Genomic DNA, 72089 nt, shown 5'->3' on the forward strand with positions numbered 1-72089 from the left:
GGACATCCTTCTTCTACCCCGTGAAGCCAAGAGCATGGTAGCATGTACCTATAATCTCATCAGTTGAGGACAGGGCCAGAAGGAACAAGGGTTCAAGGCGAGACTTGGCTACATGTCTAGTTCCAGGCTAGCCTCGCCTACACATCTGTGAGAGTGTGGTGATGCATAGCTGTGCTTCTAGCACTTGGGAGGCAAGAGGATCGTGTATTCAAGGTGCTCTGAGGGTATGTACTAAGTTATACGCCAGCCCGCACTGCTTGACTACTTGACACACTGTCTCAAAACATAATTGTCACACACACACACACACACAGAATGTATTTTCATAGTGCTATGATGCTCCACTCAGCCAACCCTTACGACAACCCTGTGAGATAAGCAACTTTTAGCTCATTTAACGGTTAGTAGGAAATAGAATCAGAGAAGGTGAGGCTAAGGCACTGGATTTGGGGGAGAGTTTTCCAGAAAACTCTGAGATAGAGGCAAAACTAAGCAGGTGTGTTGCCTCAGGAAACTTCTTGGCCAGATCAGTTTCTCTTAACATGTAGACAACTGCCATAGTGTCTGACATCATTAAGGGAAGCCAAGGAAATGAAGACAGGGAAAGAAGCCAGAAACTTAGAGAATGAATGAATGAATGAGTGAATGAATGATGGGAACAGGGTCTTCATACTTCTGTGAACTTAGTAGACTAGTTTTCTTTGTGGTCAAGTTAGTAACTTAGTTTGTTGTGAGAATCTCGCTGTATAGTCCTAGCTGTCCTGCTACTATCTATGTAGATCAGGCTGGACTTGAACTCACAAATATCTACCTGCGTTAGTCAAGAGCTGAGATTGAAGGCATGCACCACCATGCCTGGCTAACTTTCTTCGGAGTGCTGTAGTTACATGTGTGTACCCTCATGCCCTGCTAGATTGCTGTGCACATAGAAGACACAACAAAATGGCACAAAAGCAAACAACTCATTTTAGTAATTTCTTTTTCCTTTATTTTCAGACAGGGTTTTAGGTATTCCAGTCTGGCTTTAAACTCGCTATATACTCTACATAGTCAAGGAAAACCTTGAACTTCTGTTCTACAATTCCAGTCCTGAATTACTGATTTGTACTCAATATGCTGGTTTAAATAGGAATGCCCCCCCCCCATGGGCTCATATGCTTGAAAACTTGGTCCCGTTTGGTGGAACTATATGGGAAGGATGAGAAGGCACGGTCTTGTTGGAGGAGATGTGTCACTGGGAGGCAGGTCTGAAGGTTTCAAAAGGTGCTTGCCATTCCCAGGGTTCTATCCCTGCCTCTGGCTTGTGGATCAAGAGGTAAGCTCTGAGCGAGGCATGGTAGGGCACACTTTTAATCCCAGCACTTGGGAGGCAGAGACAGGAGGGTCTCTGTGAACTTAAGACCAGCCAGGTCTACATAGCAAGTGCCAGGACAGCCAAGACTACATGGAGAAACCCTGCCTCAAAACCCAAACAAACAAAAAGATGTGAACCCTCAGCCGTTCATGCCACCATGCCTTTGCTCCACCATTGTGAACCCTCTGAAACAGTAATCCCAATTAAATACTTTCTCCTAAACATTGCCTTGGTCATGACTTTTGTCATAGTAACAGAAAAGTAACTAAGACACCAGCTTAATTTGGTGTTAGGGACTGAACTCGGAGCTACATGCTACAGCCACTCACTATACCAACTAAACCACATCTCCAGCCCTCATTGTAATAAATTTCTTTGTTGTTTGGTTTATTTGTTTTTATTTTTTTTTTTAAGATTTATAAGTGAGTGTGGTAGTACATACCTTTAATCCTAGCAGTCAGGAATTCAAGGCCAGACTGGTCTACAAATCAAATTCTAGGACAGCCAGAACAGTTAAACAATATTTATCTTAAAAAAATATCAAAAAAGTATATATATATATATATATATATATATATATATATATATATGTAAACATATATGGGAATTTTGTCTGCATGTACACTTACATACCAGAAAATTGCACTGGATTCCATGGGAGTGCAGTTATAGTCTGTTGTGAGCTACCATGTGGGTGGAAATTGAAATCAAGACCTCTGGAAGAGCAGCCAGTGTTCCTAACTGGTGAGTCATCTTTCCAGCCCCTGAGTTTGTTTGTTTTGTTGGTTAGTTTTTGGTGTTTCAAGACATGGTTTCTCTGTGTAGCCTTGGCTGCCTTGAACTCAGTTTGCAGACTAGGATGGCCTGGAATTCACAGATATCCACTTGCCTCTGCCTCCAGAGCGCTGGGATTAAAGGCACGTGCCACCACATCCTCCTCAGCTTCTGTTTTTAACCAAGGTCTCACTATGTAGGCTATGGCTGTCCTAGAACTCTCTATGTAAATGAGGCTGGACTCAAACTCACAGAGATTTACCTGCCTTTGCCTTTGTGGTGCTAGAATCAAAGGTGTGCACTTCCACACCCAGCTCCATATTAATAAACTTATAACCCTATGGTCTAGTTCTTTAAAATGAAAAAATAACGTATAAGACGTAACGGAAGATTCATACACAGTTCATTTGGAAATTCATTCACTTTTTCATTCAACAAAAGTATATTGTATTGCCCATAAACCAGGCGTGGGTGCTGAGGACAGAAGGAAACAAGAAAGATGGCATTTACATTCTTTATGAGGAAGAGACCACAGGCAAAAATAACTGTAAGTACTAATAGATGTTGTTATATGTAAGAATGAACATACATCAGAATGCCGGGCTGAGCAGCTTGTGGGCTGAGGCTGGATTGGTGGTGGTGCTCGTGGGAAGAAGATGCAAATAAAATCTTTCTCCTTCCCACTTCCTGCATTTCTGCCCCGCCCTCCTGGGCCTCAGAGTCTGCCTCAGAGGATCACTGGCAGCTTCCCTATGCTGGAGAGAAGAAGCCTGGCAGCCACATTCTCCTGCCAAGGAGCTGTCAGAGAGAACTCCTGGGTTTTAGAAGGAGTATTGTGGTGCCTGGGAGCTAGTCAGAGAGCTCTCCTGTGGGACTTGAAGACTATGTCAGCCGTGGAGTTAAGGCTCCCTGTAGACAAGATGCCTTCCTTCTCCTTGGCTTAGCAATCAAGGCTCTGTCCAGAAGACTAGAATTGACAACTGAACAGTGACCACCACTGCTAATTCTCTGGAAGACTTGGAGCTGTTTTCGTTCCAATGTGCTCAACTCTCTGTCATGCTTAAGTAACCCCCATTGGAGACAACATGGTTTGACTCTTTGACAGGAAGCTATATAACAACAAGCATCTTGCTGATTGCTCTAGAGATAGCAACTGTACTGTTTGACTACAAAATCCACTCTGTGACATGCTTACACCCCGTGAAACACTGATGTCCTTGCAGGGTTGATTGCTATGCATTTAGCACTTGGCATCTTTCCTTAAAGGTTTCTTATAAGACTTTCACCTGCTTCCAGCAAGAAATCCTGGGACAGAGTCCAGTTATGCTTCACATGCCACATGCATGTGTGTAATCCCCTTTAAGATGACACTCGATGGAGTTTTTAGAACCCAGGTCATGCTGTCATTCTTCAGCTCCAAGGGTAAGACCCAGTGTAAGGTGGAAATGTTTCTGTGCATGCGTCTGTGAGTGCATACCTGCACATGGAAAAGCTGCAGGTCAACATTACTGTCTCTCTCATCTGCTCTTCACCATTTCTTGAGACAAACAGGATCCCTCACTGATCTTGGAGCTTGTTGAGCTCTGAAATCATACACACACACACAAACACATATGTAACATTTGGACTGAGCAGTGTGTGTGTGTGTGTATATATATATATATATATATATATACACATATATGTAAAAACAATGAAAGAAAAAAGGCTATGACTAGAGCAAGGGGGATACATGGGAGGGATTAGAAGGAGGAAATGGAAGGGGAAAATTACATATATGCAAATATATCTATATTTTTTCAAAAGAGGGTTTGTTGTATAGCCTTGGCTGTCCTGGAACTCACTCTGTAGACCAGGCTAGCCTCAAACTCAGAGATCCACCTGCCTCTGCCTCCCAAATTCTGGAACTAAAAGTGTGTGCCTCCACCACCCAGCTGTAATTATATTTTAATTTCAAAAATAGAAGGAAAGAAAAGAGGTAACAGCAGCAGCTGAGGACATAGCAGAATACCCAATAGGCACACGTCTCTAGCTTCACTTCTAATACTGGGCAGGCAGAAGGAAAGAAGAGAAAGAAAGCCAGGCACAGTGGTGTATGCCTGCAATCCCAGCACTCAGGGAGGCAGAGGCAGGCAGATCTTTGTGAGTTTGAGGCCATCCTGGTCTACAAAGTGAGTCCAGGACAGCCAAAGGCTATATAGAGAAGCCATATCTCAGAAAAGCAAAAAGAAAAAGAAAAGAAAGGAGAGGACATAGAGAGATTTTCTTACACGTGAAGCTCCTTAGGCCAGCTCAGGTCTCTCAAACTTCTGAGGACATACGTTCCAGGAAATGGGTGGCCTGTGACAAAAGCAATGTCCAAAACACAAAAAGAAAAGAGGAGCAGTGACATTCGGAGCCTGTTGTGTAATTTATCATTCAACGTTCTGCCTTGCAAGTAGCAGGGTGCAAAACCCGAATTCACTAAGCAATTAACCCGCGTGACAAGAGTGTCGCTTCAGCATTTAGCAGATCAGTGGAATCCGTGTCACTGGGGCTAAGGGTCAGGGTCTGTGGGAGATCACTTGTCCAGAATGTCTAGAATGAGTCCCATGCTCTGCACTGTAAGAGAGAAAGACAAGGAAGTTGCTCTGATCTGCCTGCACCAGCTGCCACAGCAGCAGCTTGCCACAGGCAACTATGCGGGGACCTGAGTCGTCATGGCTGCAGTGTCTCTGTCCCAAGCCCAGCCAAGAGAATCACAGGGCAGCTGGCCAGGCAGCAGTGGCACACGCCTGCCATCCCAGCACTCTGGGAGACAGAGGCAGGTGGAGCTCTGTGAGTTTGAGGATAGCCTGGCTTACAAAGTGAGTCCAGGACAGCCAAGGCTACACAGAGAAACTCTGTCTCGACAAAAACCGAACAAGAAAAAGAAAAAAGAAAATCTCAGGGGCTTCAGGGGTGATCACTGAGAGCCCAATATAGAAGGGGAGGAAAGGACTTTGCTGTGAGAAAACTGGAAACAGAAAACTGGCAAGTGGAAAACTGGTGTGTCTCTCAACAGGCATGAGTTGCCCCTGCTAAATTCAGCTATTGCCCCCTGAAAGGCCCCTGTGTGATTGGGCATATATAAATACCTAAGCAGTTTTCCTCCATTACTGCTGGAGTGGAACTAAAGGGTCTATAAAGTGTGAAATGAGAACTGGACACAGGTTGGCTTCATGCTAATTACTGCCCAGGTGAGTGGCTGGGCTTCCAAACTTAACAGCTCCCAGATCGGAATGTGATTAGTGACTATTTTAAGGCCACATTATGAAGTCTGCCCAATGCTTCCTAAATAAAGAAAATGTTATGGGCCACACAAAGCTTCCCACGTGCTAATCATTTCAAGGACCTTGTGTATACAAGGTGACTACTAAGCAATTAAGCCATTTAATGCTTAAAACAAAATTGTTTTGAGGTAGGTTCTTACTATGTAGCCCTGGCTGGCCCGGAACTCTCAATATAGACCAGGCTGGTTTTGAACGCACAAAGATATGTCTGTCTTTGTTTCCTGACTGCTGTGTGCCACCATGCCAGACTAGAGAGAACTTTAAACCTAATGTTTCCCTTTCCCTGCTTGTGTAAGCGCTCTTGTCTCAGGCTGAAAACCCAGTCTATTCACTATACCTATACGTCTTTAGTTTCTGCTAAAAATGGCGGTTCTTTTATGCTTTTTCCTGCTGGATGGTGACGGACCTGTGCTGGGATCAGGAGCCATGTAATGAAGCTCTCACAGCGTCTCTGTTGAGTTACAGAATTAATAATAGCATGCATAATGTTTCCATCACCTTGCCCATCAGAGGATCAGGCACTCGGCTCAGTCGGTAAAGTGCTTGCCTAACATGGACCAAACCCTGGGTTCATTCCCTGGTTCTGTAGAAAGCCTGTATGTGTCTGCCATCTCAGCACTGGAAGAGTATAGGCAGAGAGAACAGGAGTTCAACGTGTATAGGACATTCGGGGCCACCCTTAACTACATGAGACCAGGTCTTTAAAACAATACTGGGATTTAGCAGATGATGGCTAAGCAGGTTAAACATTCCTGTCATAGAATCCTAATGAACTGAGTTCAATTCCGAGAACTGATGTTAAGAAAAATAAATAAATAAATAAAGACAGCCAGATTGGATAGATTGAATGCTGTAACTTCAAAATTCCTTATGCAAGATGGGAGATAAAGGGGGCATTTAATCCCAGCACTGTGGAGGCAGAGGTAGGTGGAGCTGTGAGTTCCAGTTCAGCCTGGTCTACAGAGTGGAGTTCCAAGACAGTGAGCCTACACAGAAAATAGAGAAACCCTATATTGGATTTAAAAAAGAAAAAAAAAAAAAAAGATGGGGAGTTAGAGACAGGAGAACCATCTAGAAGCTGAGACAAGAAAGACTGCCTCAAAAGATGAAAGGTAGCCAACAGCTGAAATTGTCCTCTGGTCATAAGAAGGTCATCATGGCCTCACATACTCCCCTATCACACACACACACACACACTAAAAAAAAAAAAAAAAAAAAAAAAAAAGGCTTATTACACAAAGAAACAATAACAACAACAACAAAAAAGACAGAGGCAGGTGGATCACTGTGAGTTCAAGGCCGGGCTGAAAAGTGAGTCGAGGACAGCCAAGGCTACACAGAGAAACCCTATCTTGAGAAAAAAAAAAAAAAAGCTTTTCATTTTGGCCTGTCCATTGGCTAAAACCCAGAACCAAGAAGTTACCTTTGATTCTTCTTTCAGCTTTAGCGACATCCACCTCCATCTAATCTTATCCATCACCAACCTGGTCTGAACCCGTCTCAAAGTTAAGGCTGGTCTCTGGGCCCTTCCCTCATGCCTGATACCAATTAATGTGGTCCCATGGCTGAACCCCAGGGTGTGGAGGTGCATGCCTGTAATATCAGCACTGGGGAGATGAGCATAGGAAGGTCAGGATCAAAGTCACCCCCCACTTTGTAGTGAGTTTGAGGTCAGAACCTTTCTCAAAAGCCAAACAAAAGCAACCAGAATGAGAGGGGGTGAATGAAGGAAGAGAAGCAGGAGGAGGAGGAAGAAGAGAGGAAGAAATGAGGAAGATGAAAGGGAGGAAGATGAAAGGGAGGAAGAAGAAGAAGAGGAGAAAGAAAAGTGGCCCCAAGCCACTCCTACTCAGGGAGAGAGAAATGTGGAGAGGAAAGATGGCTCTGGGGTAAGGCACTTGCCACCAGTCTAGTGACCTGAGTTCAATCCCCAGGCATAGTACACTTCTGACCTCTACATGCTAGACCTAAGACCATGGCAATAAAGCAAAGGCTTTATTGCAAAGATCCTCCCCTGTGCCCACCTGTTCTCCCAGCCTGAACATCTAGGCAGCTAATGATGGATTCCCTTTCTACCTATCAACCAGAACTTCCTGAAAGCTAGGTGTGGTGGCACACACCTTTGGTCTCAGAGTGAGAGTCAGAGGCAGGTAGAGTTCTGTGATTTCCAGGCTAGCCTGGTTTACAAAGTGAGTCCAGAACAGCCAGGCCTGTTACACAAAGAAACAACAATAACAACAAAAACTGATTTGGAAGCAGGACACAATGGTGTGTGCCTGTGGTCTCAGGTAAAGGCAGGAGGAACAGGAGTTCAAGGTCATCCTGGACAACAGATCAACTTCAAATCTGGTCTACAATACCTTATCTCAACAAACAAACCAATGCAAAACTGATTTCCGAGCAGAGGTTGGCCCAGCCTTCCGGCAGCTAAGACGGGAAGATAGTGAGTATTAATAAAAATAAACACACAAACAAAATCTGATTTGTTGTAGACTCCTCTTCCTTTCTTGCCCCACCTTTGCAGGGGCCGAGTGTGATAGACAGATAGCATCTCTGGCTTCCAGATCCAACCAGCGATGTCTTCGGCCCACCTGTAATAAATGGTAGCTATTTGAATGGGTGGGGCATCGAAATTAGTTTCCCATCCTTCTCTCCTTTTACCTTTCAACTTTGAATTGGGAGTTAAAAACATGCAGTATGTCTTTGCAGGTGCTAGTCTGTGCTGAAGCCCTTTGTCTCTTCTGAGACTGGGCAGCATCTAAAGCCAGGCAGCTGGGTTGTTGGTTAGGAGTTTTGTTTTCTTCCTTCCTTCTTTCCTCTTCCCCTCTCTCTCTCCCTCCCTCCTTTCCTTTCTTCCTTGCTTGTTTCCTTCCTTCCGTCCTCTCTTCCTTCCTTCCCTCCTTGCTTCCTTCCTTCCTGTCTTCCTTCTTTCCCTCCTTCCTTTCTTCATTCATTCATTCCTTTCACATCTTACCCCCTTTCTGGTTGTTTATTTTTGTTTTGTCAGAGTTTCTCTATGTAGCCCTGGTTGTCCTGGAACTTACTTTGTAGACCATGCTGGCCTTGAATTAGAGATCTGCCTATCTCTGTCTCCCCAACACTGAGATTAAAAGCATGTGCCACCACTGCCCAGTTTTTGTTTGTTCTTATATTATTTTAGAGACAATCACTAATTGCATAACCAAGGTTGGTCTCCATCCTCCAGCCTCTGCCTACTGAGTGTCAGGATTACAGGCCTATGCCACATATCTAGATAGACAGCTGGGTTTGAAAAGTTTCCTGAGCTGAGTGAGGTAACACATGCCTGTAGTTCCCCTGCGCTTTGGGAGGGCTGCTGAGAGTTTCAAGTCATCCTGAGCTGTTCTGACCCTATTTTAATCTACAGAGTGCTTTTATAGTGCAAACAAAACCCTGTGTTTGATTCCCTTGCAGAAAGGGGCATGGTGGCACACATCTGGGATCCCAGCAGAAGCAGCAATGAGATGTGAAACTGAAGGTCAGTGAGAGGGAGACCAGTTTCCAGCTCTCTAAGATGAGAACAATAGCCTGGAGAGCAGGGACTTCTAAGCCCAGTTCTGAGAAGTAGAGGCAGGAAGGCCTTGTTAAACAGGTGAAGGGGTTTGACTGTCCCCTCTCTAACGCAGGGCCTGAGACACAGAAGCACAGTTGGGTTTGCTCTTCTTGTTATTTCTGTGTTGTTTAGCTTTCATAGTAGCCCAGTTAGGAAGGTTTATTCTCACCACCATGTCATCTTTCTGATTTAAAAACCCTGAAGGGCAGAGCGGTAAAGGCACCTGTCACACTCCAGTGAGAGGTGGAGCCATAGAGAGCGTTCTGAGAGAGCCAGGGTCTTTCATCAACACACTGCTGCCTTCCCTGGGTCTTCCTAGCTGACCCACTGTGTCCCAATCCTTGCTAACATATTTTTCATCAAGAGACCCTCCAGCCAATGCCCATATGAACAGAATCCTGGATTACGGTGAGTTCAAAGCTAGCCTCGGCTAGAGAGTCTTCAAAGAACCATAACCAAACCAAAACAAGTGGAGGAGAAAAGTGTGGTGTCAGTGTGTGCCACCCAGATAGAACTGTTTCCTCCTTAGAAGTCCTGAGACCACAGGTGTGGCTGACACGCCTGCGTTTCCCCTTTACCAACGGAATCTCCCCTTTCGCCCTCCCTCTTTCCTCCCTCTGTCTGTTTCTCCCTCCCTCCCTCCCTCACAAGGACTTGTTATCTTGAAGTTAATGTTGTTCCCTGGGTACAATGATCTGGAACCACGCATACCTGCACTTTTATTTTAACGCCTTATGAAGCCTGGTACTGACCATGCCAAGATTTTTCCAACATGCCACTCTTTGCCTCAACACCTCCCGTTTTTATTTACTCAGTCTGATGATGTTGTGATTGGGTTGTGTTTGGGTTTGTTTCTGAGATGGAGTCTCTTATAGCCTCAAACTCACCATATACAAAAGATGACATTGAACTTCAGATATCCCTGCTTCTAACTGCAAGAGCTGAGATTGCAAACACGCACTGATATGCCCAATCTGTGTGGTGCTGAGATTCGAATTCAGGATTCCCTGCTTGCCTCATGAGCTTCACTGCCAGCCCCTGTGTGCTTGTACAGGATCTCACTCTTTGCAGTGATCTTTCTGCCTCTGTTTCCTAAGTGGTGAAATTATTGTACCAGACCCAACACTACCTCTTTTAGATTTGCTAATAGTGACAGGTGGCCTCCTCAGTTTATTCTTTTTATTTTAGGGGTTTATTCTTTTTTTAAATTTAATTTAATTTTATTAATTACACTTTATTCACTTTGTATCCCCCCATAAGCCCCTCCCTCCTCTCCTCCCAGTCCCCCCTCCCTCCCCCTTCTTCACGAATGCCCCTCCCCAAGTCCACTGATAAGGGAGGTCCTCCTCTCCTTCCTTCTGCTCTTAGTCTATCAGATCACATCAGGAGTGGCTGCATTGTTATCTTCTGTGGCCTGGTAAGGCTGCTCTCCCCTCAGGGGGAGATGATCAAAGAGCAGGCCAATCAGATTATGTCAGAGGCAGTCCCTCTTCCCATTACTATGTAACCCACTTGGACATTTTTCTGTGTAGCCTTGGCTGTCCCAGACTCTCTTTGTAGACCAGGCTGGCCTCAAATTCAGAGATTTGCCTGCCCCTGCCTCCCTGAGTGCTGGGATTACAGGCATGTGCCACCATGCCTGGCTCTCAATTGATTCTTTTAAACTGGTATTTTACATATGAATTATAGGTGTAGTTAAATAACGCTTTATTCTCCTGTTGATATAATGATTATTTTTTTAATTTAACTTTTTGTGTTTTTGTTTTGTTTTGGTTGTTTTGTTTTGTTTTTTGTTTTTGTTTTTTGAGACAAGCTTCCTCTTTGTAGCCCTGACTGTCTTGGAACTCACCCTGTAGACAAGGCTGGCCTCAAACTCAGAGATCAGCCTGCTTCTGCCGCTTAAGTGCCTCTCAAGGTGTGGCCACCACATCTGACTGAAGCAGGGTCTTTTATTGAACCTGAGTTTAGTGATTCAGTCAGACTCGCTGACCAGCAAGGTTCTGGGGTCCTCCTCTTGGCACCGAGATTACGTGTAGTCACCGGTGCATTAAGCCTGGCTTTTTCCTCATGCTTTCAAGGCAAGCAGTTTACATTCCAGACCAACCTCCCACCCCCAGATATGGTCGCTATTAATGATTGTCAAGTTTGACGGAATCTAGACTCTCCTGAGATAAAGCTCAGGGCTTATCTGTGGAGCTTCCGGACTGCGTTAACTGAGTGAGAGGCATCATCCCATGAGCATGGGGATAGGACTGAATAAAAAGGAGAGAGCAGGCTGAGCACCAACATTCATCTCCCTCTTCCTGGCTGTGGTGCCATGTGACTGACCAGCTGCTTCAAGCTTGTGTCTCCATGACAGGCTCATGACAGCCTGCACCCACAGTAAACCTTTCCTCCCTTAAGTCACTTTTGTCAGGTAATTTGTCACAACCATGAGGAAAGAAACCAGTACAAGGAGATAGTTGAACTTTCTGAAGTCTCTTGGGGGTAGTATTTCAACTGTTCTCAGGTCAGGCAAGAGAAATGTGGAGCAGGGTGCAGAGCAACAGTAGGGATTATGTCTTGGGCGCTGAGGCATTACCACCTGGCTTAAAGCAGTGCCCTGTGATGCATGTCACAGAAGCATTGAGGGGGCCACTCCAAATTCCCCGGGATGAACACATACCGACGAGGCTGCTTCAGACAATGACCCATGCCAGGCAGCACCAGATCTCTGCCAGGAAAAGAAAATCCCCTTGAAGCGCTGACAGGTTTCCTGTTACGGCTGCACCTTGCGCCAGTGCCGGGAAGACCCCGGTGGGTCCCTGGCCACTTGTGGAAACGGTCTGTTACCTCTGCCAGGAATTCCAGATAAAACGTGTAGCTTACATGAAACAATCTGAGGAAGTTTATCAACTACTAAGGCTTAACACTGGTTACTCTGTCACTTGAAGTTACTGAATCACCGCAAGCAGAGATGCCTCTGTTACGGTTCATTTCCGTTAGCAGAATGTCCCCCAGATGCTGTGAATGTGGCTTTGCAGTAAAGCACACGCACACGGGTGCGCGCGCGCAAAACGAGGAGGAACAAGAGGGGCATGAGAAGAAGAGGATGAGGAAGAGGACATGGAAGGCTACATTGCCAGTCCATGGGGCACCAGCACTCTGGTCTTCTAGGACACACCTCTCTCACACTCAAATTTTGGATGGTAGTACCTCTCCTAGGTGATATCAGAGTTGGGAGTTTGACTTGGCCATCTATGCAACTCGTGTTCCTGGACCAACCAGGTTCAAAGGCAGGCGTGTGAAGGACTCAAGTGCAGTGATGTAATGACACTCTGCATGTCGGGGGAGCAGTCAGGAGTCAGCTCAGCCTGGCCTCAGGCTTGCTCTGTCATAGAGGGTAAGCTTGAACTTCTGATCCTCCTGCTGCTATACAGGATGCACGCATGTGCTATCAGCTCGCCCCTAATGAGGATTTCCATTTCAATGGAAGCTCTGCTGCTCTTTCCTGGTGAACATGAATTTGAGAGGATGTGAATTTGAACTCTCAGGAGTAACCAAACTTCTAACCAAGAATAAAGACAATGCAGATGACTACCAAGGCCTGCTGACTTTGCACTCCCAGATTAAATGACACCAAAGGATGAAATATGTTCCTGAGATTTTCGGTTCATTATTAGTGTGTGTTATTATTTGTTTTGCTTAGGACACGTGGAGTTAGGTTTTCTGCACATATAGCATATAGTGTTGGTTGTGACTAACACCTGGGCTATATAGTGAGACCCTGTCTCAAAATGAGCAAACAAGCCAACAAACAAAAACAAAGGGGGGAGGAGAAAAATCACATGGCAATACAATCACTTTCTTTACATATTTAAATGTTGTCCTGTGAAAAGAATGATACCTAAGCGAGGCATCATTTAATGGTTGCCTTTAATCCAAGAGCCTGGAAGGCAGAAGCAGGAGGATCTTTGAGAGTTGAAGCCAGCCTCATCTACATACTGAACACCAGAAGAGGCAGGAATAGAAACAGAGAGAGAGAGAGAGAGAGACAGAGACAGAGATAGAGACCATGTCTCAAAAGAAAGAAAGAGAGAGAGAAAGGAAGGAAGGAAAGAGGAAAGGAAGGAAGGAAAAGAAAAGAGTAATAGTCTGAGACAGCAAAATGTGACAGCTAAGTATAGGTCAGCAGAGCACACTGGGGTTTTTTGTTTTATTTATTCATTTACTTGTTTATTCATTCCTATGTGTGTGCACAAATGAGACTGCAGGCACAGACTTGCCATGGTGTACATGTGGAGGTCAGAGGTCAACTTTTGAGACTTAGTTTTTTATTTCATCTTGTTGAGACAGGGTCACATTTCTGCTGCTTCTGCTGCTGCTGCTGCTGTTGCTGCTCGGTCCAGGCCAGCTAACTTTCTGGTGATTCTCCTGTCTCTGCCTCATCTCTCACAGTAGGACTGCAGAGACACAGAATCCGGTTATTTGGATCTGGGATTTTTGTGGTTTCCAGAAACAAAACTCAGGTCATCCAGCTTGTGCAACAATCACTTTTACCCATGTAAGCCATCTCCCATTTTTACCCCTTTAATCCACCTCCTAGCCCACTTTGCTTCAACATAAGGAAGAACTTTCTATAAATCAGGCCTCTGGATTGCATCAGTGAGATAGATGGGTTTCCCATCTGAAGTGACCTTCTTGTTCAAAATGGAAACTGAGTCTTTTCACTTTCGGGGAGTTACTATTTCAAGGAATGCTCTTTTTGCTTATAGTATTGTCACGCTTATCGGTAAAGTACCACATATCATTTTGTCCATGCCCCTCGCATAAGGAGGCCACTAATAGAGCCTAACAATAAGAAGTTTACCCATGTGTGGTAGCACGCACTTATAATCTCAATGTGTAAAAAGCCAGGCAAGTGCTCCCCCAGCCACGCTGCATCCGTAGCCAAGTGCCATATCACAGTGCTATAATCCTGAACACCTTAGTTAACTTTGCTTGCTTCAAGTCCTTCAATCTACAATGGAAGCAATTGTAATGCACCCTTCTCTGGGAGTTGTATAAACAGAGTAAACGAAGAGAAAGCAGTAGGCACCCAACAGATGTTAACTAGTTGCTCACTTCCCGATGGCCATGCGTGTCAACAGTGCAGGCTGTGATTAATGATTGTCTACTATGTTCTTATAGCTAGCATGTTCGAAGACCAGTGTTCACCAGTGCACGGGGCCGACCTGAGCTAGGCAGTGTGCTTATCTCCTCCAAACCCTGGGCCAGTGTGGGTCTTATTATGCCTGTTTTAGTCACAGGGAACTGAGATTGGGAAAGGAGGTGTTGTTGAGCAAGATTTACAAGCTGGTGTCAGGAAATCGGGGATAAAAACTGCTGCCTGTATTTAGTGCTCTGCTCCGTAAGCGCTGTTCTTCCCCTTCAAAGCCTCAGTCTCATCCAGTGTGGTGGCACAAGGCCCTTAAGCCGGCGCTCAGGAGATTCAGCCAGCTGGGGCTGCATGGCAAGACACTCTTAAAAACAAAACAAAACTGGAACTAGTAGCTATTTGGGAGGCTGAGGCAGGAGTCTCATAGTTCCAGGCCTGCCTTGGCTGCAGGGTGAGTTCAAGGTCATCCTAGGAAAGTTAGTAAGCCCCAGGGGCGAGCTGGAGCAACAGCACAGTGGATAAGAGCACTCAGCGGCTCTTGTAGAAGAGCTATGTTCTCAGAATCTACACTGCAGCAAGACCATTCGTAACTCTAGTTCCAGGGCATGTGACCTCCATGGGCACCAAGCACGCATGTAGTACATATACATATATGCAAGGAAAACACTCATACACACAAAATAAAACTAAATAAATCTCTAAAGAAAAGGGAGGCGGGGGTATAGGTTAGTGGAAGCTTACCTAGTATGGAAGCCTCTGGGTTCACGTCTCAGTACTGAACAAAACAAAATTAGAGCAGAGCGTTCAGTTTCCTTTGTGACCGTGTCCGCCCCATACCTTCTCTAAGCCCAGAGGAAACAGGCAAATTGTCACAGGAGCTGCACAGGTCTGAGCCTGTACAAATGAACCTCACTGCAATAAGCTCTCATCTTCACTTAGGTTTGCATATATTAGCCCTTCCAGAACCTGCCTCTGTTAGAAGGGATCACACACCCCAGTATTTATCTTGTCATGTCTCCACACGTTTATCATTTCCAGATAAAAGGTCTATAGTCTCAAGACTAAACATCTGGCAGGCATTTGTTTCCCTTTCGATGAGATTCCCATTTATATGTAAAAGTTAAAATACACGGGGTTTTGGAGAGCTACAGGTAGGAGGAATTCTTGAGTTCAAGACCAACTTGGGCAATATCAGACTGCATCTCAACAACTTAAAATGTTAATTTTAATAAGCTGTTATTGCATGGTGGCACATGCTTATAATCCCAGCCCTCAGGGAGGCAAAGACAGGCAGATTGCTGTGAGTTCCAGACCAGCCTGGTCTACAATGCAAATCAAGGATAGACAAGGCTACACAGAGAAACACTGTCTTGAAAAACCAGCAAATAAACAAACAAATAAATAAATAAATAAATAAATAGTTGTTATCATATTTCCAGATTTGCATGGCTTGGGGGGGTTACATCTGTGTCATGACAGGCATGTAGAGGTCAGATAATGACTTGTACGGGTCATTTCTCTCCTATTATGTGGCTCCTGGCCATCAAACCAAGGTCATCAGGCTTAGCAGTGGGCATCTCACCCACTGAGCCATCTTGCCAGCCTGTGTACTATCAAGCCCCATAGACCCTGCCTGAATAATGCTTCGTCAAGATACCAGCCTCTTTTATCTCGGGGAGAGAAGAGTTGAGATGACTCTCACTCTGTTGCTGGAATTTACCATGTAGCCTAGGTCAGCCTAGAACTCACAGCAATCCTCCTGCATTAGCCTTCCCAGTGCTGGGATGACAGGCATGAGCCAGCATATAACTCAGCTTTGCCTTCTAACCCGGCTTCCACACACAATAGCCAGGATAGATGGGATCATAGACTTCTGCTCACAAGCCCATGCTTATGAAGTCCCTGTTGGGCCCAGCCCTGCTGCCTGCTTTCACACCCTCCAGATTAACTAGCAACCTTCAGGTTCCCAGGGATGCCCTTTGTTGTCTTTGTTGTTGTTCTGAGACAGGGTTTTCCTGTGTAGCCCTCGCTATCCTGGAACCCACAGTAGACCAGGCTGTTCTCAAACTCAGAGATCCACCAGCCTCTGCCTCCCAAGTACTGGGATTAAAGATGTGCCACCACCCAGCTCAGGGGATGCTATCTTTTCATCCTCTCCTCAGATTTCATAAGTGCTGTGACACTCTCTCTGTCACCTTCTTCTCCCCATTAGATACCACTTGCTCTATGTCTTCCTCAGAAGCCCCCTTTATCTTCTCCCCCTCTCTTCTGCATTTCAGTCCCTTTCCCTCAATCTGTGTCTCCAACAGAATGGAGAAACCTGAATTCCAAGGAGGTACCTTTGCCCATCTACTGTCTGGCGCAGAAGATGGGACCAAAGCAGTTCAGTGACAAATGCATGGATGAACAGGCAGCTGACACTAATTTATAGCCTGGTGTTTTAGATTGCCATCACCTGCCTTCTCTCAGCAAATTGCTATTTTTATCAGATCGCACGAGCTATGTGCCTACAGCACGGGCACTGGCTCAGTGTCAAATCAAAATCATCTCCCTCCACCTTTCTCAGAATGTGCCATCTATGACATTTCTGCCAGGTTTTATATATAACTGTTTGGCTCACGTTTCCTGGTTCCAGGTTAAAAAAAACAAAAACCTTTCCATGTTCAAATTCTGGGTTCCCAGTTTCCAGCTGCGGTGTGTGTGCGTCATCAGTGTACACTGGCACAAGGAAGAAGAGAAACCAGTTTGCTCACTCACGTGAGGCATGTTCGTGGAAAATTGATTCTCAAAGCAGGGAGAAATAGGCCATGTGGGTTCTTCTGGGTCCTGAAACTCTCTTGTAAATTTCACAAGCAGCACCTCCTACCAGCTGAGCTAACTAGTCCTGCTTTTGTTTTTGAGACAGTGTCTCATGTAGCTGAGGCTAGCCTCAAACTCATTAACTAGCCAAGGATGGCCTTGAATGTCTGATGAGTCCACTTCCACCCCTAAGTGCTGGGATTACAGGAGTGCGTCTCCATGCGCAGTTCAGCTTCTAGTTTGTGACACAGACCTGCTCTGGCTGGAATGAGGCTCCCGGCGAGCCCACCTCACAGGCACATTGAGGTTAAAAGTTAGAAGGCAAAGTATAAATATGAGCACTTCAAATGTCTAGAGAGCTCTGTGTGGCTCAATATAGAAATGACATCAACAGCCTGGAGGCCCACAGGCAGACTCAGATTCAGGTAAGCCAAAATCTTAGGCAGAGATCTAGGTGGCGAGTAGATGCATTACAGTCTGACACCATGCTAGGATGCAAATTTGGACTCAATGAGCCCCAAAGAGAACCCAAGAATCCGCATTTTCACCAATACTTTTGGGTCAGGATGCTCTCTGGAGCCTAGAGAGATAGCTCTGCTGTTAAGAGCATGTATTACTCTCCCAGGGGACCTGGGTTTGATTCTCAGCACCCACATGGTGGCTCACAAGTGTCCAGTTCCAGGGTATCCCATGCCCTCTTCTGGCCTCTGTAGGCGCAAGACACATATGTGATACACGCAGACATACACGCAGGCAAAATACCTGTACACATAAAATAAAAATAAAAAAATCCAGAACAGTAACTCTTAGCTGCATCACTCATTGAGAGACAGGAGAGGATGTGCAAGCCCACTCCAGGACGATCCAATCCAATCAGTGAATTCCAGGCAAGAGCAATTAAAGAGTGTCCCAGCAGCTGGAGGGATGGATCAGTGGTGAAGAGCAAAACATCCATACACATAAAAATTTTTAAAAGAAATCCGCCTGTGTCGGTGCTCCCCTGTGATCCCAGCAGTTGGGGAGGCAGAGGCTAGCCTAGCCTACAAAATGAGTCTAGGACAGCCAAGGCTCCACAGAGAAATCCTGTCTCAAAAAACCGAAAACCAAAGACCAAAACCAAACACAACCAAATCAAAATTTTAAAAAGGAGAGAGAGAGACAGTGAGAAAGAGAGAGACAGAGACAGAGAGAGAATGAGCCAGGAATGGTGGTGTATGCCTTACCTTTAATTCCACTGCTATGGAGGCAGAGAAGCCGCAGATCTCTGAGTTTGAGCCCAGCCTGATCTACAGAGTGAGTTCCAGGACAGCCAAAAATATCCCAGTCTCACCAAGGATCTGGGAAGTGGGGTATGTCTGGGAGCTCTCATGATCACTACTATTATAAAATATATTTATTTCTTATTTTGTTTTGGTTTTGTGTGTGCATGTATGGAGACATATGTGTGCAAGTGTGTGCAAAAGCACAAGCATGAGGGCAAGTGTATTTGGGGGTTAAAGGCTGATCTAAAGTGTCCTACTCAATGGCTCGCCACTATTTTTTTTGAATTGGAGTCTGTCATTGAATCAGCTCACTCATCCTGCTGGTCTAGCTAGCCAGTATGTTCAGGGGTCCCCAGTCCTCCCAAGCATGGGCTACTAAGCCCACCTAGCTTTTACTTTGATTTGGGGGACCCAAACTCCAGCTATCACTTTATCTACTAAGCTATCTCCCCCAGTTCCTATTTTTGTTTGTTTGTTTGTTTGTTTAGACAAGGTCTTACTGGGTATCCCAGGCTGGCCTGGAACATACTATGTAACCCAGGCTAGCCTCAAACTTGTAATTCTACTGCTCTGCTTCCCCAGTGCTGAGATTACAGACAGGAGCCTCATGCCTGGCTATCTCTTTCCTTCCTTATTTGTTTACATTTGTGTTGGGAGACAGAGTCAAGCTATGCAACCCAGCTGGCTTCAAACTCAACCTCTCTGCTTCTGCTTCCGGTGTGCCCTGGCTCTTTGACACCACACCCAGCACGGACTGCACCTTCCTACAAGCCTAACCTTGGCTCTGCCCCCAGGACTACACTGGTGGCCAGGAGCAGGGTGATTCTTCCTCTGGAACTTCTAATTAATGTGCAAGAAGAGCCCTTTGTGAGGCCCAGCTGAAAGGCCACTTGCTGCACGGTGTCATTACAGTGATTAGGGTTACCCCATCTGTAAAGTGGACGGTAATGAGGCACCGTGTTTACAGAGCTGCTGAAATGAAAAGCTCGCAGTGGTTGAGGCCCAGGGGAGCCTTAGGGAGCAGCCCAGCTAAATGGCCTCCACCCTGCTACTCAGATTAACCAGCTGCTGACCTGAGGGGCGTGTGCATGTGCCTGGAGGAGCAAAGAGGAGGAGAAAGAAGGGTGAGCTGGGCAAAACTGCAGTGGGCTCCATGTGGGGAGGAGAGAGAAAGGGGATGGCCTCAGAATGACACCAGAGGGGAAGGGAGCACAGGAGAGGAGAGAGACAGAGAAGAGCACACTTGTTACCAAAGAGAAACATAAACTCAAAATTCTCAGCCTTGATATCAGGAAGAAACTATGTGCTTCCCTCCTAAATCCCACAAACTCCTAAATCCCAAAATGGCATCGGCTGTCATTCAAGTCATACACTCTTTGGCCAACACCATGCCAGGACTCCTCCAGCTTCCAAATGCCAGAACTAGGGCAAAGGGAGGGAGGGGCCAGGCAATGGCACCCGGCCCTCGAAGGACTCTTGGGCACATTTTCTTACTAGCTGTCACTTGGAGAGAAGGAATCATGCAAAGCAGGGCTTGCAAATGCTTCCTAACCACTTTGAGGGAGTTGGGGGGGAGGGGAATGGTAGGGAGCTGTCCTTAATTAAGCACAGCATAGTCCGAACATGAACCTTAAGGAAGACATATTGGCCTCGAGGCTTTGGTGGGTTCCTTCCGACCCTGTGCTGTTTTTTGAACAGCTGCCTGCTGGGGATCCCAGAGTTCCTGTGAGAACAGGATTGGGGCTCTGCCCGGCACACTGCTTATAAAGAGTTGATGTCCCTCTGACAAATATGGTGGGTTCAGGGCCTGGTATTTCCACATGTTTCTCCATGGGACCTTCTTCATGTTCTTATTTGTTTGAGACAGGGTCTCACTGTGCAATCCCTGGCTGGCTTGCAACCTGCTATGCAGGATAGACCAGCCGAGCCTCAAATTTACAGCAACCTTCCCGCTTCTACTTTCTGAATACTGAGATTAGAGGCATATATTGTCACATCAACTTCTTCACAGAAACGATTTTTCTTCCTTCCTTCCTTCCTTCCTTCCTTCCTTCCTTCCTTCCTTCCTTCCTTCCTTCCTTCCTTTCTTCCCTCCCTCCCTCTTTCTTTCTTTCTTTCTTTCTTTCTTTCTTTCTTTCTTTCTTTCTTTCTTTCTTTCTTTCTTTCTTTCTCTTTCCTTCTTTCTTTTTCTTTCTTTCTTAGACCAGGCTGGCCTCAGACCCACAGAAATCTGCCTTCCCCTCCCTCCCCGAGTGCTGCATGCCCCACCAAGCTCAACTTCCACAGAACCTTCCAAATGACCCTTTAGACTAAGAACATCTTGACCTACTGTATAGATAAGGACACCAAGGCCCAGGAGGGCTGTGGCCAACGTCTATAGAGATCCTCATCTTCACCTCCAAAGCCAGGCAGGATGGGCTACCTTCAGGCATGGACCGTGCCCTGAAGCTAGCCTTCATCATCATCTTTTGTACACCCTCACAAGCGGGCAGCTGGAAGAGTGAGCTCACCTGTTCCCAGGCTGTGAGAGGCCAGAGGCCCAGCAGTAGCACAGAAGAACTAGGCACTGCCCAAGGTAGACCGGGGCCCTGGCAGCCAGGGTCAGTTCCAAGTGTGTTTTGATATTTCATCCTCTTGGCTCTGCCTCCTGAGTGCTGGGGGCTAAAGGCTTGTGCCGCCATGCCTGTCCTGGCTTAGTTTATTTAAACCAACCCATAAGTTCCAGATTGGGTTTCTCCCACCATAGCCTAAGGCCATATTTTCCTCATTCTTCTGGGTTCCCAACACAGTACCTATTTCTTGACCCTCAAAGCATTTCATTCCAATTTCCAGAGCCAGGTCCCAGAGGTGTGACTCTACCCATGCGATATACTGATGACTCAGGGGCAAAGACCCAGCCCCAGGTCCTGCAACAGGGTGAGAAGGGATGAGCTTGTTCCCGATGATTTGCTCCTTGTGTTGCCTTGCCTAGGCCCAGGGCTAGGCCCCTGTGCTGGCTCCAGAGCCCAAAAGATTGGGACCTCTCCTCAGTGGAGTATGAGGCCAGCTCACTTTATGAAACAGTCTGGTGCACTGGATATAATGGCACATACTTTTAATGCCAGCCCTTAAAAGACAGGCAGGCTGATTTCTGTGTGTTCAAAGCCAGTCTGATCGAGGTAGCTGATCTCAGGCCAGCCTGGACTACATAGTGAGAACTTATCTAACATACAAAGAGTAACAACCCCCACAGCTGTTGGGCATGTGTGGGAGCTCTCATGAATCAGTTCCATCTTCCTGTCCTGGGTTTGGATTTGGCCTCCAGTCTTCTCCTGGCCAAGCCTTTCTTCTCCCTTCGCCAGTCCCTCCCCTCCAAACTTCCTTCCTTTCTTTCACTTGATTCTTCTATTCTCTAGAAACTTGCCTACTTGACACCAGCAAAGAAGGTGGTGACCAGTAACTGCTGGGCCCTTACTTAGGTGGGCTGATCTCTCATCTCCCATGTTCATGAAGCAACTGTGTCTGTACCCACAGTGGGCACTGGGGAGAGGTAGACATACTTAGGAGTCTCCAGACAAAATTGGCAAATGTTCCTAAGACTAGGCTGTAGGTATCAGAAGAGCTAGATGCAATGGTATTCCAGAGAGAAATTTGTTGGGGGGACCTTCAGTAAAAGGAAAGATGCAAGGGTGACCCTAATCAAGTGCCTCAAAGCACAGGACAGGGAGACACAACGAGGTGGAATGCAAGCTCTGTGGCTCAGGTAATGTCCCCTCAGAGGTTGGTGGCAAATATCGCATGGGATGATGTGTTGGCATGCTTAGCGTGGTTTAGTGTCCCACAATACGCAATTCCCCATCTTTCTGATCCCCAGAGAACGGACAGCACAAGGGGTGGACAGCGCAAGCACTTCTAGATGTAGTCATTCATCAAAAGTTGATTGTAGGGGCTGGAGAGCTGGCTCCGCAGTGAAGAGCACTGACTGCTCTTCTAGGGGATCTAATACCCACTCTGGACTCCACGGGAACCAGGCATACAAGGGGTGTACACACATATGTGCAGACAAAATGTCCATAATATGTGTTTTTCAGAAAAGGGTTTCTCTGCGTAACATCCCTGGCTATCCGGGAACTCTATTTGTAGACCAGGCTGGCCCAAACTCACAGAGATCCGTCTGCCTCTGCCTCCCATGTACAAAATAGATGTTTTTGTAAAAGTTGATTGTAAGCTGGGTACCATAGCACACACCCAGAGTCCAACTATTGCTGAGAATTGCTTAAGGCCAAGGCAATACAGTAAGAATTTGTCTCAAAAAAAAAAAAAAAAAAAAGGCCTGGACTGGAGCGATGGGTTCTGAGTTAAGAGTTTGCAGTGCTTTTGCAGGGGACCTGAATTTAGTCCAAGTCAGATGGGTCACAGATACCTATAAATCCAGGTAGGTGTAAAACCTATGACCTCCTAGAGCGCACACACACATACACATAATAAAAATAATAATTTTTTTATTATTTTATTATTTTAATCTTAGAAATTTCTCAAGATTAAAATAAAGCTAATCTTTAAAACTAACAAAAAGAGCGTCTCAAAGCTGGGGGTGTAGTTCAGTGTTAGAAAGCTTGTCTGAGACATACAAGGTCCAGAGTTTGACAGCAACACAAAAAGAAGGGGGAAAGGGAGGGGTTGGATGGGCAGCAATCAAGGAGTCTGTTCCCCAGGTGTGAAGAAAATATGTGAGCATGAATACTGGTGACACATAAAACACATTCCCTAGATACTTCCGATAAGCAGCAAGGTGTTGCTTTTGCTTTTTTTTAAGACAGGGTCTAACTGTGTAGACCTAGCTGGCTTGGACTCACTCGTAGAGATCTGCCTGCCTCTGCCTCCCAGGCAGCCCCCTCAGGGGATCCCTCTGTAGGAAAGTATCTTTCTTTGTCCCCAATTTCCCAGACAACCTGACAGTTTCAGCAATACCCATGACACCCAGGACCTGTGCTGTGCACTGACTGATGGTGCACTCAATCTTCATGACCCTCATGACTCCCTGCCCTCTCCTCTGATGCTCAGAGAGCTCCCTTCCCAGCACACAACACAGTCTGAACCCAAACCCAAGTGTGATGGAGGGCCAGTCTCCAAGTTCCCAGTCACACAGCAGGCAATAGCAGTGACAGGGCCCATTGTGTCCATGGAAAGAGAATAAGAGAGAGAGCCAGGAGGGCTATGGCTAGACAATATAGAGCTACTTAGGAATGATAGTTTGGTCTCAGAAATTAAAAATGGAACAACTTGGATTAGAATGACCAGAGACCGTGGCCAAGCAGGCTTGGAGCCAGGGTCCAAGGTGCCCATTAAACTCTCTGGTGTCCTGCTTTTCTTCATGAACTTGGGATTTCTGTAGCTTTCCAAAGAAGTCAAACACACTGCAAGGAGATTAAAAGCTAAACCAAACTGCCACGCCTGGAGACAGAGGTGCTGCTAAAGCCAAAGGATTAAACTCAGCCTCCTGGAGCAAAGTTGGACTATGATAGCCTGTTTGCACGGGGCTGGCATGCAGGCAGCCTGGAGTCAAAGGGCTGGAAGGCCCTCTGCCTCTGTGGGCTGGTCATGAGCTAATCATGCTGCCTCCTGATCGCAACAGAGGAGACACACACCTGGCCAGCAAGGGCATCAGCACTGACCGGCATGTGAAGTCTGACTCAGAGGATCCAGAGGAGAAAGTCTTGCTGTGATTTTCTGCAGAGGCCACAGGAACCCAGATTGACCTGGCACTAAACGTAGACTCCCCTGGTCACGATGGCCCAAATGAGGGCAGTCCCTTCCTCTGCCACTGCCCTGGTAAGGAAAGAGGGGCATCGGATTCTGCAAGCCAAAGGAAGGCAAGAAGACTGTAAGCCCTTCCGTTTAGAACTGTGGTCAAGTCAGGTCTGGTGTCACACGCCTTAGTCTCAGCACTCAGGAAGCAGAAGCAGGCAGATCTCTGGGTTCGAGGCCAGTCTGCTTAATAGAGTTCCAGGACAGCCATGACTACAAACAGAAACCCTGTCTCAAAAACTAAAAAGGAAGCCAGGGGCAGTGGTGTTCATGCCTTGTAATCCCAGAACTCTGGAAGGCAGAGGCAGAACTCTGTGAGTTCGAGGCCAGCCTGGTCTACAAAGAAAGTCCAGGACAGCCAAGGCTACACAGAGAAACCCTGTCTTGAAAACACCAAAAACAAAAACAAAACAAGACTAAACTAAAAATGGGAAACAACCAGACAATTTGAAAGTATTCTCTGAAGCGAAATGGTCCAAATTTACAGTTTTCTACCTTCCTTCTCTGATAGGGTCTACTGAAGCCCAGGGTGTCCTTAAACTCGGTAAGTACCCCAGGATGACCTTGAACTGCTGATCCTCCTGCCTCCTAGGCCTGAGTTCTGGGATTATAGGTGTGTACCACCATGCCTGTTTTATGTGGTGCCGGGAACTGAACCCAGGGCTTCGTGCATGTTGCACAAGTACCCTACTAACTAAGCTATATATCCCTAACATGAGTTTGGCCCGTGTGTGTGTGTGTGTGTGTGTGTGTGTGTGTGTGTGTGTGTGTGTGTATACGCGAGTGCTCTGATAAAGGCACCTCCATGGCTTTTATCAGAGCCTCTTACCTATACTGCAGAGGGAACAAAGGCCACAGACACCTACCTGTTTACCAAGGACTATAAATCTCAAGCCAGCGCAGAGACGGTACGAGGTACCGGGGAGAGAATGGTTAATGTTGACCTAGATAAGTGAGGACTGGGTTATGAGACACATCAAAGACTCCCCCACTGAATCCACTGGAAGACAACATAGCGCATTCCCACAGACACCTCAGAGCCCACACGGTGGAATGAAGGAGCACAGGAGCAGGAAGGGTTTTAGGTGGGGTTCAGCCTTGGGGGATTTGCTAAGCATATAAACACTCTAGGTTCAAGCTCCTCTCTACCTTTTTTTTAAATTAGGCTTGGGGTTTGGGGTCAGTACAGGGGTGTGTGGGTATGTGGGCAGTTGTGTCAGAAGGCAAGCTGCAGGAGTCAGTTTTCTTCTTCCACCTCGTGGGTCTGGCCATTAGTTCTCGTGGCCAGCTCCCTTACCCACTGAACCATCTCACCACTCCTTCCCTCCAAACTTTTACAGCAGGAAAGCATAGATCCATTAGGAGTTATCCACAAGGAGCGAGGAGGCCTGGGCAGCTGGAACCTCATGAGAAGGTGGCTGAAGGAGGCAGTGACCAGGGAGGTGATGCAGTAGGAGGCACAAACGATCTAAACTTTACCTGGAGTGAGCTAGAGAAAGCCACGAAGAGATACGGTTGATTTATATTATGAAAGGATTGTCTTATATACTGCAAGAGGGGAGGGAGCAAGGGCTTTTCTGGAGATGCTTGTTTGAGGTCAGGAGATGCTTATTCAGATAGTCGGGAGCAGAAATGTTTTTGATGTGAAGGGATCAGAGGATGGTGTCAAGAAACTTTCTGAGATTACCTGTGGGCAGAGGAGCAAATCTGCTAGGATAAATAGTCCCTGTTAGGATGATCCTGCTATAACTGGCCTGCCAGGGACTAAAGACATTCGTTCATCCGTTCCATTCACGCATTCATTATGAGACAGCGTCACTATGTACCACCAGACTGGCTTCGAACTCAGCCAGGAAGATTCTGCTTCTCCTGAGTATTGGATTAAAGGTGTGAGTTACTCAACAAGGTATTCTAAAGAGAGTTACATCTCTCAGTCTATCTGACAGTGAAACAAAGGACCCCAAGAAACAGCAGTTTCCCAGGAACCTCATGCCAGGTTAAGGGAAAGGCACTCGCTAAAAGGGGACATGTCCCCCAAAAAGAAATTTTACACAGTTCTTCCAACTTGTCAGGCCACCTTCCAGAATGAGACTAAAACTCAATTCTGGGTCAGTGGGGGGCAGGACGGATCTTTGGCAGGGACTTCTTAGGTGTGCAAATCCATAGCCTTCTGTGTAAATTTTAATCTCATTTCAGGACCCTGAGGATGGCCTTGTGGTGTGGTCATCAGATCTCTTTCTGCCTCTTTCCCATGTGGCCATTCTGAACACATTCTTTCTTCTTCTCCTTCTCCTCCTTCTCCTTTTTTTCCTCCTCCTCCTCCTCCTCCTCCTCCTCCTCCTCCTCCTCCTCCTCCTCCTCCTCCTCCTTCTTTGTCTTCTCCTTCTCCTCCTGCTTTTTACTATTGGCATGCAGACTGTGACCCAAGTTTGGTAACACAACTGACTATTTTTTAAATTCACAATGATACAAAACCTAACTTTCAGTAGTCAAGAATCTGTTCCTTTGTTTGATTGTTCATTCGCTCATTTGTTTTCTAGAGACAGGGTCTCTCTGTGTCACCCTAACCATTCTGAAACTCGCCCTGTAGACCAGGCTGGCCTCCTGCCTCTGCCTTCTGAGTGTTGCGATTAAAAGCATGCACCACCAGCACCTATCTCTTTGTTTATAATAAACACTAAATTATAAGAATTTCTTTCCCTTCCTCCCCACCTTCTCTATTTTTCTGCGAAGATCTCACATAGTTCAAGGATGGCCTTGAACTCCTAAATATCTTGCTAGGCACGGTAGCTCACACTTACAAACCAGTACAGAGAAGGTAGAGGCAAGGGGCTTTCTGTAAGTTTGAAGCCAGCCAGCGTACATGGTGAGACCCTGTCTCACAAACAAACAAACAAACAAACAAACAAATGCCACATAGCACAAACTAGGCTTTATTTTTGATAACTTTGTGCCCAAATTTAGGCAAAGGTAAGTGTTTGAGGCACGCTAGGCTAGCCAGCATGCTCAGGACACAGAACACAATGTGCATTTCCTCTTTGTGATACTTTCTAATTATATCCTTTTTTTTTTTTTTTTCTTCCTGAGACAGGGTTTATCTGTGTAACTGTGGCTGTCCTGGAACTCACTCTGCAGAACAGACTGGCTTCGAACTCACAGATATCCACCTGCCTCTGCTGCCCAGGTGCTGGGATTAAAGGTGGTTTACACCGCCAGGTATAATCTACTTTCTAATCCAGGCCTCATATGCATTTGGTTTGAGCAAGTAGAAGGAAGCTGCCACTAAGTGGCAGGAGGAGAGCTGCTGAGAGAGCCTGTCTGCAGACCAAGCCCATTGGAGTTCAAGCCCATTGGAAGCGAAGAGTGCAGACCTTGCTTTTTAGCCAGAAGCTTTGAACCTGAACCCGTAGATACGAAAGTGTATGTAAGCAAGGTTTGGTTGTGCCTGAATATAACCCCAGTGTCTGGGATAGGGAAGCAGAAGCTCAAGGCCATCCTTAGCTATGTGAGATCCTTTCTGAAAGAGAGATAAATTGGAGAGGCAGTCTGGGTTGCACTTAGCCAAAGATTAGGTACAAAAGAAGTTCAAGGGCAGAAGATTAGCAATCAGGAAAATGAGGACAATCAAGAGAGACTAGGAGTGGCCAGTGTGGCAGGAGGTAAAGCCATCCCCAGACGGTCCATGCCATTCTTCTGCACGTTTTCATCAAGGACCACATAGTAAATGTTTTCACCTTCATGGGCCCTTGTTGCCAGCCATTACAGCACAAAGCAGCTACAGACACGTGGAAGCACACAGATGCAGCTGTGGTCCAAAAAGTCCACAAGAACCTGAGCAGGCTGATTGGCCTGCCGCTGAACTACGACAAACCCTGGTAGAAACAAGTGTGGCCCCAGCACTTGTGCAATGCCAACAGAGACAGGTGGGGGGTGGGGGCACTGATGTTCTGGAAGCCAAGTTGGCAGAGTGTTGCAAGGAAAAGTGATAAGTGGAATCAAGTACTGCTGACAGATAGAGTGGATGAAAGAACCAGCCAGTGACAATGGGAACACAGAGGACACTGGCGGCCTCCACTAGTGCATCTTGCTGAAATGAGCAGGCAGGCTGATCAAGATGAGTGCCAAAAAGTGGGAATTCTTTTGAAGAATTCTGGTTCCTGTGAGGGGAGGAGGTGGGTGGAACAGGGGAAGGAGTTCAGAGAACAGCTATTCTTTTTGGCCAATGAACCAGGGACACGATTGTTTTTCACCCAGAATCCGACTGCTATCGAAACAGGGGAGTGGCTGGGGTTCTTTTAGGCAGCCAAGCATTGCCATGTTGTTTCAAAGAGCCCACAGTATTTACATTCACAAGAACAGAAACTTGGGCTCCGGTGTTGAATTAGAAGCCACTGAGAGATGGGTTCAGTAGGATGGTACTGTCCTCAGGCTTCATTCAATGGCACGAAGCTGAGTGTGGTACATGCCTGTAATCTCAACACTCAGGAGAATGAGACAGAAGGATGCCAGTCTCAGCAGCTGCTTAGTTTGGGGCCAGCCTAGACCATGTGAAACCCTGCTTCAAAGGGGCCAAAAAAAAAAAAAAAAAAAGAAGCCAGGCATAGAGGTTCATGTCTGCCTGTATTCCCAGCACCTAGAAGGCAGAGACAGGAGGATTACAAAGTGGTATAAACTATTAATTTCCAGGCCACCCAGGACTACATTAAGAGATTTTGTCACAGAGAGAAAAAAAAATATGTAAAAGAAGGAAAGAAGTAGGTGCAAGGGAAGACGGAGGGAGGGAGGAAATGACTTGAGACAGGTGCATCATGGTTACACCAAGTTCACAGAAATGCTGATCAGAATTAGTCTACCCTGAGCTGCAACAGAAGCCCAATGCACACCCTCCATCCACCAAGCCAAGTGAATTTCTCATTAACTGCCCTGAGTTATTAACATGGGGGTCCATCCAGTGACGGGCCTAAATTTATGTCATACTTTTCTTCCCAGGGAGTCCAAACTATTTCATATCAATTACCTCATCGATCTCCCAAGCCTCATGTGAGATTTAGAATTATTATTTCTCTTTCATTTCAACAGCCCGCCTGCAGAAGGGCGATAAATATTATATCCCAAGGTTTATGATACGGGACTCAGGACCATTTGGTTGGTGGCTTTTGGCCCTGAGAGGAACTCTAGAGGGAAACAAGGAGATGGAGAGGTTTGGGCTAACAGAGTGGTCCCTCTGCGTGCCCCTGACTGATGCCAAGTGACTAGACTGGGAAGGATCTCGCCCTCACAGCTCCCTGTCAGGCATCTGCCCAGACCTCCTATGCCCCTTCCTCTGTCAGACCCTGATGCCAAAAGAGCTGGGTCCTTCCCCCATGTTCACCCCACACACACATAACACACACACACACACAATTTTTGTGTGGTTCTGAGGGTCAAACCCAGGGCCCGTTTTTTTGTTGTTGTGATTTTTTTTCCCCAAGACAGGGTTTCTCTGTGTAGCCCTGGCTGTCCTCTTTGTAGACCAGGCTGGCCTGGAGCTCACAGAAGTCTGCCTGCCTCTGCCTCCTCAAGTGCTAGGATTGAAGGCATTTGCCACCACGCCTGGCTAAACCCCGGGCCTGGAATATAGTAATCTACCACTGAGGCAGGATTCTACCACTGATCCACATCCTCGGCTCCACCGCAAATCTGTCTTGGCAAAGTGTCCCTATCTGGCGCAGCACGGTTGATGGCCTGGGTGGAGTGTGCAGCCCTGAAGATCCAGGAATGTCTACAAACGAAAAAGAGGCTCCCGTGCTGTCTTGATATTGATCTTTCATGTATTCAAAATAGAGTTTCTCCATGTGTCCCAGGCTGGCCTCGAACACGCGAGCTTCCTATTTTAGCCTCCTGGTGATGGGAGCACATGCGCAGGCTACTAAACCAGCCTCATAAGGAGGTTCTTCCCCATCACTGCGGCAGAACTCTCAGACAGCCTCTTTCTTTGCAGAGAGGGAATGGAAGTTCCCTGTGGCCCAGCACGTTCAACTCACTTAGCCAGGGTCGGGAGCCCGAAAGGAGCAAAGGACAGCACCGTGTGTACACTGCCCATGCGGCTCTGCTAAAAACACTGGGAGGGCGAGGTGTGGTGGGGCATGACCTGAATTCCAGCACATGGGGGGCAGGGGCCAGCCTGGTCTACATAGTGAGCTCTGAGACATCCAGGACCATAACTCCACTCTGCAGTACAAAACGACTGCAGCTGGGCACAATGGTGCACTCCCGTAATCCCAGCATTCAGGCAGGCAGAGGCAGGTGCATCTTTGTGAGTTCAAGGCCAGCCCAGTCTACAAAGTGACATCCAGGACTACACAGAGAAACCCGGCCTCAAAAACAACAACAAAAACAAAACATTAAAAAAATGGCAATGGTTGGGGACCAGAGTTAGAGGGCGTCCCTAACAAAGACTCTTGGGTATTTTTTTTCCCCACCTACATAATATAAAGCCAAAGTAGAATCTGGAGCTATTTCACACACAGGGATCTCCAACCCTCATTTCCATGTGCTGAGACACAGGTTTCACAGAAGGACTTACCTAGAAGGTAAGAACCCCTTTCAAGCATAAGCCCTTGGCTCTCCATGCACTGCCTACTTCAGGAATAATTCCTTGTCTGAAAATCCTGAAGGCCATCCACTCTTTGATCTCAGACCGGAACAGATACTAAGCCGCCACACACAGTCACAAAACCATAAAACAATCAGCAAAATCTACTACCTGACAGTGATTGTAAGGGAGTGCAGAAATTTGCCCAAACCCCCAGTTTACATATCAAGAAGGCTCCAGATCCTGCAGTTCCTGAAAGCTCTTACGACATGGTTTTCCGAAAGGACATCAGGAGTGGCCTCAAAGGGGCTGAGATCCAGTCTCCTTAACGGACACTGTGGCTGCCCAGTTCTCACCAGGGCCAAACACTTTCTGGGAAGTTAGAGGAGAGAGGAATACCAATTGGGTAGATAAAAATGTTTAAAGCTAGGAGACCAGGGAGCTGTGAAGATCTCCAGCCAAGGTCCGTGGCAATAGAGAAGCCAACCCTTCTGCATTCTTGGAACCAGCTTTGGGGGTTTACCAGCTGAACAGCCAGGCTGTAAGTTCTTGCTTCATCTCTCTGCTCAGTATAGCATTTCATGTCAGCAGCAGCAATATCAGAAGGGCCCTCTCCCATGTTGGTTCTAGGTCCTTCAGGGTACCTCTACCACTGCTTACGTTAAGTCAATACCCCAGAGAGGATGCTTCACTTCTCATTCCCCAAGAGTAACTATTTGATTTGAGCCTGAGGAGAAAAAAGAAATGTTGGGAAGTTGAGCAAGGATTTACGGGTCATGGTTTGTTTGACTTCTTACAAGGTCAGCTCTTCAGTTCGGGAAGCAAATAAGATCTCTTTGTAATATTGTTCTCACATAAGCTCTCCAGGTGGCTCATCCTTAAGAACAGGAGCCACTGATGGATTAAGTGGCTTCTGTTTACTGTAACTCAATAATATAAAGTTCAACTTGGAAGTCAAGATGGTGAGTGTAAACTGGGACATTTCCACTCTCCTAGAGGGTTGGGTATAGGCTTGGAGTAGCCAGCTTCAGAGATGTATTGTGAGTTGTAAAGGGTTTCCATAATTCCCATCCCTGGTACAAAGCCAGCAGACTCAACAATGCTGACAAAATGAACTGGATTCAAGATCTGACACTAAAAACATTTTCTGATTTCTTTTGGGATAGGCTGGCCTCCAACTAATGATCCTCTGCCTTAGCCTTCCAAGTGAGGCCTTCCACTGTTGTGTGACACTGTTTCTGGAGAGACATTGAAGAAATATCTACTTATCCCAGATAAGGAACTGATGACAGATCAAAGTAACAATACCACCAAAATACAACTTGTGAAACTATTGAATTGATTGGTTTCCTTACAGGAGTATGTGTGACATGCATAGCACAAATACAGCTGCATTCCTAAAAGTCCACCCCAGCACAAAAGCTGGAAACCTAGAGCTTTCTCCACGACTTGCAGACAGCTCATCAGGTTAACAGGTCAGGGAGTCTTCTTTTCTTAGCAGTCCTTACTAATGTAACAGGAAGGAAGGAGGGGCCTTTCGAATCTGGTAAATGGCAGGGACTTCCTGAGACTTCTGAGTTGTTTAGTTCCTGAATCTGTTTGTTTGTCTTAGGTTTGGTTTTGGTTTTGAGACAGGATTTCTCTGTGTAGCCCTGGCTGTCCTGGAACTTGCTCTGTAGACCATGCTAGCCTCAAATCAGAGATCCACCTGTCTCTGTCTCCCAAGCGGCAGGATTAAAGGCATGCACTACCACCTCTTGGCTTTAATTCCTGAGTCTCTAGAAGACTCCTTTATAATTCCCTAAGGCTTAAGAAGCTTCTTCACAGGATGGAATGTTTCATCTCTGAGGAATCTGCTACGAACAGCCTCCACTGTTTATTCACTAAGAGATTTATTATTATTATTATTATTATTATTATTATTATTATTATATCAGTGTGGGGACATACACAACTGCTAATGTATACTATGAGGTCAGAGGACAAACTTCAAGAGTTGTTAATGCCTTCTCTGCTTTGTAAAGACACCGTCTCTCATTTCTACCGCTGTGCAGTGTACTCCAGGATAGCTGGACAGTTCTGTCTGTACTTCCCATGTCCAACCATAGGCTAGATCACATATATGGCTACTTCTTATGGCCAGCTCAGACTGGCCTTGAACTCATGGCAATCCTCCTGCCTTAATCTAGGAGCACATAGTTTACAGGCATGAGACAATCTACTTGGCTCTCAAGAGATGCCTTCTAACTAAAAGTGAGAAATGTACCGTCATTGCTGTCATTAGCAGCATCACCATGGGCTCCACTGTTTCACACAGCAGGCTGTCATGAAGTGATAAATGCTATGCTCACACAGGCATTTCGCTAAATGCTTCGTTTATCTTTAAACTTAAACCGGTACTAGCATTGATTTGCCTGAAACTGGACCTGCTATTAGGGCGTCCTGCTCTATGAATAATCATTAAAACTCAGGCCTGGCCAAGTTAGAGAAGAGGCTGGGAAAGGAGGTGCGGGAAGAGTCGGGAGTGGACGCTAGAAGGAGCTAAATGATCAAAAGCAAAGTCGCTTCCCTTGGAAGAGTCAGAAGGACCTTCTACAAAATGAGCTACATAGAAGGACTTTCGCAGGAAAAAGCAGTGTGCTCCTGTCCCCCTGATGCTTGCGGGGGAGGGCCCGAGGTGGGGTGTCTCGGGCTTCTCTGACATTGATTAGAAGAGGAGGAACTTCACAGTACCAAAGGCCACATGTGTGCTTTTTTCTAGCTTATTTTTAACATTTTAAATATTGTATATTGTAAATTTAATTTTTGTATATTGGGGAGAAGGGCATCGACATACCACTGTGCATGTCTGTAGGTCACAGGTAACTTTTGGGTGTCAAGTCTACCATTTGGGTTCTTGGGATAAAACTAAGGTTTGATGGCAAGCACCTTTGCCACTGAGAAATATTACCAGTCTTATTTATTTGTGTGCCATGTGCCTATGTGTATATGCCTGTGTGTGTGTGTGTGTGTGTGTGTGTGTGTGTGTGTGTGTGTGTAGGTTAGAGGACAACTTTCTGAAGTTTGGCTCTCTCCCTGCACTGTAGGCTTCTGGGATGAAGCTGAGGTCATCAGGCTTGTGCAGCCCTTTGACCTACTAAGCCATCTCACCAACCCAAAGGTCTGCACATTTTTGACGAGAACATTATTCTCAGCTTTTTCCTGATTTCAAGTGAGATTTCTTCGTGTCTTTTTAAGCTCAAAAGTCGACCTCTCTCACTGCCAGGAGGCTTTCTGATTAGCCAAGGGAGGTGCTGACCTCTTACCCATTTCCCAACGCCATGGAAGTCTTTGCCTTCCCATCAGGGATTTTGAACAGCCGTAGACCAAGATAAGGAAGGGCTCTGTGTCGGGGCAAATCTTTTGGAATTTTCTGATAAGCCTAAGGTATGCAAATGAGGAGAGGGATTCAAAGGGATCTGGTGACTGCTTGGAGTCTCAGAGCCTGGAAGATAACGTTCTTCTAGCCTGGTCTGGAAACACAGGGTTTTTTCCCCTTTATGACAGGCGTACTTTGCGCTTCTCATGTGCTCTGCGTAGCTTACACACCCACACACACCTCATTCTTCTTTTGACAGGGACTCACGTGGCCTCAGACTTGCTATATAGCCAAGGATTACCTTGAACTTGCTGAACCTGTTGGAAGACCAAAGCTCACTTGTGTGTTCTGCAAAAGCCCCTCTAACTCAAGTCTGTTCTTCAAGCACCCTTCAAATGCTGGGACTGCAGGTGAACTCCACAATGCCTTCTAATGTGCTGCGCAAGGACTCAAACCCGTGTTCCGTGTCTTCTAGGCAAGCACTCTGTCAACTGAGTTAGCATTTCCAGCTTCTCCACGTGTCTCTTCTTTCCTTCCTACCATAGGGCCTTATTATAGACCTAATTGGCCTGCCACTTGAGGCAAACCTCCTGCCTCAGTTTCCCCAGTGCTGAGATTACAAATGTGAACCACCGTTGACTGTGTCACCACTTCTTGTGACACAATACAATACTAACAACTGAGCTCATGTGACTGGCATGAGTAGTTTCTGTCTCATTTTTTATTTCTTTTACTTTTTGAGATTATAATATAAAATCATTTCCTCTTCCTATCCTCTCTCCAAACCTTCCTATGTACCTCTTCTTGATTTCATTCAAATTCACAATCTCTGTTTTTACTAACTGTTATTACATACATATTTATTCATGTATTTGCATATATTCCTAAATACATAAGTACTCAGTCTACATATTGTTATCTGGATGTATGTTTTCAGAGTTGACCGTTTGGTATAAGATAATCAACTGGTATGTTCTTCCCCAGAAAACCAAGGAATGTCAGAAGCTACACCCATAAAATCTTACCAACATGACTGTCTAAACATGAGCTGAACACGAAAGGACAACTTCATTAGACATGATAACGTGGATGGTCCATGATGAGCGGAGGAGGACTCAATCCTAGACGAAGAACTATAGGCAACTAAGGAATGCTGAGTGCAGAAGAAATAGTCTTTCCCAGGTTTTGTTGTTGTTTTCATTTTTATTTATGTGTGTGTGAGTGTGTGTGTGTGTGAGAGAGAGAGAGAAATAGAGAGAGAGAGTATGTGTGCTACATGTGTGCAGGTGACTGTAAGGGTGAGAAGAGGGTGCTGAAAATTGGAACTGGGGTTACGTATAGTTGCAGGCCACCTGGGAGCCAAAGTCAAGTGGTCTGCAAGAAAAGCAAGTGCTCTTCACCTAGGAGCCATCTCAAGTTCTTCTCGAGATAAACTCAAAGTAAAACAGGAAGCTGGGCCTGTCCTTATTTAACCCTGTGTTCTGGATGTATAGGGATTCGAGTGACCTTTCTTACAGCTAGTCAACAGCAGCCAGAGTGCACCCAGTCTTCCGTACTCCTGCCCAGTTAGCCACCAAACTGCCATCCTTCCTTTCTTGATGGCGAGGAGTCACTTTACAGCCAGGCATGTCGGCTCACACCTGCAGTCCCAGCACCTGGAAAGCTGAGGCAAGAGGATTGGCATGAGTCCAAGGCCAAACCAGGGGAATGTAGTAACTTATAGACCCACCTGCACCACAGGATGAGACCCTGTCTCGACTCTTGCTGTGCTCCACCAAACAGAGTTATTTTAGCTTCTCTCAGCCCCCGCTGCTGTGGCTCTCCTCGCACCCACAGCAGTGAATTAGCAGATGCTACACCGACTGGTAACGGTGCTAGTCCAGCGGAGAAGGAAAGTGCCTCCTATGTTGGTGATTAACTGGAATGTTAGTGGACCTTCAGAAATCAGACATGTGTGTGCCAAGCCTGTCAAACCGTGCTGGGGTACACAATAGTCCTTGCACTCTTGAAGTGAAGCCAGGGGGACCCTACATTCCAGACCAGCTCGAACTAAATAGTAAGAGCCTATCTCCAAACAACTAAATCCAAAACCAAAGCAAGGGAAATACTCCTTAAGAAAAACAGAGGCTTGGCGTGGTGACACATGCCTTTAATCCTAGCACTCAGAGGCAGAGGCAGGTGAATCTTTGTGAGTTCGAGGTCAACCTTGTCTACAAAGCCAGGAAAGCCAAGGCTACACAGAAAGCTTGTCTTGAAAAAAAAATCAAAAAAAAGAAAAGAAAGCAAAAAACAAAGAAAGAAGCAGAGAGAAAGAGAGAGACAGAGAAAGAAAGAAAGAAAGAAAGAAAGAAAGGAAGGAAGGAAGGAAGGAAGGAAGGAAGGAAGGAAGGAAGGAAGGAAGGAAGGAAGGGAAAGCAGAGATACCCAAATGAGGTGCTTGTAGCCATGCTGGCCTCTTGCCTCAAGCTTCCTGAAGACATGGATTATGGTTGTGAGCCACCACACCCTAGCTTTTACTGTCTCTTTAAGAATTTTTTCAGGCCAAGCTATAGTGACAGCACACCTTTAATCCCAACACTGGGGAGTCAGAGACAGGTGGATCTCTGTGAGTTTCAGGCCTCCCTGGTCTGCAGAGTGAGTTCCAAAACAGCTAAGGATACACAGAGAAACCTTGTCTCAAACCCCCTCCCCCTAAAAAAATAAAATAAAAAGTTCTGAGGCAAATAAAGGCTAGGTAGTTCATTGGCTGTTCTGCCCCAGGCCACACAGCAGAAAACCGAGTTGTGAGGTCCAAGCCCAGTCCCTTGTCCTGCATTCTCTTCCCTCATCAGAACTAAGGTTCACCCTTCTGGGCTTACTGGCCCCGTGCTCTAAGCCTGGAGCTGGATGGACTCTCTGGACCCCATGGCACCTCTGATGCCATGAAAAGTTTCCTCAAAGGTGCCAAGGCAGATTTCCCAGAAGAGATAAGTGGTGAGGACAATCAGAATACAATCCAGAAAGACAGTGTGAAGTCTGCTCTTGGAGTCAGACAGGTAAAGACCAAGTTCTAGAATGGAGAGAGAGCTGGAAAGAAATGTGTTCGTGCTGGGTATGGTGGCAAACGCTTTTAATTCCAGCACTCAGGTAGAGGCGGTGGCAGAGGCAGGTGGAGATCTCTTTTGGGACTAGTCTGGTCTACATTGGAGTTCCAAGACAGCCAGTGCTACATAATAAAACTTGTCTCAGAAAACAGAGAACTTCTATAAATGTGTACCCACATGTATATACACACATATAGTTCACTTATTAGAAAAAGTGTGAGTTCGGTGTGTATCTTATGCCTGTAACCCTAATCATGGAAGCGAATGTCTTCAATCCCGAGCATTCACTCAGGAGACAAAGGAAAGCAGATCTCTGTGAGTCCAAGGCCAGCTTGGTCGAGGAATGTTAATTTAGAACATGGCCATTCTGGCAAGAGATCACATCCAAAGACCTTGTAGGTCTTTGTGATCCAGCTGGAATACAGATATACCTTTAACCTCAGGAGACAGAGGCAAGCATATAGATCTCTGAGCTCAAGGCCAGCTTGGCATAGAACATTTCAGGTAAAGATCCAGGTGTGCTGGTACTCGCCTTTAATCCCAATAATGAGAGTGAAGTTAGTTTGCAGAAGTAAGCACCCGTTTGAAAATGCTGTCTAATTAAGTGGCAGAAACAGTGACAAATCAGAGAAAGACTTGACAAAATAGTATGCACCCAACTCTCGTGAGAAGAAAGAGGAAATTAAAGCTACTTAAGGGGCAGTGAGAGAGAAGTGGGGGAGGTGATTTTACCAAGAGAGTAATAGAGAAATTGATTGCAGAGAAGACTGATTTCAGTGAAGACTGAATGAGCCGGAGAGTGAGAAGGAGCCAGGAGATTGGAGCAGAGTGTTGAAGATAGTTTGTGGCCCGAGCAGAGCATTTCAGAGGCTGAGAGAGAAGCCAGATTAAACAGTCAGCTGGGAGAGGCGTTTGAGCCAGAACAGCTGAGTTGAACAAGCCAGCCCAGAGCTCAGTAAGAACAAGAAAGGGTGAGCTTTTAAGCAGTAAGTCTCAGAGGCCGAAATGTTCTAGGCCTAGATTAGATGACCGTATGGAGGCTAGAAGCTTCCAGGGCTAGGCCTAGGTTAGCAGATGGAGGCAGTAAGTGAAGTAGGCGGATAAAGTTCCCTTTACAAGCATGTACGTATCGGGGAGATGCATGCTGTGCCAACAGCGGCAAACCACACAGCACAAAGGAAACATCCCCTGTTGGGCTCTTCCTCAGAAAGAGGACACGAACAAGTTAGGATGGTCAGGGATTGGCTAATGTTTTCAGAACAGAGACAAACTGGAAAGACATTAAGGAAAGAAACTCAACACTACGGGCTTTACAAGAGTTCACACCCAGGGGAAAGAACTCGTGCAGTTGACACACATTTCATAAATCTAATCCTAATTTCCAACATATTAAATAACAGCTTAATATATAAACTCTTTTGAGGCCCTGGGTTTAATTCCCCATACTGCCTTTATACTAGTAATAAATAAATAGCATTTAACTAAAGCCTGACCACAATTCTCTGTCTACCCTGACATTGCTATGGTAGCAATCAAGGTGCTATGCAAAGCTAAATGCCTCTTCTTGCATGAAGATCTCGGAGTTTTACTTTTTTTCCCATAGAACCTTCCAGAAATGTCCTGACGTCACCTCCTGAAGCCACATGCTGAGGAGGACACCGCCTATCTTCTGTGGTCCATTTGCTGGAAGTGTTCGTTCTGAGTCTGTTCAGGTACACACAGACTTAAGGGACCTCATGACAGTCTATTGGCCTAGGCATTCAGGATCCCCACCCTTCCCCTAAGAAGGGCTTCTCTGTGTTGCCCTGGGTATCTGCAAGTTGCTCCGTAGACCAGTTGACCTTGAACTCAGAGATTTTCCTGCCTCTGCCTTCCCAGTGCTAAGATAAAGTCATGTGCCACCACCTCCCAGCAACACTAAGGATCTTAATGTCATCAAAGACATAAACAATTCAGGAACGTAAAGATAAAGGGGGCTAAAAAGACAAGAAAAGAAAGGTCAGTGTCCAATGCCTTACTGGATTCCAAACAGCCATAAAAAACATCACAGGGACCATTGGAGGAAACACAACTATGGACTCTAGATAACAGCTATATAACTCTAGATAACAGTTAGACAACAGCTATCTCTATGAGTTCGAGACCAGCCTTGCCCACTTCGTGAGTTCCTGGCCAGCTAAAAACTACATAATGAGACCCTGTTTCAAACAAACAAGCAAAAGATAACCACTCTCCATCAATATAAAATTTACCACATCTGGCAGTGGATGGTTCTACCAGGAGGGGCACAGTGGGAGCACATCTCTGTAGTCACAAGGTGCTTGCTGGAAGCTGGGGTGGGGGGAAGACAGGGACCCTAAGTTCATTAGAAAGAAGCTGAAATAAGGAAATAAGTGTGTGTGTGGATGGATGTGAACACAAAGAACAGGTAAACAAACAAACAAACAAACAAACAAACAATACCAGACAAGGGGTTGAAGAACATTGTCCTATTGTGATTTATTTGATTTTTGATTTTTTTTGAAACAGGATATTCCTGTACAGATCGAGCTGGCCTCAAATTCTCAAGGCTTCTGCTTCAGCCTCGTGTGCACTACCATACCCAGCTTTTGACCAGTTTTTACAGCTGAGAGATGGGAGTTCTTGAACAGCCTATACTCCCTAGCAGTGGTGTTGCTCTCTGTAGGCTCTACTGTGGCCCGAGAGTCTTTCCGGGATAAGGTACGTGGTGTGAAAATGGCTTTACACTAAGCTTCTTCCCAGATATTTTCAGTAAAGAGAGCAGAAGTGTGATTACAACAGACAAAAATGCAAAAAATCACGGCTGCCTTTTCACTTAAAAGGGAAAACACCTACTTTAAAAATGACTTTAGCTGCCACACCATGGATTCCATCCACAGCTTCACAACAGAGCAATGGTAAGAGCCAGGCATGGTGGTACACCCGAACTCTTTAGCACTTGGAAGGTAGAGGTGGGGTGATCGAAAGTTTGAGGCCAGCCTAAGCTATACAAGTTCAGAGGCCAGCCTGGACTACGGGAGATCCCATCTCTAACAAACAAGCAAATGGCTGAGTCAGGAAAGTGCTTGCCCCCCAAGCACAAGGAGATGGGTTCAAGCCCAGCACCCACACAAAAGCTGGGTGTGAAAAATAGCACTTTGGCTCCTTTCTCATTTTTACAATAATTTTTAAGTGTTAGTGTTTTGACTGCACATATGTATCTTTACCACATGCATGCAGTTACCATGCAGTACTCTGGAGGCCAGAAAAGGGATTTTTATCCCTGGGACTGGAGTTACAGAGGTTGTGGGTTGCCACCTGGGTGCTAGGAATCAAATCTGGGTCCCCTAGAAGAGCATCCAATGTTCTTAATTGCTGAGCCACCTTTCCAGCATTATTTCCTTTCTTGTACACACTCAGTGAATATTTACTAAGCCTGAATAGAAAGGGAGAAAAGAGAAAGTGAGCAGAGGACCAGCATGCATCTCTCTCTGCTTCCTAACTGTAGATACAACGTGGCCAGCCCCTGCTGCCATGCCTGCTCTGCCATGATGAACCGTACCCTCAAAACCATGGGGCAAAATACATTCTTCCTTCCTTAAACTACTCGTGGAGGTTTGACTCAGACACCCCACATAGTCTTGAGCATTCGAATAATCTGTTCCCGATTTGTAGTGCCATTTGGGTTTAGGAGGTGTGGCTTTGCTGGAAGAAGTATGTCACTGAGCTTTAAGATTGCAAAAGCCACTCATCATTTTCTGTTCACTCTCTCTCTGTGTTTCCTCTCGTGGTTTAAGATACGTGCTGCTGGATGTCCACATCCAGCTGCCTTTTCTACCACCTGTTGCCATGCTACATCACAGACCTCCTACATCACAGACCCCCTAACCCTCCGAAACTGTAAGCCCAAAATAAACTCTTTTTTTTTTTTCCTGCAAATTGCCTTGGTCATGCTGTTTTATCACAGCAGTAGAAAAGTGACCAATTTCCTGCTTCTCTCTGGTATTTCCTTACAGCTACAAGAACAGTAGCTAACCTTATCCACGCTCATGGCCTGGAGCCACTGGGCAGCATCGGTGCACATGGCATAGGAGTTAATGCACACAGCCTGGTCATAGCATGAAGACTGCCCAGAATCATGGGCTCTTAGGGCTACAGAATTTAGGAGTTCCCTGTGACAGCTTCTGCTAAGTGGGGAGCATGAGGTCTAGGAAATTGCTGGCTCTTGCATAGGGCCACATGATAAGCAGCTGTTTGATCACTTTTGATCTCGGGAATGGTATACTTCTTCTGAGTTCACAAAGGGCTCTTGACGCCCTCTTGGGAAAGGCAAGAACTGGAGTGTAGACCTGGAAGCCCTTGGCTCCAGGCTCAGCTCTCCAACTTGGAAGATAATGTTATGTAATGTTTTTAGTGCACCTGTGTTCTATGACCGTCACATGAGGACGGATGTGGAAATTTTCATTTTTATTTATCATGTTGGCAGTCAGAAAGCTTTAGATTTTGAGCATGGTCCATTTTGATTTTCACATTTTGGGGTGCTCTATTTGAATGTAAATGAAGGCCCTGGAGTGGTAAGAAAGATCACTTACAAACCCAAATCTTCATTTGCAACCTCGTTCTGACCAGTAGGCATTGTATACTTTTAGAGCAGGTTGGATTCAGGAGGCGCCAGGCATGTAGAGTATTCTGGTAAATAGCTCAGTATCAAACCTGGAGCCGCAGGTGCCTCACTGCAGGAATGGTAAGATGCAGCGGATCCTTCTGCTTTGAGGCCGTGTCCTGCATGAACAAAGATGTAGTATCCTGCTCCGTGTCCCTCACCAGGCTCTGCAGAGCAGCTTAGCAGGGGATTGCCGGCATCAGTGTAGAACTCTGTTTCCTCAGCCAGTAGTCCTCTATGAACATCCACCTCTCTGATGACTAGGAAAGCCAATGCCGTCCTTGTGAATCTAGGTAACAAAGGGCCAGTGTCTGGTTTGGTGAGTTGGGATCCGGTTACTAGGTAGTGTTTCCAGAAGCTTGAGAGGTGAGCATCAGACAGAACCAAGCCCCAGGCTCAGAGTCTTGAGTCTTCAAGTAAATCAGCATCTTCATGGCTACATCTACTTTTTGACCTGTATATGGGCTGGGAATGCAGGTTAGCCTTGACGAATAGGACATTAATCAGCACAAGAGAAAAACAACACAATCGATAGAGTCAATAGAGATGAAGCAAATGAGTGTGTGAGGTTCCCACCAGTGTGAGTGGCATACTGCATCACAGCCAGCTGTTTATGAAAACAGCAATGTGTTATAAAATGATAATTTTATAGTACAGATATGCTTCTGCACTCCTGTAATCACAGCACTTGAAAGCCTCTAAGAAGAGGGTCATGAGTTCAAGGACAGTTTAGGTAACACAAAAAGACCCTGTCTCAAAATAAAAATAAAGCAGTACTGGCAGGCAGCATGCTTAACGTGTGTGAGGGACCTGTAGTTTAAACCCCTAGCTTCCCCTCAACAGGAAGATAGAGTATAACAGCAAATGGCATACAGCAATATGAATACCAAATATGATATGCTTTCCATGCTTTATTTTTTTATTCTTTGAAACAGTCTCACTATGTAGCCTTGGCTAGTCTGGAACTCACCAGGCAAACCGAGCTGGCTTAGAATTCATAGAGATTTGCCTGTCTCTTCCTCCCAAATGCTGCAATTAAAGGCATGAGCCACTACACCCAGCCCTATCGTTAATTTAAAAAAAAAATAAAATAAAAGGCTAAACTATTACATTGTTATTAAGTAACTAATTTTAGCAAGCAAACAAACAAACAAATATGCAAAGGCCAGAACTCAGCAATATTGCTGCAGACCCAAAGTTGGGCCTGTGCTGAGTGGCTCTCCTCTGTTCTCCCCACTCATTCACACATGCCATCTCTTCAGGTCCAGAAGGCAAGAAAGGAGTTGGCCAGGGCACAACCCATCCCCTCCCTGAAACCAGTCTGGCCTTTTCAACCCTAGCTGTTTCTGGGGTCAATGCTCAAACCCCAGAAGAGGACAGGGTGTCTTTCCAACACCCTAAACTAGAAAAGAGAAGGGGGAACCCCTCCAAGACCTTACTGGTCATACAGGCAGGTGATAAATGCTGATAAGAAACCAAGGAGCAGACATCTTTAACGACAGGGGCTCTGGGAGCCCGAAACCCTGATTACTTCTCTGGCCCTTAACAATCCTTCTCCACTTCACCATCAACCACCTCCTCCAGGAAACTGATGAGGACCTTTGAGCTCCTGGACATAGAGAAAAGGAGTTGGCTGGTCTGGGCACACCAGCCTTGACACATTTGCAAATGGCTCACCCCTGAGCGCTTTGGGAAGACCTCAGTTACAAGGATTCCATCTCGGCCCAAGGGTTTTATTTGCCTCAAGAGAAAGAACACATGGACATCTCACTCCAACTTGGACCTGGGCCAACTAGGAAAATGGGGATTGGGAAGGGAAAGTGCCCTTCAAGGGCTACAGAGCCCTGTGTCTGCCCTAGAGCTGCCCGTGAGCCTTGAATCCTTTCTCACAGCTGGCCAGAACTGGCCTGGAATGCAGTCTCTGGAAGACCTCTTGCCCAGTACCTACAGCATGGCACTCTGTCTTGAGGGAAAACCAGAAGGAACTTTTCTTCATTAAAGGGCTCCAACCCTCATGCCAGCCAGTGGCAGCCCGAACCAGAATTCCCGGTCTCTCGGGTTTAGGTTCCTCACATTCTGTTATTGCTTCCCTTCTACCCACGATACCAACCACAGCTCCGGGAGAGCTGCCTCCGTTGCCCTAGGGGGATGCCTGGAGGCTCATACTCCTGTTTTGGGTGCTAAAGCAAAGCTCTTTTTAGTGTTTTTTGGTTTGTTTTGTTTTGTTTTTGAGACAGGGTCTCACTACAGGGAAGTGCTTTTCAAGCATTCTCTCTTGAACACCTCACATGTTTGAGCTTTGGGGTGTGGACTGTTTATTTATTTTCCTCTGTTTTACAAATGAGGAAACAGGATCTCACCCAGCTTAAGCAATTTGCCATAAATCATGAAGTATTTAAAAGAAGAGATTGTATCTCAACCCAAGACTGTGCTAGAGCAGATGCAATCTTTGGGGGCAGACTGGAGGGTCAGGGATAACAAGGAAGGGCCAGTTTAGCTCCCCAGACATCAGCCAGACCCTGAGCCACCACCTTCTCCTGGATGCCTAAATATAGGGGTGGCATGGACCAGGAACTGAGGTCCCCAAGTAAATTTGCATTCCAGAGACACAAGGAATAGTTTGTTCTGTTTCATTTTAGGTTTTTTTTTTGGGGGGGGAGGAGGGTATCAAAACAGGGTTTCTCTGTGTAACCCTAACTGTGCTGGAATTTACTTTGAAGCCCAGGCTGGCCTCTGCTTCCCCAGCATGGGCATTAAAGGCATGTGCCAACAGCAATCGGCTTCAAGGAATATTCAGAAAAATATATATATATATTTAAAGTATATATATATGTATGTATATGGTGTATGTGCATATGTCACACTATATATGTATATGTACATATGCATTTGTATATTGTGTGTGTGTGTAAAATTGATAGGTTAGTAAAAATGATTTGCTAATTAGGACTATAGAGATGACTGCTGAGAGTACTACTTGCTGAACTTGAAGAGAACTAAGGTTCAGTTCACAGTGCTCACAGGATGGTTTACAGTATTTGTAGCTCCAGGTCCAGGGGATCTAATGTCTTCTTCTGGCCTCCATGGGTACTGCATGTGGAGGTACACATGTGCTTGTGGTACACACATGTGCCAAAAAAACATTCATTCACATAACAATAATTCTCTTTTTTTTTTTTTCCAGGAACGACAACATACTAATTATATACTCTCACCTCTGATCTCTCAAAGAAGAAACCAGTACGCATGAGCCCTGGGACTGCCAGTCTGTCTAGGTAATTGCTCCACCACTAAGCTGCTGATTTCCAACCACACTGAAAGACAAGAAGACTTAAATTTGTGTTTCCCTCACCCTCTCTACAACACTTTGAGGTGGGCGTTATTTTATCTTCCTGTATCCAGGAAGACAAAAGCCTTTGTCTGCACAGAGTGGCAGGTCTAACCTGCAAACAGGTACTCACACAGCCAGATCCTGTCCTACAGAGAAAACAAACAAAAACCCAACAAAATTCCTCCAAAGGCATAGGAGCAGGGGCTACGGAAAGGCCCACTGGCTGCTGTGTGGTTTAATGCCGCCTGCGTTTGCAGATCCTCTTTGCATCGTTCTACAGCCTGCCTACTAATTCTTCACATTTGGTAACACAGTTCTTTTTTTGACGTCATGTGCACAGCTATAATTTACACACTTCTGCCCCATGTGGAATCCCTTTGCACAAATAATACACAGTGCACTTATCCCCTGCCCTAGTCTGAGGCATTCCTTGGCTGTGGCAGGGTTGATCCATGCTGGGTGCATTCAGCCTCAAGCACAGGTGCTTCTGCTCTGCCAGATAATGCCAAAATGCCACTCAGTGCTTCCACCACTTAGTCCTCCCTGTGGGGGTCTGAATCCTGTGGACACTCAGTTTTATCCGAATCGTTACTTTCTGCCATGTTGGGAAAAGAAATATCATGTCTCCTCTCAGCTTTGTTTCTAATTTAAAGTGAAGTTGGGAACTCTTCCTTAAGATGCAATTCTGAGGTTCCTTTCTGTTATCATTCTCTTTGCTACTCAGCCTTCTGGATTTTTAAAATTTTTCTTTTGTCTCTGTTTAAGATGTATATGTTGTATTTATGTCCTATTCCAACACATGTACATACAGCATGAAATGATCAAATCCAACTTTTCCCTACTCCTTCCCAACTTTCTTTCTTTTCCAGAGACAGGGTTCCTCTGTGTAGCCTTGGCTGTCCTGCACTGGATTTGTAGACCAGGCTGACCTCAAACTCACAGAAACCCAGCTGCCTCTGCCTCCCCAGGTGCTGGGATTCCCGGCGTGTGCCACCGCTGCCCGGCTGCCCGTGATTTTCTTAGCTGGGCTTGGCACCCTTCCCGAGTTTTAATGACCCATTTTACGTGGGTTGACATGAGAACATGGGGCTCATCTCTTCCTGCGTCTAGGTTATTTCACGTAGCCTACATAACCTTCAGTTCCAGACAGTTTGTCTTAAATGACAGTATTTCCTTATTTACGTGTCATATGTGCTTTATCCACTCATTTCTTGTGTATGTGTGTTTGTGTTGCGTGTGCACACATGTGTGGGGGCCAGAGGTCAATGCAGGATGTCTTCCTCTCTCCCTCCACCTTAGTTTTTGAGACAGGGTGTCTCACTGAACTGGAGATCGATGATTGGCTAAACTTGCTGGCCATTGCTCCCCCCAGGATTCTCCCATTTCTGCCTCCCCCACACTGGGATTACACCCCTGTGCCATCACACCTGTTTTTTTATGGGGTGTTGGAGGGCTGAACTTGGGTCCTTATGCTTGTGCGGGAAGAACTTTACCCACTGAGCCATCTCCAAAAGCCCTCTTTCTGTCTGCAGTTTGGAGACAGAATCACTCTATAGCCCTGGCTGGCCCGGAACTCAATACACAGACCAGGCTGGCCTCTTATTCACAAAGATCCTCCTGCCTCTGCCCTCTGCCCTCTGCCCTCTGGCCTCTGCCTCTGCCTCCGTCTCTGCCGGGCCTGTTCATCTCTTTATGAGCATCTTTGTCAATTCCATATCCTAACTCCCGTGAATAATACTGAAATAAACATAAGCATATAGGCATCTAATTACATGTTGATTTCAATTCCTGTTAGACAGATCCAGAAGCTGGATGTCTGGGTCACATGCTATGGCTCTTTCAATATTTTGAGGAACATCTGTATGTCTTCCATCTATTCCCACCAAAGTGAATACCATTTTCTTTTTCTCCATTCTCATCAGAGTTCCCCCCCCCCGTAGCTACTCTGTCTAGAGTGACACACCTCATCGTCCTTCTGCTTTGTAATTCCCTGATATCAGCCACCTGTGTCTTCCTTATTCATACCCACTGTTGAAGAAACAGGCATACTGGCAATTTTTTTGAAGATTTTTTTTTAAGATTTACTTATTTATTTTTTACACAATATTCTGCTTGCATGTGTGCTTCCACACCAGAAGAGGGCACCAGATCTCACTATAGATGATTGTGAGCCACCATGTGGTTGCTGGAAATTGAACTCAGGACCTTACATGCTTATGCTTATACATGCTAAATAAGCACTCTCCCTCTAATTGTCCTACTCAGATATTAATTGGTTAATTAGTTATAGAGTCTCAATATGTAGCCCAGGCTGCCCTCACACTTTCAATCCTCCTGCCTCAGCCTCCTGAGTGCTGGGGTGACGGGCAAATGTCCCCTTGCATGACCTCAAAAAAAAAAAAAAAAAAAAAAAAAGATTTATTTAAGCTCTGGAATGAATGGCATTTTGTCTTCACACTTCCCTTTCTAAATTAGTCTGCCTGGTCAGTCATTACCCTGCTTAGCAAGGTAACCAGCGATTGTGAGCACACCCATTGCACCTGTTGGCTGCTTCCTGTGCCGGTCACTGTATTACATCTCCACAGGAATGAATGGAAACTTACTGCTGAAACAACCTCTGGTCAGGACTTTCCCTGGAGAGCCCGGGTCCGGTTAGCACCTGGAGTGGTTAGGCAGCACCAGTGCCAAGCAGGAGAGGTTGGCTTGCTCTGCCAGGTGGTGAGGCCAAGGCTGGAGACCCTCCCCTCTCCGGATTCCCAGGAGGGGCGGGGCAGGGCCAGGGCGTAGGAAGGAGGCTGGCTCCCAGGTTGCTGAGAGGATCTAGCCATCTCTGTTGCACATCCGGTCATGTCCTAAGAGGGCAGCTCAGGTGCCTAGGATTTTGTTTGCACTGTTTTCCTTGCACAGGTGATGCGGAGTATAGAGTCAGATTTGGTTTGCTGTGCTGCGGATGGAGCCCAGAACCTCAGGCAGCCGGACAAATGTTTTATAACTGACCCACGTGTCCGATAAAAGCAAGTGTTGTGAGAGTGTTCGGTTTTTGTTTTCGAGAAAACGTCTCTTATCCTGGACCAGCCTTGAATTTGCCGAATAGCAAAGGATGACCTTGAACTTCTGACCTTCCTTCCACCTCCCTAGCGTCACCCAGCTTGATTTCTGTCGTGTGTGTTTGGGATTCAACTCTGAGCTTCCTGCATGTTAAGCTACTTCCCCAGACCCAAAGAGGGTTGAATGAGGGAAGGCCCGCTCCAAACACGGGCAATCATGAGACGGGGTCCGAGACTGAATGAATAGAAAGGAGAGAATGAAGGGCCAGCGAGATGTCTCAGCAGGTAAAGGGGCTTGATAAGCAAGCCTGACGAATTGAGTTGAATCACTGATGTCTACATAAAAAAGCTGTATATGGTGGAGTCCATTTCTGTAAGGCCAGCACTCCTGAGGCAAGATGGGGAGCAGAGGCAAGAGGATCAGCAGGAAGCTCAAAGGCTAAGCAGTACACACGGAGAATAGGAGAGTCTGCCTCAGCAAGGTTTGAGGAGACAAATGACTCCAGAAAGCTGCCCTCTGACCTCCACAGGTGTGTTATGAGGCTCCAGCACACACACACACACACACACACACACACACAGTGGGGCGGGTGGCATTCTTCTGTCTCTGCTTCCTACTGAAGGGTAGGTACAAAGCGACCAGCAGTGTTTGTTTGGGACTTAACTCAGGGCTTCCTGCTTCCTCCTACCACCACACCTTGATAAATTTCCCATCACGATAAATCCTATACTCAAACCACTGCACAAAATAAACCCATACTTCCCTAAATTGCTTGTTAAAAATTTGACATTTTGTGTGTGTTTATCACAGGCACGTGTGAGTGCGTGCGTGCATGCGTGTGTGTACAGGAGTCGGTTCTCTCTTTCTACCGTGTGTCCAGGGAATCGGGATCGAACTCAGGTCACTGGGCGTGGAGGCGAGCACCAGTGGCCATCCCCCAGCTCTCTTTGGACTGTGCTTTGTCATAGCAACAGGAAAAGTTGCTGCTACACAGAGATCTTACAGTCTTAAGGAGAGCTTACAATCATCTCATTAGGACATGCAGCGCGGCAAGGCCAAAATGCATCAAAGCAAAACAAAAGACAAGGCAGCACAACATTTAAGGCTAGGGGAGCATTTAAATTAAATTGAACTGGGCTTCTAGACGTAAGATAATAGTCGTTTAAATTAAAAATCCAATGAACACATTACACGACACACACGTCGGAAGGCAGAATAAATAAACTAAGGGCAACTTTGAGGAGACCGTTCTGAATGCAGCTCACAGAGCAGGGGAGTCGCAGGATCTACAGTCAGACAGTCTCTGTCCCTGCCGTCTCTGCTAGGAGACGGCGGGGACAGAGATGGCAGCCGAGCAGTCAGGTCGAGCCATTATGCAGAGAGAGTAGAAAGATATATTTTAGAAATGCAAGTCTTTGGATTTTATGGCTAACATCCCCTTACTAAACAAAATACTAAATGTAATTTCTTTTTTCCTTTTGTCAAGAAAACAAAACGGAACCATAAGGAAGGTATGGGAGGAAAAAAGCAAAGAGTGAACTGAGAAATTAGTGCAGGGCTGGTGAGGTGGCTCAGGGGGAAGAGCTTGCTGCCAAGCCTGAAGCCTGAGTTCAATCCCCAGGACTCACACGGTGGAAGTTGCCCTCCGACCGCCACATGCATAGCCACACACAAACATGTATATGCATACAAAATAAGTAAATGGAATTTAAAAATAAGAAACTGGTGAAATCCCTTGGGGGGCCTCCCCTTCTCTGAGAAGGAGTTGAGGGGGGAGAGGAGAGAGGGGGCTGGGATCAGGCTGTAAAGTAATTAAATACTTAAATAAATGAAAAAAAGAAAAGGGTAAAAAAGTAAACAATGTTGACTTGGAAATTGGAACAGTAATAATAATAACCAGCTGAGAGCTTGTTTTTAAAACTAAAACAAAATATTACCCAACATCAAAAGTGTGTAAAGAGTACAAACATTCTTCTTGTACAATGTCAGGAAATAATAGGGATAATGATTACATCTAAGCCTTTATTCATTCACTGCTAATAATTAACCACCAAATGAGTAGAAATTGAATATTTAACTTCTAAGCCAAGACAGGAGAAGAGATAGGCAGAGAAGCAATCATAACCCATAGTAAATAAGGAAAAGCATTCAAAAGCTGAAAGGAAAACAACCCCAGGCATATCAGAAAAACAAACACACACACACACAAAATGATACAAACAACCATACAGAATTCTCTTGCACATTCCCCCAAAGAAAGCATATCCCTGACAACACTCATCTCAATATTTCAAATCTGAATTCACCTAGAATTGTGGCTTATTTATAACTTGGAATTCTCTAATGAGATAAATAAGTGAAACTGAAATACATATACAATTAAATTATTTTTAGGTGAGAGTTTTGTATAACTCAGGCTGCCCTTGAACTCACTGTGTAGCCAAGGTTGACTGAACTCCTGGTTTCTCTGCCTCCCAAAGGCTGGAATTAAAAGAGCATGACATCACACCCAGCCATGAAATCAATTTACACAGTAATGTTAATAGGTCCCAGTTAGGGCATTGTCAGATGCTTTGTATTTGCTAATTGCTTGCCCCCCCCCCCTTCTTGCTGTTTTACAAGCAGACTGTCATGTACCTCAAGTATGACTGTGTAACCTTGCCTCCTTGTTTGACCAATGAAAGGCCTTACCTGGGCAGGGCAGAAGTGAGGGGAAGAGCTATGGTTGGAGGGCCTTGGGGGCAGAAGGATCATGGGAGAAAGACAGGTAGAGAAGAAAGGAGGAGGCAGAGCTGCCGTGGGTTGGCATGGAGTGGAAGGAGGAACAAAGCCCAGATGAGGAGCATAAGCAAGTGTTTACGGAATTATGGATGGGATGGATGGGAAGTAGCTCAGATAGAAATTATTAGAGCAGCTGGCATGAGATGGGGCAGGAGCAGGGTAAAGGCAGTTTAGGGGTTAATACCCAGGCAAAATAAGGCTTATCTAAAATCTTTCAGGTAACTGTGACTTTTATTAATTTGATAGTGGGTTAAACAAGTAAAGGCTTCCCCCCCACCTTTTTAGATTTTTTTTTTATGTTTATGAGTGCTCTGTCTGCATTACACCTGCATGCCAGAAGAAGGCATGGAGGATTGAGGAGTGGGGAGGGGAGATGAGGAGTGTTGCCAGGGATTAAACCCTAGTGTTCTTGCAGGCTATTTTTCATTCCTGTTCCAGGACTGGGCCCCCTAGCCCCTCAGTTGTATCTTTGATGTTTGATTCCTTCCTTCCTTCCTTTCCTCTCTCCCTCCTTCCTTTCTTCCCTTCTTCCTTCCTTTCCTCCTTCCTTCCAATTTTGAATTTTGTTATAAATTTCATTTTTATTTTTATGTGCATGGGTATTTTACCTGCAGGTATGTCTGTGTGCTATACACATGCCTGGTGCTTCTGGAGGCCAGAAGAGGGCACCAACCGCCCTGGAATTGAAGTTACAATGATTCTGAGCCAACATGGGGGTTCTAGGCATCAAACCCAGGTCCCTGAGAGAGCAGCCAGTGCTTTTAACCACTTAGTCATAGCTACAGCCACAATGTTTTAGTTACACGCATGCATGCGTGCACACATACACACACACATGCTCATGCTCATGCTCACACTCACATATATATCCAGGTATAGTGGCTCACTCAACACACAGAAGCCAGAGACAGAAAGACCACTGCAAGTTTGAGACCATTCTGCTCTGTGTAACAATTCCAGTTCAGCCAGGGCTACATATTGAAACCCTGACTCAATAAGTAAGTAAATAAATACCTACCTAGAGTAACACACAACAACAAAGTTGATGTCTTCATTCAGGTTGGTGGTTTATTATACTTCCTACATGCTTTCTGGATGTTCAAATACTTCATAAATATTTTGAGCAAACTTATATTTTGACCCAGGTAGAATGCCTAACAATTAAATTGATTGTATTGATGTTAAAATTAAGTTTAAAGTGCAGTCCTGGTAGTTCTAGCCACCTACCATGTGCTCGGGACCTTCGATGAGTAGCTGAATACTAGACAGTGACGTATTTCCACCACCAAGCAAAGGTCTCTGGACAGCTCAGAGCCTCAAGAGCATCCTCTCTCTCTTCCTCTCTCGCCCTCCCTCCCTTCTTCCCTCCCTCTCTCCCTCTCAGCATTAACCACACAGGAACACTGCCTTGCTTAATAGCTTTCTTTTTCTTTTCCTTTTTCTTTTAGACCGGGCCTCACTATGTGGCCCTGGCTGTCCTGGCTGTCCTTTACATAGACCAGGGTGGTCTCAAACTCACAGAGATCCACCTGTCTCTGCCTCCTGAGCGCTGGGGATCAAAAGTATGGGACACCACAATCAGCTACAGATAGCTACCTCAGACCCACCTGCCCAGGGATGGCACCACTCACAGTGGGCTGGGCACTCACACATCAATTAGCAATCAAAAAACAAAAACAAAACAACAACAAAAACAAAACAACAACAACAAAAACCTCATGGACAAGCCCACAGGCCAATCTGATGGAGGTAATTCCTCATTTATACATGGTGATCCCTCTTCCCAGGTGTGTCAAGCTGACAACCAAGTTTAGCCATCGCACTCTGTTTTTCTCTTTTCTTCCTTTTGGTTTTCAGGTAGTTGGTTTGGGAGATCAAACCTAGGATCTCCACCATTGAGCTGTATGTGCCCCCAAACCCTTACTTCTTGCTTTTTCAATCCAGCAAGTGAGTGTTGATGTTAGTAACATGTACATGCAGATTAGATGTCCAGTGAGCAAGGAGCACAGGATTCAGTCCAGTTAACTGAGATTTCCCCAAATTATTTTCAAATAATAACCCTGTGTGGCGGTTTGAATGAAAACGGCCCCTCTAGGTTCATATATTTGACTACTTACTCACAGTTGGTGGAACTATTTGGGAGGGATTAGGAGTTGTAGCCTCAGTGGAGAAAACAGGTCAATGGAGGTGGACTTTGATGCCCACCCCAGGCCCAGTCTCGCTCCCTCTCTCCGCATGCAACTTGTGGATGAGAAGAGGGACTTCTCAGCCACTGCTCCAGCACCACAACTGCTGGCCACAGCACTTCCCAGCATGAGGGTCGTAGACTAACCCTTGGAAACGGTAGGCAAGCCCCCCATTAAATGCTTGCTGCCTTGGTCATGGTGTCTCTTCACGGAGATAGAGTAGCAACTGAGCCAGCTTGTAAGGACGAGAAGCTTGCTCCAGCACTGCACATTTGATTTCCCAACTACTCTAACTACACAATGGCTCCCAACATATAAATCTGGGGAAATTTACATGAAGAGAGACATTTCCTCGATTTTCTCATTTGCTAAAGTAAGTGCTGTGAGGAGTTTTCTGAATAACCAGTAATTCACTAGCAATTCCAGCATCAACAGCAACAGCAAAAACCCATTATCGAAGCTTCTAGAAGGTTAGAAAAGCAAGCATTGGCTTCAGGAAGTGAGAGACTTGTGACCTCACCCCCAGACCACAGAGTTACTGCAAGCCATTAAATTCTTTCCATTTGGACCCTAATTGGCTTTCTCGCTGGCACAGATCTTCCTGAATCTCCTCTAACTGTCTAATCAAGGGCGAGACGTGAAATATACCAACGCTAAAGTGAGCTTTATTTAGTCAGTTCATCAGCCCGATTGGATCAGCACATAGAAAAAGCTTTGGGCTACAGAAGGATTTGGGGATGTAAACACAGTTATGGACTCCCAAGTTGCCTGTTGATATCAGTGCTATACTATGATCCTATTACTGGATAAGGTAGTCTTCATTCATTCATTCATTCATTTATTCATTCATTCATTCATTCAAGGGCTTATATGTTGGGCCCCTACTAAGTATCAGGCTCTGCCCAGGACATAAAGCAACATGGACTCAGATATGATTCCTGTCTCATGTAGGATCACAGGGAATAGTTGTCATCCTGACCTAGGGTACATGGCAATTTATGGGTGATCCCTACACTACCAAATGTGCTAACAAGGGAGACTGAGGAGACTGAGGAGGATTCCCAAACCTTTGAAGCCAGCTCAGACTATATAGGGAGACCCAGTCCCAAACAACAACAATAACAGCAAAGCTATGGGAATGCTTCACAGCAAGGCAGACTATTCTAAGTGGATTAGGGGCATCTGTCAGAGGTGATTCTTTTTTTCCAACCTTCTCAAGTCACTACAAGCCTCAGCAAAGAAATCTTACCTGGCCTGCCAACCTTCCATCCACACCCAGATTTCCCTAATCTCACTGAGATGCATGTATACCACACAGGAGGCTTTCTAGGAAGACCCTGAAACTGACCGAGGGATTTACCAGAGGAAAAGTGAGGCCTCCTTCGGTGGTACCTCATAGAGGAAAGCTGCAGGAAGCTCTGTGTTTGCCTCTATGGAGAGATACACTGTTGAGCATCTCCTTGGGCCCAGATGATGGTTATCTATCCAACAATAATCACCCCATCAGCACCGATGAAAGCCTCAAGGATGAGGGCCTCCCTAACAAAACAAACTACAGAGAGAAATCAGGGCTTCTACTCCCTTTAACCACATAGCCAAGGAGAACCCCTTGGGCCCCACCCAGTGTCTCTGAATGAACACAAACACTCTGACCTTTTAGTATGAAGTCAAGGGCAAGTCCAGTGAGGCAGCTAGGCTACCAGTAATTAAGGAATTAATAATTAAGGAACAGGGAACCAAAATGAGCATTGTTCCCTGTGTCTCTTTTTATTATGTTCGAGTTTTGTTCTCTTGATAAAGTAAAGAGAAAATGAAAAGATCTAGGAGGCGCTGGATTTCCAGGGAATAGAAGCATCTTTTCCATCATTGTGTTTGGAAGATAGATTAGGCATTAAATTACGGAGCTCATCTGTTCAGATATCAGGAATAATGTCGACTTTGATAGAGTTTCACTCACTGTAGAGATTGCTTTCAAAATTACCTGATCTGACTCAATGAATAATTTAACAATTGATTTTCTGACAGAGACACTGAAGAATGAAAGATATGACCTCCATCCTTTGGAGGATAAAAAGATAATCTTAGGAGGAAACATTTTCTTCTCCCTGAGGCTTCTACTTCACCTTGGGGTGGAGGGGTCCGGTTTGATGGAGAAATTCCACCATTTGTCCCCATTAGTTCCTTATGGATCCAATAGCTTACAAATAAATGTTATTTACTCTAACATGCAGATCCACATCCCGATCTCTGCCCAGGGTCCCAAGGTCAGGGATGACACACACTTGGTCCAGAACTGGGATGCAGAAGTCAACGGTGCATTACCCCGGGCTAACGTAAGCTAGGATGGAAAGAGGGTACCATGGACACTGCTCCACAAAGGGATATGACTCAGATCAGTGATTACAGGCTCCAGAAGAAAGAGACCACCTGGGACTTTTAGGGACCCAGGTTGTTTGGGAGGTTGGTCTATCAAAAGCCAAAGTGGAGCAACCAGATAGCCATATCTTGAGATGAGAACAGTGCAGTCAGCAGCCACTGACATGAACCAGTTGAGGGATGCTCTATATGATTGTGAGGAGAATGTTGCAAGAGCCACATGGTCATCCGAAAAGGTCATGATTAAGCTGGAAGGACAAGGTGTCTGTGTTCTTTTACTTTTTTATAAGAAAGAGAGCCTCAGCCTTCCAGGGAAGTCTGTGTGTCTGGTGAGAGCTGGGTTAACAATGCCACCTTGGCTCCTAATACATCAACGAACATTACATCAGCTGGAGAGAAATGAGTTCTCTTCTCCACAGTCCACAGACATGGTTATAAACACCACTAAGGAGCTGATGGCCATAGAAGTCACTGAGGCTCAAGGAAGGCCATTGCACCATAAATGATGAAGCCCCACCCCCTTCTTAGGACCAGAGAATGTTCTAGAAGGATCCTAGACAGAATAAAAGCTCCTGAAAGTCAAGAGGTCCCAAAGATGTTACAGGGAAATAGGGACTCAGAATTATCATTTTGCTAACTGCAGAGGTAAACACAAGATTGTCTGGCCATCCCCATACAAGACATGTTGAGGAAGGCTTTTCTGGACTTCTTTTTTGTTTTGTCTTTTAAAGACAGGGTTTCTCTGGCTGTCCTGGAACTTACTCTATAGACCAGGCTGTCCTATCCACCTCCTCTGCCTCCCCCGTACTGGGACTAAAGGCATGTACCACCACCACCCAGCTTCACCTGGCCTTCTGAAGTCTGCAAGACTAGAGACAGCAAGAAGAGCTGTAGACTACACAAAGGGCCAGGGGCCGTTTGGCTGTAACCCAGCTTAGGTGTGTCCCTGCTTTACATGGCTACATCTCTTTGTTCTTGCACGCCTCTGTCAGAAATTGGTGAACAGACCTCCATGTGAACTCTCCAGCGCCCTCCACGGTGACCCATAGAAGTGCAGGCAAAGGTGGTCCCATTATTTTTCCTAAGTGTAATCTTCTTAACGACCCTGAAGGCATTGTTATCCACCTTACAGGTGGGAAAACAAAAGCCAAGAGAAAACAAGTCAACGGCATGAGATCTTTTCAGTGGCAAGTGACAGCTCTAAGAACTCAGACAGGAAGGAAAGAACACAGAACCAGGGGGTAAGTTGGGCATCATGGCACATGTGGAACATCTCACACTTGGGAAGGAGAGGCAGGGCTCCTGCGTCAAGGTCCATCTAGATACACAGCAAGATTCAAAGAGAAGGGTGTGAAGAAGGGACAAGGAGGACCCAAGGACAGTGGATATATATGGTTCTTTTTCTTTTTTTGCTTCTTATTTTTTTTTTTCAAGACAGGGTTTCTCTGTATAGCCTTAGCTGTCCTGGAGTCACTTTGTAGACCAGGCTGGCCTCAAACTCAGAGCGATCCACCTGCCTCTGCCTCCCCAAGTGCTGGGATTACAGGAGTGTGCTACTATGCCCGGCTTATATATCTGGTTCCTAAAAAATAGAAAAAGCATTAATGAATGAGAAGCAAGTGAGCAAAGATAGGTAACAAATGAGCAACAAGACCCACCTAGAAACACCGTGTCTATCAGAGACGGTGGCTCTGTCCTGTGCACTTTCAGACTCGCTGCGTTGCTCATAAGCAACTGTTAGCCAAGGAGTCATAGAGAGATTTCGGGTTCCAAAAGTGATAACTAGGCAAGTTCTGGTCCCGTCTTCTGTGGCACCATAAACTGTGAGATTTGTAAATCTTGTAATAACCATAAAATAGCGAAAAAAAATAACGAGATGATTATGTGGTTAAATATATTTTCATATATCCACAAGATGGGTGTGCCAGAGCCATTAAAGAGTGTAACCCTGAAGACTTATGAGTGGCTGTGATAACACTAGACTGGGAAAGCTCATTTGTGGCCATTATTAACGATAGCTGACTAAGGAAATAGGATTCTAGATAATTTTTTTCTCCTTTTTATACTTGAGCCTCCGAAATCTTCCTTCAGTGAGCATTCCTAGTGTGTGTTGTTCAGTTTTCATTTTGTGTGTGTCTGTGGGCACATACCTACCACAGTGCTCGTGCGGAGCTCTGAGGACACATCTTCACCTTCCAGCTTGTCTGTTGTTCTTCTGCAAACACTAGCTGTCCCCCCAGTCTTCTGGGGCCCTCCTGTCTCCACCTCCCTCTAGAAGCAGCAGGATTATAGACGCTCATGCCAAGCATCTGGCTTTTTCTTGACTTAGGCGGCTCTTGCTCCTTAGGCCTTCTCTCCATTCCTGCGTGTTTGGAGACAAGGGCTCATGTAGCTCAGGCTGACTTCAAACTTGATTTCTAACTGAGGATGACCTTGAATTCCTAATTCTGGGATTACAGGTTATGTGCCTCCTCTAGCAAAATCCAGTTTCCCAACACTGTTACCATGGCAGTATCATTTCCACAGGACTTTGGGAGGGAACCAGTATCCAGGACACAGCAGTTTTCTCCCTGCTAGTGTTTTCTTAAATCAGAGCATAGGACTGGGTCAGAGAGCACATTGACAGACCCCAGCAAAAGATCTCTGGAGTTGCTAGATGCCTGAGAACCCCCAAAGGTCTGGCTCTCAACATCACAAGGGCCAGGCCTCCTCTCGTGACCCTCACAGAACTGGTCTTTAGGTGTCCCATCTTCTCTCAGCACATTTCCCCAGGCCTCTGTGGAGTTCTCAACAGCTTTTGTCTTGTCTGAACTGAGAAATCCAACGGTCAAGAGGTGGTATGACTTTCCCAAGGGCCCGTGACTAAAAATAAGAAAAACAGACCAGAACTTCAAGCCTTTAGTAGTAAATCCTGGGTGACCCCATTCAGTTGCTTGGGGTCCTTCCAAGGCCAGTTTCTGGGACTTCCTGGGCCTGCAAAAACCATCCCAGGCTGACTTCAAGAATCACCACATGGGGCCCCAAATAGCTCTTTTGGTAACAGATAAGATGTTAACATTGATCCAGAGCTCTCTGCTCTCTTTCTTGTTGGTTTGGTTTTGCTGAGATAGTCTTACTCTGTATTTCAGGTTGTCCTGGAACTCACTATGTAGCCTAGGCTGGTCTTGACCCCATGGTGTCCTCCTGGCTCTGCCTCCCAAGCGCTGGGATAACAGGTATGAGCCACCAGGCCCATCCTTTCGCAGGGAATCTAAGTCTCCAAATAACAGCCAGTGCAAAGCTGAGTAAGATTACCAATTAAGCAAGCAGGCGTGTCTCATGCTAGGGATTAAGAGATGGCTCAGTGAGTAAAGCATACACTGTGCAACCCCCAGGACCCACAGAAAAGCTGGACACTGTAGGCTGTGATTTGAGAACAGAGGAACCTGATTTTGACTACTGAGAAGAATGGCTTGCAGAGTGAAGTCCTGCCCAAGATGCAAGGTAACATGGCCCATGGATGGTGGGGGAGGCTGCTGCTCTCTCTGCTCAGTAGTCTGATGACGGCAAGGGACTCTCCAGTATCTATGATCACACTCTTTACTCTGGGACTTCAGCCTTCACCAAAGCCCCACACCACCAGGACTCGCCATCTTCAGCTCTGACACTGAGTGTCATCCAGATCTGGGGAAAGCCAACCAGAGCCAGGCTCAGGCTGAGAGTGGTGGTGTACTGGCCTGTGACCGCAGGAAGCTTGAGGGGACCCAGGTACTGGCCCCAGAAAGCAAAGGGCTTCAAGAAGAGCCCAAGATGATCCCGGCAGGATGAGAGTGTCCATTCCACTCAGCCTTCCTCATCAGACTCTCATTTTCCCAGATCCTGCCTCTGCCTCCCTTCCTCCTCCTCTCTTGCCTCCCACTTCCTCCTCCCCTTTATGTCCCTTTCACCTTCCTCTTTATCCTCCTTCCCTTCTTTCTTTCCTCCTTCTCTTCCCTTCCTCCTCATCCCCCTTCTTTTCTCCTTAGAGGAAAATGGCATGGTGCCCTTCAAGTGAGCCCTGTAGTTCTGTACACTTGCTGAGAACAGACGGCTTTCCACATTCTCTCGGCATGCTTGAACTATAAAGTTGTGTAGTTGTGAAGTAGTTTGGAAGACAATAGTTGAATGTAAATATATATACCTACACTAGTGTTAGAATGTGATAGATTAAGCAAATAAATAAATAAATCATCTTCATCCTCTCTATCTTTGCCTGTCTTCCCAGCAAAGGAAATCAAGCTTTCAAGGACGGGGGTTTGCCTCAGAACACAACCCTAAAGCCCTTTTGGCCTTTCCGGGACTCCAATCATTGATCTTTCTGTAAGATATACTTCCTCCTCCTCTGCTCCTTACCTAGAAATTAGCTGCTAATATATTAAGGCTCAGCCCTGCAAGCATGGAAATCAGAGTAAAAATCCAGGCAAAGTGACACTCACCTGTACCCCAGTGCTGGGGAGATGGAGACAGGAGGATCCCTGGGGCTTGGTGGCCAGCAAGTCTACCCAAATCAGTGGGCTGCAGGTTCAATGAGAGATACTGTTTCCGCAAATAAGATGAAATGCCAGGAATGGTGGTACACACTTTCAATCCCAGCACTTGGGAGACAAAGGGAGTTCTGAGAGCTTAAAGCCACAATGTCACATTGTGACACCCTCTCTCAAAAATAAATAATTAGGTGAGAAAATGATTCAGGGAGACAGCCACCATTAACCTCTTGAATCCTGTGAACACATAGCCCTACACACACACACACACACACACACACACACGTACACACATGAACATGTACTCTGTCTAGCTGGCCCTTCTTACTAGCAGCTATTCCATAGCAAGATACCTCTTTCTAAGAATATTTCACTTGTTTGTAAATTTTCTATCACACTTATTTACTCATTGATTTAGTGTACAGTAGACAACTTGTGGGAACTGCTTCTCTCCTCCCACCATGTGGGTACTGAGAATCAAATTCGGGTGGCCAGGCTTGGCAGAGGGTGCCTTTACCCACTCATCCATCGCCCCAGACTTCTAATCCCATTTCTTATTACAGCCTGTCGGCCCTACAGTACAGAAAAGGAACAGGAAGTCTCCACTTTGAGATCCCCTTCTGGGCTGTGCCCTGGTTGGAAGGAAGGTAACCCTCTATCCACTGTCTTCACAGGACTAACAGAGCATGCGGCATAATCAATGAGCGTTTGTGGACAGGTACCGCAAAGCCAGATCATGACTAAAAATATACAGTGATTCACTCTACAGCAGTGGTGTTCAACCTCCCTAACGCTACAACCCTTTAACAGAGTTCATCGTGTTATGGTGGCCCCCAACCATAAAATTATTCCATTGCTACTTCATAACTGTAATTTTGCTACTGTTATAAATTGAATGCAAATATCTGCTATGCAGGATATTTGATATGCAACCCCAAGTTGAGAACCAGTGCTCTAAAGCATCAAGGGTTTGGCTTACAGAAGAGGTTACTTGGACAGACCAACTGCTGCTAGTGAGACTGCAGAACCAGGAGGCCAATAAGCAGATGGATGGGTCTTTCCTGAGGCTCCCGAGAGAAGGCACATTTCCTACTGGATGGAACCTACAAGGCCGTCAGGTCTCTGCTGCCTTTTGTTGCTCTCTACAGCTTTATTGAGAGTCTTACAAAGTATGGTGTGGCAGGACAGCTCCCAAATCTAAAGAGGAAGCCCTGTTAGTCTCTGTTTTCCATCCTGGATTCTACAGCAAGATTCTGTTTGATGAAAAGATTCTAACCTGATGCCCAGTTGGTCTAACCTAACTCACCTGTCTAACAAGTGAAGCCTTGAAAATCCGAGTGTCACAGGGAGCCACATCTGATTCATGCTCTTTCCTATGTGCACACAGCAGGAAGCTGGCTGCCTCAGTGGCAGGAAGGACAACCAGCAAGCTCACTTTCAATGGCAGAGTCATATAACACAAACCTGCCTCCCCACTTCCACCCTTCCCAAAGCTTCCCTCCCTTGGAGGGGGGAAATTTGATAACAAGTAAATCGTGAGAGCTTGCTCGTTCAAGTATCCATGCTATTTTCTTTTTGCTTTATTTGGTTTTGTTTTTCAAGACACGGTTTCTCTGTGTAGTCTTGGCCATCCTGGACTCCCTTTGTAGACCTGGCTGGCCTCAAACAGAGATCCTCTTGTCTCTGCCTCCCTTAGTGCTGGGATTACAATCATGTGCCACCTCGTCCTGCTTATCCTTGCTGTTTTCAGTAAGGCAGGTGCACAAAACTCAAGCATTCTTGACTCCAGTTCTGTCTTAGACACTTTTCTGTTCCTGTAAAGAGACACCATGACTGAGGCAAGTTAGAAATTTGGAGGCGCACAGTTCCACAGAGTTAGATGGTCTATGACCATCATGGTAGAGAGCATGTCAGCAGGCAGGCAGGAGCGGAGCTGAGAGCTTACATCTGATCCACAAGCACAAGGCAGATGGAACTAACTGCAAAAATCGTGGAGCTTTTGAAACCTCAACGCTTACTCCCATTGACATAGCTCCTCTCATAAGGACACACCTCCTAATCCTTCCCAAACACTTCCACCCTGTTGGTATTTATTTTAAAATGATGCCATGCACACAGCAGATATTATGAAAGAGGTTTATTGGATGGAGGTGGAGAGATAGAGAGGAAAAGGAAAGAAAGAGACATAGTGGGGCCCCCGAGGAGAGAAAGCGAGGTGGAGAGAACAAGAGAGGAGAGTAAGAGTGAGACGTTTTATATCGTACACATGCACAGCAGAACAGCGACTGCCACACACCTGGTGGAGGACACATCATAGGTTCCTAGGCGACCCAGAAGCATGGTGCCTATGCGCTAACATTCCTCCTGTTGTGTGCATCCTTTTTAAATAATAACACAACCCACTAAGGATGAAACATTCAAACACATGAACCCATGGGAGCCGTTCTCACTCAAGCCACCGTAAAAAGAGGCTTGGCTTTCATCGGAGTCACAACGTAATGGCAGATTGTCTCCAGAGCCTAGGAAAAGAGTATCTGTGACCACAGAGACCATTTGGACTAATTCTCTCTAAGAAGCCGAGTACTTCTAGATCCTTCTATCACATTAAACATTGTCCACTGACTCAGAACTGTGCCCAACCCCCACAGCCCAACTACGCTATAAAAGGCACAAAGAGCTCTGTCATGGGGGATGTTTTCTTTATCTAAGACAATAGCCCTTTAAGGATTTGCCACCAACCAGAAACTGTAAATTATACTCTCGGTGCCTCTTGGAAGCTCAAGACAAAACACTCCACAGGGAGACAAGAAACAAACACTATTTCTTTCTAGCACCCTTCCCCTATAAGCCCACGTGCCCCTTGGTTTTCCAGCCTCCTGCTCTCCTCCTGCATCACTGTTACTGTGTGAGGCACAGCACCAGCTGGGTCTCGGAGCAGGTGCTCAGAGGCAAGCATGGCGCAGGGGTGGGGGCGGGGAGGATACAGATGAAACTCAGAGCAATCGCCTACCATGCCAGGGCCCTGCCTTCCATCCCCAGCACCCTCGTCCCCCAAATTAATCAGTGCAAGTGTTGAGACTTGGTGCATGCCGATGTTCCATGAAATGCATGTTAAGGGTGTGTGGACTCAAATACCCAAGAATGGAACGGGGTGACTACCTTCACCATAGTCCTCATTGTCGGTGAAGAAAGCTAGGTAGCTTGCCTAGAGCAAAGGGCCTGTGAGAAGCAAAGTCTAAAGCGTGGTTTTGGCTACATGGTCCAGGGTCTCAGCACTCAGTAAAGCTTCAACAGAGGAGGCCACAAAGCTGGCCCCAACAGTGACACACTTCCTCCAACAAGGCCACACCCCCTCCAACAAGATCACACCTCCTAATAGGACCACTTCCTATGGGACAAGCTTTCACACATATAGGGGCTATTCCTATTCAAAGTATAAATTTGTTAGGGCTGTGATCTTGGGCAAGCGGTTTTCTCTCTTTGAGCCCCTCTTCCCTGCATGACTGAAACAGATATTAATGGTGTCTGACACGCCCCTTCCCATGAAGACCAGGACACCTCCTCCCCAGGTTCAACCTCAGAGTCCTGGCACGAGGATTAGGTTTAAATAGGCAAGAGACGTGCACGGCTAACCAGTCCTGATTAATATGTGACTGTGCTCATCCAGCTCCTCTCTCCTGCAAGGTGGTGTTATCAGAACTATGTGAAATCTCTTTCCCGGTAACACATTATCCCTCTGGCTGGCTGGCACTGGCTCCCAGCCTTTTCCTTCTCTTGGCATGAGATTCCTAAGGGAATTCCCATTCTTGGTGTGTGTGTGTGTGTGTGTGTGTGTGTGTGTGTGTGTGTGCTGTATCAACAGGCTGCTACCCAAAGGGATGTGAGCATGCCCATCTCTCCTTAAAATGTCTTCATTCTGGCCTGGAGGGTTACATACCTATATGACCCTCCAAGCCTTTGTGAAACTACAGGCCACTTCGCTGGAACCCTCACCCTTTGATTCATAGACGCTTCCATCCCAGATCTCACTATAACACAGCGTCATAAACAGGTTGGCTTAAGCACCAGAAACAGCATCCCATAGTCCTGGAGCCTAGATGTCCATGATGAAGGTGTCATCATGGCTGAGGGATGGTGCACAGCCAGTGTCTAGCCCTGTTTCTGGTGACTTAAGATATTGGAGCTACCATTCCCTTGGCAGCTTCTATGCTTGGGAACAGGGGTCTCTAAACATAGGCTTCTAAACATTCCCTTTCAATAAGGATATCAGTCATCCTGAATTAGGATCCACTCTGTGGGCTTCATCTTCATATAGTCATTTACCAAAAGAAGCCATCAAACAAGGCTTTCTTCTTAACAGATAGTACGAATGGGGAAGGAGGCCACCATTTTACTTCTGTACACAATTCCACCCGCTATGTGTCTCATGGAATTTTGCCGAAGAAGTCACCTCATTGTTACAGTATCACTTTATAGTTTAAGTTGGTGGAGAAAAATAATCTTTCCCCGCAAGCCTGGACGGCACCATTCTAAAGTTATCGAAAGCATAGCAAGAAGACACCCTGTGAGGATGCATATCTGGCCTGGGGGCAATGAGGTGAATCCACAAAAGTAGAAGGCAGGTGAAACAGTGTAACCAAAAGAAGCAGAAGAGGACGGGGGATGGCTCAGTGGGTCGGAGCTCTTGCCGAGCAAGGCTATCGACCTGAGCTCAATCCTGAGGACCCCAGTGAAAGTCCAGATAGGACAGTGACAACTGTAGTCCCAGCACTCCTATGACGAGATGAGGTGCAGAGTCAGGACAGTCCCCCCTGAAGCCCATGGGCTAGCCTGGAGTGCATAGCCCACCAGCGGAAATGAGAGAGACCTGCCTCAGCAAAGTGGAAGGTGATTACTGACTCCTGAACGTTGTCCTCTGACTCCTACACACCTAAGCGAACTCTTTATGTGTGTGTGTGCATGTGTATATGTATGCATATAAATATATATGCATTTATATATATACACACATATACATGTGTGTATACATATGTGTTTGTGTGTATATACATACACACATACACATACATAGGAAGAGTGAAGAGCCAGGGGAAATCTTTCTCAAGAGACAATGGGAAACAATGGGAGCTAGGAGCACTGTAGCCATTCACAGTGGACTTGAAATAAACTTTAATCATGAAACATAAAACCATGACTTCTGGAGGAGGGAAGAAGCCAAGCCGTGATGGATTTTAAGCGGAAGCATGGGGCTGGCCATGAGGGAAACTGTGCTCAATGCACACAGCAGAAATGAGAAATGAGGAGTGGAAGAAAACATTTACAGCCCACCTCCCAGGTACAATTCTACCTTACAGTTAATTAGCGCAGGCTTTATGAGTTCCCCTAGCTCTCCTGAACTATAAGAAATAATAATGCAGAATGGGGACGTTTCATTACACCTAGATCAATTCATCACAGGAGTTTAAACAACAGCCAAGGTGCTCATTGCAGGGACTGTGAAAGCCACAAAGTCGCAGCAGCGCCAGCATAACTATGGGATCAGACCTTCCGGGTACACTGAGTCAAGAGTGGTTTTATCCCAAGGGCCACATGGATGGACTTCACATCCTTGTTACCTACAGATCAAACACCAAATATCCTTAGGGTGACTGCCACCTTAGTGGAAAGACATGGCTTACCTCCTGGAACGAGAAAGAGTAGCATCCTACTCAAGAGAAGAGATGTGAATGCTGAGGAATGAACGTTTGGTCCTTTCTAGCATCTATGTACTGGAGCCCCAGTTCCAAAGGTTATTGTATTTGGGGCTGGGGGCTATGGTGGAGGTATAAGGAGGAAGGCTTAACTAGATCAAGAGGATTGCACCCCATCCCTGTACAGGAATTAACTCTCTTTTTTCTCCTATCACATTTCTCTTCCTCTTCTCCTTCTCCTCTCCTCTCAGGTAAAGATGGTAAAAGAGATACCCTTCTGTAGGTGTCTCACCAGGAATGAAATTGTCTAGAACATGGACCTTGGGCTGACCATCCTTTAGAACTGTTTGAAATAAATATTGGTCCCTCCAGCCTCCTAGTCTGTGGTATTTTATTACAGAAGCGTGAACTTTACCTAAGGGTAAATGGTTGGGGGATTCTGTGGGCTCTGCTATGCTTCACCTTTCTCACCTTGTATGTTGAGCAAGAAGTGCAGAGGTCTGGATGTTAGGATGATAGCATGTATCAAGGGGCCAAGGATGCCAGAGAGACCAGGACATCTCTGGTTCCCCAGGAAGACGCAAGCTCAGCTCACACACCTCACCTTCTCCTCTTCCTGCTTTTCACCAAGTCTTCCTCCAGCACAGGGAATTCTTCCAGAGCCCGGGAGCCTCTGCAGTGCCACGGTTAACTTCATGACAGATATTTCTGATCATGTGACATCATACCTCTTTTGACCACTACACTAAAGCTCAGACACAGCTGAGCCCCGGCCACCTTGTCTGCCCACCCATTACTCTTCACTGGTCTCCAAAGTATTCAGCTTTTAAAAACCACTTTGGAACTCCCATCATCTCACACACACCCTCAGTGATGGCTTTGTGACCAAAAAGAGCCCCATCACCCAGTGTGTTGTTGGAGAGCGGTCTCAATCCATAGGAAGTTAACTCTCAGGTTGCTGGCTTACTTTTCACTGTTTTCTCCTGATTTTTTTTAACTGTATCCACACGAGTTCTTCAAAGCTCAAAGAGAAAAACAGAAGTCCTCTGTTACGTCTGGACATCATACTGTTAGCATTCGGGAAACCAGAACAGCACTGAACAAATGTCACAGTCTCTCCACTTCAATACCTTAGAGGCAATTTAGGATTGCAGTCCCCTTCCCTTTATTTTCTGCATGCATTTCCTGTGTTGTGATTTCTTTTGTTTTCAGAGAGTCTCGTGGGTCCAGGACTGACCTCACACTTGCTACATTGCTGAAACAGGGAGGCAAAGGCAGGCAGATTGAACTCTTATGTTTGAGGCCAGCCTGCTCTATATAGTGAGTTCCAGGCCAGCTAGGCTACACAGTGAAACCCTGTCTTAAAAACAAACAAACAAACAAACAAACAAACAAACAGTGCTTTCCACAGACAGACAGAAAAGAGCAATGTTATCAAAGATTTTTTTTCTTGTTTGTCTCTTTGGAATGTATCCCAAGAAACAATCCTGCCGAGTGTGCTTGACACCCATCACTGTACTGTATCCCCCAAAGACCACAGTGGAGCAGGCTACATGGAGCAGGCAGAAAAGACACAGAACGTTGAGTAAGCCTGCCAGGCATGATGCTGGGGAGGCAGAGGCAGGAGGCTGACAAGTTGGAGTGCAGCCTGGGCTATATAATAAGAGCCTGGTATTTAAATCAATCAGTTCCATTTTTTTAAAAAGTTGAACAAGACCAAATGAAACTGAACCACCTCAGACTTCACTCCCTCAGACTTCGAACTTTGCCCCACTTCTGGCCCTCACCTGTAGCCTCCTGGGACCTGCTGGCTTTCCCCTAGCTGGAAGTCTCCCATTGGTTCATAATTATTAACCCAAGCCCAGGGATTTCCCTGCTCCTGGCCACCCGGGAAATTAGTACCGCCTCACTTTTCCAAAATGAGGAACCCTCCCAGGCACGTGAGCACTCTTTCCTTTGAAGATACAGGTGAAGCTCCTGCCCTCAGAACGCTGTGTCCTTTAGACTCACAGTCTGCCATGAAGGAGCCATTGGCTCCTGCTGGAGAGGCTAGAGAGACTGCAGGGCTGACGGTTTCATTTTTATTCGCTTTAGTCTTTATTTAAAGACTGAAGCATGGGCCTGGAAAGATAGCTCTCGCTCTGAGAAGTGCTTGCAAGAAGATTTGAACGCAGCCCTCAGGGTAAGAAACCAAGTGTGGTGTGTACACCTGTAATCCCAGGGCTGGGGGTAATGAGACAGGCAGATCCCCCGGATGTGCTGGCCAGCCAGCCTGGCCAAGTCTACTCTGAGAGTCCCCAGGTCAGAGTAGGAGACCTTGTCTCATAAAACAAGGTGAGCAGCTACTGAGTAACACCACCTGGGGTTCACGTTGGCCTCCCTGCACACATGCATGCACGCACGCAGGCACACCTGATGTAAAACATTTTTTCACAAATACAACTTTACTGTTTTGCTCAAATTGCATTTTTTTTTTGTTTGTTTAAAATGTTCTTTGGATTGATTGATTTTATAGTCTGAGTATTCTGCTCACATGTATGTCCATGTCCCGTGTGCATTCCTGGTGCCCTCGGACGTCAGAAAAGAGAGTTGGATCCCTGGAACTGGACTTATGGACAGTTGTGAGTCACGATGTGGGTGCTAGGAATCAAACCCTGCTCCTCTGCAGAAACAACTAGCGCTCTTATCCACTGAGCCTTCTCTCCAGCCCCTGTATTCCTTTTTTGACCGTGACAATGCATAAGATATGATTACATACTTCGTATCTGGAGAATTACACATAAATTCATCAATGAATTTTCTCAGTTCAGCGTTTGCCATGCACCTGGGAAACACTGAAATATATTTAAACACTTTCAGTTGCCAGTTAGAGGTGCCCAGATTTTATATAAACTGTCATTAATAAGCAAACTGAAATTATCTTATATACAATGCAATTAAAGGTTTGTTTTTTTTTGTTGTTTAAATAAAGTGTAAACAGCCAGACATGGTGGCACAAACTTATAATCCCAACAGCTCAGGAAGTAGAGGCAGGAGGATGGTGTGCCTGAGGCCAGCCTGGGCTACAGAGAATTCTAGAAGCAAAGAAAGGAGTTAATTTTAAAATAATTTAAATAGGTTCACATTTATAAAGTTGGTGGATTTTAAAGATATAGATTCTTGTACAAAAGAAGGACATTTTCAGATTAAGAGACCGTATTGTTTGAAAATCCTGAAGAAAAGCACAAAAGATATTTAACAGAAACTAAAATCTCTTCAATTCAGCCAGCAAATAATTGCCCATAAAATACAGAGACATTTCTAACAATAGCAAAGGCCAATCAATACACTTGAAAAATCACAAGTAGTTTTTCTCCGCCTGAGATGAGCCTGGCGATACAATAGCCACGGCCCAGTTATTACTTGGGTACATTTTGCCTTGAGGGACCTCCAATTTAAGAAGAAACGGTGTCAGTTGTGGCCTTAAAAAAAGATGTAACACGTGGTATAGATTTTTTGTAATCTTCTACCTCTGTCAAAGAGTTCCCCCAGAGAAGAAGAAATTAGTGCCCTTCACCGCAGATAGCAATTTGCTATGCTAGGCTGAAAATTTGGGTTTAGAGTTAGTTTCCTTCTCAATATTTATTTATTCTTGAACAAGCCCATAAACATATACATATGTACCTACACTGCCATATACATGTGTGTTGTATGTACACACATGTGTGTGTTGCATATACATATATATTGAATATACAATTATTTTGATCATATTCCCTCTCCCACCTTCCCCTTCCCCCTCCCCCCACCACATGCCCCTTCCACCTTCAGGTGTCCCCCTCTTTTCTCCCTGGCAGAATGGGTCTGGTTACCACAGCCTGCATGAGCGAGGGCAATCTCCCAGCAGCCACCCCTGAAGGAAAATGACGCTTCTTCCAGCAGCCATCAACTGCCAACACTCCTAAGGTAGGATGGGTCTCCATGAGCGCCTCTCCCATCCATGCTGGAATGACTGACTGACTTGCTCTGTGCAAGCAACCATAGGTGCTGTGGGTTCATGGATACACTTACCACATCATGCCCAGAGAACAGTGTTTCACAGCGCTCTAGCTCTTACATCCTTTCCACCACTTCTTCCTTAATGCTCTGTGACACTTGTGGGGAGTTTCGTGTGCGTGTGCATGTGCGTGTGCGTGTGCGTGTGCGTGTGTGTGTGTGTGTGTGTGTATAGACCAGAGGTCAATGACAAATATCTTTCTAATTGATCTTTAGCTTCTGTTCTTTGTAGATAGAATCTCCCACTGAATATGAAGCTTCCTGATTTGGTGAGACTGGCTGGCCAGTGAGATCCAGGGATCTGCCTGTGTCTACCCACATCACTACATTGCAGATGTGTATCGCCATGTCAGGTTTCCATGGGCGCTGAGGCCCCGAACTCAGGTCCTCATATTTAACATGGTAGGGATCCTACTAACTGAGCCCTCCCCAACCCCTATGGTTAGTTTTCTGTAGAAGGCACTGGAAAAGCATCATGGATATTACATTAAAACTACCCACTTGTGCATTCAGATACTATGAATCGTCTTTATTTTATTCAACAGTCAGAAGAAATAGGAGAAATTCAATGACTTCTTCTCTGCCAGTGTTCTTCCTTTGAGCAGTGGAAGATTATAGAAGCAAAGGCTGCTTGACAAATACCCAGTGGGCAAGGTGAGACACTCGCAGTAGGACCTGCTCCCTTCTCTCAGTCAGACTGCAGATATAAATGAGCCCTGTGTGACAGAGACAGTTTCAGACTGATGTTGAAATGGGAACTTTAAAACACAGATAATCATTAACAATGACTTGGACCATTTATTTTTCTAATGGAATCAATATGCAAGTTACTTTCTCTCTGCAACAGGTATTATATAAATCAGGTATTATATAAATCAGCCAGGAACAAAGTGAAGGACACTTTGTTACCACTGGTAAATCTTGCCTTGCTTCTCATCCGTACAACAGTCTTCTGATTGACTTGAGGGGCTGTGGATTTATTTAACTTGGGCAGAGGTAACTTGGAAACCAACGCATTTTTTTTTAATCAAAAGTCTAAACCATTGCTCTAGGAAAGATGTCCAAGTTTCACTAACATAAAGGTGAATGCTAAAGATTCTTCTTTGAGGGATATCTTTTTAAAAATATTTGTTTATTGATTTTGTGCATGTATGTGTACAATTTGTGTGGACATTTTCATATGTGAGGGCTCTTTCATGTGTGAGGCCATGGCACACATGCGGAGGTGAGAGGTCAGTCATCACCTCTTTTGAGGCAGGTCTCTGGCTGTTTGTTGCTGTGCTGAGGTTCTGGGGGTAGGGGTGGAGATGTTTGTTCTCCTGTCACCAATGCTGACATCAAAATGGGATTGCTGGGATTACAGACACATGCTACCACACCTGGCTCTTACATAGGTTCTGGGGAGCCATCTCAGACCATGAAGCTTTTGTGCAAGAGCTTTTACCTACCGAGCCACCGCGCTGGCCAAGTGAATTACCCTCAAACTTGTAATTCTCCTGCCTCGTCCTCTTGAATGTTGTAATTGCAGGCATGTATCACTAGCTATTTTTATTTATTTAAGTGGTTTTTGTTGTTGCTGTTTGGGTTCTTTTTTGTTTGTTTTTCAAAACAAGGTTTCTCTGTGTAGCCCTAGCTGTCCAGGAACTCACTCTGAAGACCAGGCTGGCCTTGAATTCAGAGATCCTCCTGCTTCTACCTCCCTAGCGCACATGCCACCGCCATTCTGCTTAATACGTAAAAAATGTGGGGCCATCTTTTGTAAACCTACATTTTTCATGAAACTTAACACAGATGAAGTATTTCAATGAACTTTTACATTTCAATCAGTATGTGCTATAAGTAAAATCTAAACATTCAACTTCCCAGATTTAATACAAAAATACAAAAAGATTATATACACTCTCTCCATCAGAAGTCTTTAATAAAATGTTAAAATGAGATCATTTGGGATATTATTAAATTAGCTATAACATTAAAATCAATTTCACTTACTTTTAAATGTAAAACGTTTTTGTGCGCATGTGTGAGTGTGCACAGGCACATGTGTGTTCGGACCTCCAGCTTGCCTTTTGACAGGGTGTCTTACTGGCATGGAGCACAGCATGCCAGCCAGGCTGGCCAGTAAGCCCCAGACGTCCACCTGTGTCTGCCTCCCAGTACTCAGATGACGCCAGACTGGTGCTCTTCACCCCATGGGCTCTGAGGATCAAACCTGGGTCCTCGTGTTCACACAGGAAGCGCTTTGTGCACTGAGCCATCTTCCAGCCCCAGATACCAAAGCACTAAAAGTACAAAAGTGGCATGCACAGTGTTTTTACTGGCTAGCTCTTGTCAAGAATAGAACTCTTGGGCTGAGGATGCAACCCAGCAGAGGAGGACAGCCTGAAAGTGATCGCTAGTAATAGAGGGGGGTATGGAAAACATACACACACACACACACAAACACACACAGAGAAGGTAGCGGGAG

At 45.9% G+C, this 72089-nt stretch overlaps 3 long non-coding RNA genes across 4 annotated transcripts; 2 read left to right on the top strand and 1 right to left on the bottom strand.

Moving 5' to 3' along the window:
- Window positions 1-13201: 13201 nt before the first annotated feature.
- On the bottom strand, window positions 13202-30696 carry LOC132646718 (uncharacterized). Its single transcript, XR_009584968.1, has 3 exons — window positions 30561-30696; window positions 14889-14922; window positions 13202-13452 (listed from the first exon to the last, which is right to left on the bottom strand). It is a non-coding gene; the product is annotated as an uncharacterized LOC132646718 (long non-coding RNA).
- A 301-nt stretch (window positions 30697-30997) lies between these two features.
- LOC132646719 (uncharacterized) lies at window positions 30998-35036 on the top strand. The gene is made up of 3 exons (XR_009584969.1): window positions 30998-31110; window positions 34187-34337; window positions 34912-35036. It is a non-coding gene; the product is annotated as an uncharacterized LOC132646719 (long non-coding RNA).
- A 32533-nt stretch (window positions 35037-67569) lies between these two features.
- On the top strand, window positions 67570-70629 carry LOC132646720 (uncharacterized). 2 transcript variants are annotated; one of them, XR_009584970.1, is made up of 3 exons: window positions 67570-67769; window positions 69398-69532; window positions 69855-70629. It is a non-coding gene; the product is annotated as an uncharacterized LOC132646720 (long non-coding RNA). The 2 variants fall into 2 exon arrangements; XR_009584972.1 differs by having other exon boundaries at window positions 69424-69532.
- The last annotated feature ends 1460 nt before the right edge of the window (window positions 70630-72089 follow it).

This window comes from Meriones unguiculatus, chromosome 12 (genome assembly GCF_030254825.1).
Source record: "Meriones unguiculatus strain TT.TT164.6M chromosome 12, Bangor_MerUng_6.1, whole genome shotgun sequence".
In the NCBI taxonomy this organism is placed as follows: domain Eukaryota; kingdom Metazoa; phylum Chordata; class Mammalia; order Rodentia; family Muridae; genus Meriones; species Meriones unguiculatus.